This window comes from Musca vetustissima, unplaced genomic scaffold (genome assembly GCF_032173495.1).
Source record: "Musca vetustissima isolate MV318-11 ecotype Yass unplaced genomic scaffold, APGP_CSIRO_Mvet_v1 utg735, whole genome shotgun sequence".
NCBI lineage: Eukaryota > Metazoa > Arthropoda > Insecta > Diptera > Muscidae > Musca > Musca vetustissima.
The window spans coordinates 249,410-315,989 of record NW_026884845.1 but is presented as its reverse complement, the minus strand read 5'-3'; the positions used below and the strand labels follow the sequence as shown (position 1 = coordinate 315,989).

Genomic DNA, 66,580 nt, shown 5'->3' with positions numbered 1-66,580 from the left:
GATATATTTGTTCATGTGATGGCCAGTTAAAGGTAAATTTACAAAATCAAATTGAAAAACTATGACCATTGAAGTAGAGGTTTAATGACAAAAAATTAAAATCATTGGTAATTTGTTATATTAAAAATACCAAAAATCGATGGACTTTTACATGGGGCTATATAATGTAAATTGAGCTATAACCTTGAACATGACGAGTGGCCCGTGGACTTTTATTGAAAATGTTCTCTGGAGAATGCAGTTACAGACCAAAGTTCCGAAATGTCAAATTTTAACCACATCGTAATGCCAAAATATAGTCAGTTCAACATAAATCGAACAGTCCTTTTAAAGTCGTCCACGCAATCCACTACTATTTGCGATAAGCTGAGTAATACAGGAACAAGATTCTCAAGTCGCCGACCGGCAGCCCTTGGGGTGGTGACAAGGAGATCTCATAAAACAATAGAATATGATCCTCATGACCCCAGGTGACCATCTTCATGAGGAGACGAAGATTAAACCCGTCCATCGTCACAATCAAATGTTGTCGGGAACATCCCTTTCATAGCCTTGGTGCATCCTACTGGGCACGAACTGGTGCCACTGTACCTAAAATATGCCCAGCATGTGAACTAGGACCACATAAAACCTCACCCATCTGAGATTTCCCTATGGACGCAGAACATACATTGGGCTACCATCCTACATATGGACACGGAGGAGCCAGACCTCGTACATAGAATTGTTTTTTGAGCCCATTTATACATGACCTTCCTTCTGACCATGTATTTTTGTTAAGAAAGTGCAGGTGGCATTTACAATTAGAGCCTTTTAAAAATCTTAAAAATACACGACTTCGCGGAGATAAATCTTTTTAAGAACTATATATTTTCGGAGCTCTATATCACCTAGTACAAATTCTTCATTGGAACTCCATATAGCAATTTAAAATTCGTAAAATATTCTCGCCTATTTTTGATAAAAAGCCTAAGCCTATCATCATATAGGGACTTTGTGCGCGATTTACATTAAATCGGACGAAAATATATATATTGGAGCTAAATTTAAATCTGAACCGATTTCCAATAGGGTTCGTCCTTGGGCCAAACAAATGAGCTGTGCCAATTCTCATCTAATACGAATCAAAAATGCGATCTGCACTTTGTTTACAATTTAACATGGACAGACAAACGGACGGATGGGCATGCATAAATTGACTCAGAAAGTGATTCTGTGCATATTCTCAAAAGGAACAAATGTGTTTATATCGTTTCCTTGTTAGGTTACAAAAATAATCTTCAGAGCTCCTCCTGTATATAGGGGAGACTGGGGCACCTTCGGCAATCGCGTTTTCTATATGAAGCTCTCACCGTACATCACTAGTTTCGATACATAGGTATCGAATATCGAAATAAATAACTGACACAAAGTTTGAAATTTCTAGCTACTAAACTTATTTAGATACATAGGTTTTTGTATTTTTATAGATGTTTCTGTAATATTTCAATCCCATTTCGTAAGTATTTCGTGTATAAAACTTTTTAAATTTTTAAGACAATATTATTAAAAAGTGGTTAACTACGATGTGTATTATTATAGAAATATTTAAAAATATAATGTTTTTACAAAACTGATCGAACAAATGAATAAACTATAAAACGTACATTCGGGGTAGATTCGGCATTTTAAAGTGGGGCAAATTCGGCCATATACAGATAGTGCAATATTATTTCCTTAAAATGTTTTTGATTTTGTCTTTAAAAATAATCCTTTAATATGGTTCGAAATTACATATATAAGACTAAACGTGCTTATATTGGCGAAAATGCGATAGAAAAAACCTATTTCTGATGGTGTGTGCGACCTTGAGTTTTCACCGTCCGCCGTTAGAAAATATAGCCCTAAAATTCAAACATTGTGTCTCGTATTAAAACCAAATAGAGCTTTTAGAGGATCTGAATTTCAACCAGACAGATAGCGATGATAATTACCAGTCTATGACTATGGTGCCGAATGTGCCCCATCAAATGCCGAAACTACCCCGGGTTGGGGCACATTCGGCGAATTTGACTTTTTTTACAAAACTGTAAAACTTTTTAACCAATACTAATTTTTTATATCTTTTTCGTACTATTCTTTATAATTAAGTGTCAGAGGACAATAATCAGACATAAAGTTGTTATATATGTTGAATAAGTACTGAAATATAGAGCTCTAAAAAAAGTGCCGAATGTGTCCCAGTCTCCCCTACCCATTTTAATATATATATATATAGTCTATCCCGAAAGAAAATATTGCTATTTTATCAATCCTTAGTGTTTCAAAAAAGCATTTGCCTGAATAGATTATTAAAAGTCCTGTTGAGTGAAGAATAATTTTTTATCTGAATATACAGACATACTCGTATGTGTGCGTGAGTTTGTGTGATAACGTAACACAAACACAAATTAATTAAGGAGTGTTCACGCGAAAAAAAATGAAAAATAGAAGAAAATTCCAATGCGCGTTTTTTTTTTCTGTGGACATCTTCTGGGTGAGGCAATGCGAAAGACAACGAAATATGGCACAACTGTCTGTCTGGCTGCCTGACTTGGTGTGTGTTATTATTTCTTCAAAGACACCATAAAGGAGTGGTTGTGTAGGATATTGGTCAATATGCTAGCTTCCTTAGGAATTTCCATAACAGGAAAGTGTGTGATAGAGGGAATGAGAGAGGAATAGTGTTGAAATAAAAACAAAATTCCAAAGAACACACATTTGCATTTACATTAAATTTTATTGATTTTTAGTTTTTATTTTTTTTATTGAAATAATTTCATTGTTATATTTTTTTCTTGTTTTGTTTTTTAGTTTTATTTTAGTCTGGTTGTATAGTTTTGTGGTTGTTGTTTGTGTTTTTTACTTTATTTATTTTATACTATTTGTTATCGGATTTTTTTCATTTATATTTATATTTTACAATAAAGTCTATTACATTAATTTATTTATTAAATTTAATATAAGTGTACGATGTAATTGTTTATGAGTTTGTTGTTGTCGTTTTTTTTTCTAGTTGTTTACGTGGATTTCTGTTTTTTATTAATTTTCTCTTCTTTGTTGGTTAACAGAAGACGGGAAAAAAATTACAAATTTTTTTGCTGTTGTTGTTTATTGTTGTAATGAATGGCTATGGCATCAATCCCTGTGCCCAGTAAAAATATCAATTTTATTTGCTTCGTATACCGTTGATAAATTATTTGTTGTTGTAATATATTTTTTCTATCTTATTTTATATGTCGGTGTGTGTGGCTATTTTAAATTAAACAATTGTTAGAAGAGTTAAAAAAAATATTAACAAAACATGTGTATAACAGAAGGACGTTAAAAACGCTTTTAAATATCCCGAGGGCCATCAAATTGTATGTGGTTGTTCTTGTTGTTGTAAAATTAAATTTTATTCGTTTCGTATACATTTTACATTTAAAAAGTTTGTTTTACTGTCTTTTTTGAATGTATCATTTTTTTTTTTTTTTTGAAATTCCTTAATAGAATTATTTGTTCTTTTAGTGTCGGTGTGTGTGTTTCATTTATCAAACTATTTGTTCTTAATTTATTTAAATTTGTGTATATATAGGGCTTTTTTATTTCTTTATTTGTATATCTGTATGTATATTTAATATATTCATATATTAGTTTATTATTAATAATAAATTGAAAAATGCCAATATTTTTTGGCCGGCTAAACATTTAATATTTATATATCATAAATTTAGGTTTTCTTGTTTTGAATTTAGTTTTTTTTTTAAATTTTGTCCTTTTTAAATTTAATGTTTAAAACTTACTAAATTTAATAATTTATCATATATATCTTCAGTTTTTTGTTTAAATTTTTATTTTTATTTAATATAACTTATGGTATAAATATGCATTAAATGTTTTCGTATACATTGTTTTATTCGTTCTTGTTTTTTATAGTCTTTTATTGCATTTTAAAGTTTAGGAGTTTTTGGGTTTTTGTATAGTTCATATCTTCTTTTTTTGTAGTTTTAATAACTATGTATAATTTGTTGTTTTAAGGGAATTTTGTTATTTACAAAATGAAAACTGTTGAAAATTAAAATAGTACCGAAATAAAACAATTACACGAATTTTGTAATAATAACCTAAAAATAAATACATAATAATTTAATTGAAATTTCTACTTTTTCGTAATTTTTCGTTGGAGGATGTAACAGAAAATTTGGTTAAATATTAATATCTAACAGGTCAACTATAAATAGAAACATAATGATTATTTACGTTATAAAAATTTTAAAATATTATTGAAAATGTTTCACAATATTAAAAAAAAATATTAAATCCACTATACTAATACGAGCTGTTCGTCTGATTTATCAATTTTTTCAATTTTTTTTTTTTTTTATAAATATACCACTTTCATCCCGAGGACCCAAAAATTACACAACTGGACAGAAATAGATAGGACTGTTTTTTAATTAAAAGGGTGCTAACGAAACATTCCACATACCATACACTAGGTGATAGGCTTATTGGAAGTCAATAGGATCAATATTAGGAACTTGTGCAGGATTTGAAACTCAGATATTTAAATTGTTTTCTTTAATGAAGGCTTCTTCAATTTAAAATCCATAATTTTTTTTTCAAAATTGGGTAATTTCCTTCTTTTACTACTCTTGGATAATAGGGCCTCCACAAAGCATGGCGATATTGCTCAATAATTGCTTTTGTGGATATCGTTTATTACAATTTGTATTCCAACTGTGTGGTTAATTGGTCTGCTGTGCCATTTCCAATGTGTTGGGTCTGCCATCTATCGGTGCCTGGAAACAACGCCTTCTTGCATTTTGTGCGCTGGTTGGGGTACCTGCTTATTTAGTGCTGCCATTTGCATCTGAGTGGCGCTATTTCCTTTCATTTATATTTTATGAAAATGCAACTAGGCCTTTCAATATACTTAAAATAGGGATGGACCTGGGAATTGAAATTTTTCTGAAAGGATATTTTTATTGTCAGAAAACCCCAAATGCAAAATACTATCAAAAATGGGTCGTGATCTTCATATGGATGTTACACCAAAACGGGACCTAAATTGAATTTTTTATCAGAGGATTGTTATATTCTGGGAACTTGAAATTACTAACTTCTTCCAAACTACTTGAAATGAAAAAATACATTTATGTTAGAACTATGTCCGAACATGGACAATTAATTAAAATATTGTGTCTCCTGATATATTTCAAACAATTCTGTTGGAAAATGCGGTTAGAAACCTCAAAGTACCTAACATACAAAATACATAATTTTCTGAGAACTGTGTCGAAATATGAATCTATATGAAAATATTCCACTGAGAACCCGAAATTCCCAATCTCACAAAAAATAAGGAAAAGAAGAATTTTTGTATTTTATTTAAAACAGGAACCATGGGACATTGAGAACGTTCCGCAATGTATAGGGTCTTCAACATATTTCAAATGGGGTTGAAATATAAAAAGGGTCCTATAATGGACCTATATTCTGAAAGATTTTTTTATTCAGAGTTACTGAATTGTCAATTTACAATCAATTATTCCATTTCGTGGTTTGGGTATGTTGTTCGGGATACCTGTTTTACGAGCTCTCCCTCTGGACAACTCATACACTTCATTACCTACCTTTGAACTGAAAGATTGTGCTAAGGATCCCTCGTTATTCAGAGGAACACTTGAAGGTCCTGATTGTTTAGATATTCCTGACATAATTTTACTCATAGTTTTCTTCAAGTAGCACTGATTTGTGAAGCTAGACTTGTTCAGGACTGAGAGTGCCAAGGCAGTGGCAACAGCATCAGTCGAAGGGAAATATCCATTTTTTAATAAGGTTTTTTATTGTTAATATCCATGAAGTAGTTGTTAGGTGAGAATTTGATATCGGCCATGGCATAACATGGCTTCACAGCTAAGGCGGAAAAACTTGTTGAGGCGTACAGATATCAAAATAGTTTCGGCTCTGTCAGGGAGCCGACTGAATTCGACCATGAAGCCGACCATGAAGTTATGATGGACACTTGGAAATTAAGCAACGCCAAGTCCGTCCCGATTTGAACCATAGGTAATTTTCTCTGATACTCTCCGCCAAAAAAAAAAAAACACTTATTTTAAACCGATATGAATATTTCCATTGATTTGGAAGTTTTTAAATGTTTTTGACTAAATTATTCTAAGTTTGAATTTAGTTTAAATTTCATATATTAACCAAACACACTATGCTATCATATCATGAAGACTTCTCCGTAGTTTCGCAATCGTAGTTTCTCTCTTTTTTATTTTCAACCATTGAAATGCCAATTAGGTTACCAAACCAAAATAAAAACTAAACCTCTTCAATCTAACAAAATTGTTTGCCTTATTTCCAATTTTTTTATATGTCATAAAGTAGAAATTTCAATTAAACTAATTTAATAAAACTTAAAAAATATATATAAAATTACACAGACAAACACAAGTCAAGTGCTTAAACTTAACTTTGGGATGTAAGCCACTTGAGTAAATAATCTTAAAAAAATAATACAAAAAAAAAAAAAAGAAAACACTACAAACAAAATCTTAAACTAAAAAAAAATAATGAAACAAAATTAAAATAATATTAATAATAACAAACGTCTTGCCCCTGGTGTGCAAAAACTGCAATCTGAGAGGGGTTCTTGTTTTTGTTGATGCTTTACAATATTTGAAAAAAATAAACAACATAAGAAAAATCACTTAAGCTCTAAAGTCTTCACCATGAAAAGCTTTCCTGAAAAAAAGGCTTTTCCTTATTAGCTATAACCTAGCCTAGACATCAATAAAATCCAAACAATTACAGATTGTTGGTAATTCATACACACACACACCACTACAACAAGTGTAGATGGTGTTTGTTTGAGGGTCAAGTTTGTTGTCTTGAAAGCTTCAAAGCTTTTCTTCATAGTTGAAGTTACACCAGTCAGTGCGGCTTTTTTAAAAATCTGACTGGGGAAATCCGTAATCCGAAAAGCTTTCAAAGCTTTTCAACAAATTTCAGTAGACCGAATTGTGATGTTCGTATGAATTGTGTGCGGCGGCGGCATGATGCAAATACGTTGGTATACCCGATGTGGCATTCAACTCGGAAGCTCGACGCCGGAGGGCGGCTATACTATGACCCCGCCACACATCATCTTCGGGTGAGCCATCTGTTGGTGACTGCATGGACTGATGACAATGTGGTAAAATTTGTTGCTGGTGTCCGCCCTGGCTGTTGTTATTCGAATCCGAGTGTTGCGACGACTGTTGATGTTGTTGCTGTTGCTGCTGCTGATGTGGTGGTGGCTGTTGTTGTTGCTGCTGTTGTTGATGATGATTTTGGGGTTGTTGGTGATTTTGTTGCTGCTGTTGAGGGGGTTGCTGCTGCTGTTGTTGTTGCTGTGGCGGTGGTGGTTGCTGTTGATGATGTGGTTGGGCACTCTAGAGAATGAAATAAAAAATTGTTGGGTTAGCGAATTGACTAAGCAGTATGTGTTTGGTTTGCTGTGCCACTTACCATATCACCATTCAGTTCATTTTGACTAGGATTCGGTTGGTTCGACAGTGGCGGTGTTACCGAAGAACATGAATTCATGTTCGGTGGTGTGGCTGCGGTGGGTGAACCATTACCGCCACAACCCACCCCGCCCACACTGTGCTGATACATCATTGAATCACCTGGAAAAAAGAGATGGGGAAAAGCAAATTTTCAAAAATGTCTCCAAATTTCAATTTTTATTTTGTTACAATTTTTTTGTTTGTCCGAATGTTAATACGACAAGTTTAAATTCAACACCTTTGTGTTAATTTTTGTTATAAACAAACAAAAATCTATGTGACAAACGAAATTTTGTTATTGCACTTGAATGGACGAAATGAAAAAAAATGTCACTAACACCTTTGTTGTTGTTTTGATTTTCAGGCATCTTGCATTGTATGTTTTTGTTTTTTTGACAATGAATGATGATGACATACTGAGGAATGGAGATCAATGAAGGTTATTATGAATTTGTTATTTGTCACAGTTGTTGTTGTTCTTGTTTTTGTATTAAACATATCATGGTAATGGAAAGTTTTTTGATTTTTTATTCCTTTAAAACACGTGATTGTCCAACAATGAAGTTCACACTCTGTAATCGTATCAAAAATTCTAAGAAATCGGAATGAACTTGTTTTGTGGGTTGGAAATTTAAATATTTGAAAAAAAACAGAACTGAACTGAAAATTTGGAACTTTAATTTTTGAGTTAGAATAACACTTTGGGCTTTTCGAAGTAATCGTTGAGAATATACTGCTAAAGAATATACTGAGAATATACTGCTGTTGAGAATATACTGAATATTTAATATGTGAATCCGTACCAAATATCTCGTAGTATACAGAAGTTTAAGATTTTTGAAGAGACAAACGAGTATCGGAGCATCTTTCATCTGTTAAGATAGCAGAATTTCTCTCAATAGAAGATAAACTTTGTGAATTATTTCACTGGTGGCAGATAGTTTTACTTCGGAAAAATTCTCTGTCTTTTGAAATGACGATATAACCGATATAGATATAAACAGACCTTTGACCGATTTTCCGCCGATATGGCTCCAATTCCTACCAAAAAACAAAAATTTCGGTATATCTTTGGGTATAGCCCCAGCCTCTCTTTATAGGTGTTCTGATAATCCCAGGCCCATTTTCCAAACGATGTGGACGGTATCATAGCATTGTGAAGTGGTACACAGGGATCTTGGTGGGTAACCAATTTTTTTGCAGAACATTTCCATGGAATTAATTGCACTTTATTAGAACAAAATTTGAACAAGAACAAGAATAGATCTTCTGAACCTGACTTTAAAATACAATTTTGCAGTTCGATTCTAAGCTTGAATTTTTTAGTGCGGATATTAAAAACAATTTTTTTGAGATCGATATTAAACTTGGGTTTCTTATAAAATATTTTTCCAAGCTGTATTCTGAGTGCGGTTTTTTCACATAACATTTTATACTTCCATACATGGGTTACGCTTTATTTTCGATATGTTCAAGGTCTTAACCACATTTTTCAACAACAATTTTCAAAACAAATTAGTTTTAAATCTACATTAGAAAAGATTCAGTTAAAATAGACATATTTGTTTTCTTTAAAAAAATTAACTGATTTTTATATAAAACAACCCTTAGAGTCATGACACTAAATTTTTCTATAAAGAAAGCCATTCAGAAAGTGAGCATAAATTGTTTATAGAAAAATATCCTGATTATTATTTTTCAATCAAAATGAATTTACAGAGGAAATCTTAAAGTGCTCAATCTGAGATCAATCTTTTCTCTAAACAATATATTTCGATCGTCATAACCTTGACACTGATTTTTGAAAGCCTTCAGAATTTTTTGTAATTTATTGTCACAATTTTCATTTTTGTACTTCCAGTTGTGTTTCTCTAATTTGTTGTATTACTTATTTGTTAGTTTTGGAAAAGCAGTATTAAATTGAAAATAAATTATATTTTGTTAATTATATTATTTTAGTATTTACCTAAAGCATTTAATCCATAATGTTGATAACTACCAGCACCCATGGCCGAGCCTAAATTAATACCAGAATTTAGGCCACCATTCAATGATGAGGATAGCGATGAAGATTGATTGAGTTGGCCAAAACCTTTTTGTTGTTGTTATTATTTGTTTAGAATAGAATTGGTTAATTTTAAGTTAATGTGAAGAGAAAGAAGGGAAGAGATAGAACCAACACACCAGTTAATATGCAAAAATATCGCAAAAAAAATCCAAATGAATTGACTTACCAGCTGTCATGGGATTCACGCCAACACTCCAACGATCACTGCCAAACATACTCGAACCGCACAAACCTTCACCCATGGCGATATTTGTAATATTCGCACCAAACGGTGGCAGGCCATGTGAGGGCAACAAAGCACCTGGGGTACGGAAAACATTGGTGGTCTTCTTGCGTTTCTTCCATTTGGCGCGGCGATTTTGAAACCAAACCTGTAATGAAAATAGAAATAGTTAATAATTTCCTTTATTTAAAGTTTTATTTCATATACAAATATTGTAGAATCATCTTTAATATCCCTTTCCTTTTTGACTTCCTAATAGAACATGTAACAACATGTACCTCTACAACATCAATTAACGTCTGTCCAACCAAACTACAACTGGCACTGGCATTTCGTTGGAATTTCTGTCTGACCACCATGCCACCACAAATTTGATTGAACATTGTTTTGCCGAACACACACAAAAGTTACACATTGTCGTAATCTACATATTGTCTTGTAAACATCACAAATCCTAATAACTAAAAACTATGTTGTGTTGGAAAATGAAACAGGTGCGAAGTGAAGGGATTTGTGATGGTAAATGAGGGCCTTGGTAGGTACGAATATTTTATTATTTTTTGATCTGTCTATAATCAGCAGAATTATAACATATATATTTTTGAAACTCGATTCTAATGTCCATTCTGTGTGCGAATTTTATAAAATGCATTTTTTCCTTGTCGATTTTACGCTAGAATTTGAAATAAATATGTTTTGATATGTTTTGTTAATGTTATTTTATTGTAAAAAATATTTTGTATTGAGATTCTAAGCATAGATTTTTAACTAATAATTTAAAGCTCACTTTAAGCGTGGAATTTAAAAAAAAATTGAAGAGTAGATTTAAACATTTTTTTAATTAACTGCAGGTCAAGTCTTAGCGCTGTATTTTAAGGACGGTAATTTGTTATTTATTAAAAAATTGTGGATTTCTTATAAAATATTTTTAAATGTCCATTCTGAGTGCAGAATTGTATTTTTGATTTCTACGATCTTAAGCGTAGATTACAAAGTTCGATACTAAGCGGAAAGTTTTGTAAAGTATTTTTGAAGGTCCATTCTGAGTGTGTATATTAAAAAAATATTTTTGAAGATTGTTTTAAGCGATTTTTTAAACTATTTTTGTAGTGGGGATTTTTTGAAGAAAATATTAGGGTCCATTCTTAATGCGAATTCTTAAAAAATATATATTTTGAAGACCGATTTTAATCCTTTTTTTAAAAATATAAGATTAGGGTCCATTATAGTATGGATTTTTTTGTTAACTATTTGCTTAAGGGCCTTTCAAAGATGCGCCCTTTTGGAAATCCATTCGCCCCAAACGGTTTGTAGTTATTGTCTTAATATCGGAGACATGTTCGAACATTGTAAATGTAAATGGTCGACGGTAACCGAAACAGAAAACTGAGACAAGCTATACAAAGTAACAACAACAACAAAATAATCATTTTCATTGTTGTACAAATCAATGGTGTGGAGTTGAAACAATAGTTGTCTTCCTCTGCACGGATTTCTTTGATTTAACTCCTTCGTAAACCTCTCATCAGTGGTGTGGTAAAATGGGACGTTATTCTATGTCTGAAGAGGAGGGCATTTCTGCCTGAGTAAGGTTTACCTCACAACTGAAGATAGCATAAATCTTACGCAACGGAAGGTCAGAGGAAAGGATTGTTGTCAAGTTTTTGGGGTTTTGTAAATGTAACGCGTATATCCTGTCGGCTTGTTGATATTTTAGACAGCTCTACAAGTTGAACAACAGTTATAGAGAAGAATGGATGATACTCCTATACAAATGTTTCCTCAAATTCAATGGAATAGATTTTTGAGATTGGTTATGAGTGGTACAAGGATAATGTAGTGGAGAGGCCAAAACATTTCATAATTGTCGCATACTATTTCTTTAACATCACGCACACAATTACATCATATGTAATACAAAAAGGTTTTGCCGCCGTGAGTCTATGTTTGTTATATAAAGTCCTTTCATTCTTTAAACTTTGTATTTTTGTAAATAATTAAGCAAATCATATGTTTTAAGATTATCAATTAAATCGTAGCACAAATTTAAATTTGCTGCATATGTGTTGAGTGTATTAATTGACAAAAATTATTGCATACTTTTAGGCATTATATGATTTACATAAACGCATTCTATTTTAATCCATATTCTCATTATTTTTTTGAGAAAAATAAACATTTCGATGAACGTATCTCCCCTCTTCATACCTCTCCATCAATCCCTTTGAAATTCATTGCTTTTACAAATCACAACCCAAAAGAAAAATGGAACAAAGAAAAACGACAACAACAAATCATTACTCATGACGACCTCATGATTGCATTTTCATGTCCTTTTAACATTTCACGGATGATGATGATGGTGTTGATGTTGTTGTTTTTGTTTCCCCTGTCTATCTATTCTTTTTCACTATTTTTTTTGGTTTGTTTATTTTGTTTTGCTATTAATTTCGTTCACGCTTCTTCTGACATTATTTTTTATTGTATGTTGTGCCATTTCATCATCATCTTCATCACCATCGTTCTCATTATTAATGTATGATGATTGAGGCAGACAGGAGAAAGCTTTGCTATTCCTCGAAATATAACCATAAGTAGAAGAAGAAGTGTGACCAAACAAAAAAAAACGTGGCAAATGTGCCAAAGTCAAAAGTAATAAACCACCATAATAAAGCAAGTAGTCAGAACAGTAGCCGGAATGGGAAATAAGGAAAGGCGAATAATAACAAAACCAGTGAGCGGAGCAGTATAGTCGGACGGGGCCGACCATACGGTACCCTACACATCTACCACGTAACTCTAACTTTCTGCTGAGTTTTAATTCCGAGCCTGGGCAATATTTCTTGATATTTGCACCCCCTTTTCCGATTAGAGTTCAACAGCATCACTAGCTTACAATGACATATTTTCCGAATATTACTAATATTCAGTACAGACGCCCCTCTAATTACTTGTCCAGATTCCCATGTGTGGTGTTCTGATGTTTGGTTTACAATTGTGGCCTATAGATAGTCTCGAAAAAAAAAACAAACAAAAAAGTTTTCGCTCCGCTTCATCGCGAATTGTTATCTGATCATCACCGAAAATTGTAGGCGTTGTCCTTGACCGAGCGATCAGTGCTATATTTCCGCCCTCTAGTGTGGTTATGGGTTACTAAATACTATCTGAATACATAAGCACCTGTAAATATTTACGTGTAACTCCCACATCCGAGTACATACCACAATATAATTGGTATCAATTTAAAGGCCAACCACTCCTATTGGATATACTATCAACTTCCTGGCTCTATGTCCTTCAGGAGTAAATATATACGCCATAGAATACAAATTTTGTAATTTTTCACACAAAAGTCAGGGTACATTTGACCCGCTAAATACAAAGCTATAATACCCTGACAACATAGTTGTGTAGGGTATAAATATTTGTCAATGGGTCCATTCCAAAGTGGGATATAGAAAATACATTTCTTAATATTTAAAAAATATTTGGTAACGTATTGAATTAAAAAAAAATGTGAAGATGCAGATTTTTTGATAATATATATTTTTTTTTAATTTTGAGGATTTTCTAATTTTTTATGGCGATTTGTTTATATTTTTCGTTATAGGGATTTTTAAAAATATTTTCTATGGGTGATTTTTTTAAAATTATTAAAATTTTTATTAGGGATATTTGCGACTTTTTAAACTGTTTTGATGAACTTTTCTCGAAGCTTATTTTTTAAGTTTTTTAAGGTCGATTTTTTAAACGTGAATTCTTCTGAACGTGGATTTTTAAAAATATTTTTAAGAATTCCTCTAATTTTTTAAAGCATTATTCTAAGCGTAGAATTTTTAGAAAATTTTTTTTAAGAATTTTTCTAGAGTAGATTTAAAAAGAATGAAGAATTTTTCTATGCGTGGATTTTTGAAAAGAGGATTTTTTAATATAATTTTGTTATTTTGAAGATTTTCTTTTAAGAACATTTCTCACCTTAGATTTTCTTCAAATATTGTCCTCAAAATTGGATTCTTCCCCAGACCTCCCTAATGCCCTGACCCAACACTATCATCAAATATGACTAGACACCCAAACATATTCTCTTCTCCTTCTAAACAATGTTAACAGTTGTCTACCAAAACATTAATAATAAAAAATTAAACATAATTGAGAATAAAAAGGCGCGTTAAAATGATACCAAACAAAAACAACAACAAGCATAACCACAATACTAATGGCACATATCCACACAACAGACAAGAGGGTACAATAACCTTGTAATGTTTGAATAATCAAAAAATCGTTGATACTGCCAACCCTCCTTTGCCACGAAGTCAAACCAAAAAACAAAAACTGAAAGGAAACCAAGCCAAAGCAAATTTAAATCATGTGCAAAACCGCCCTATTTAACGCCTATTTATATGGGTGACTATGCTTAAATAAATGTGTGTGTTCAGATAGCTGTGAGCATGATAATTTAATGTTAGGGCAATTTATTTTATTCGTTCGCTTTTTTTCCTTCAAAGACGCCTTAAACTAGGCAATGGCCTGTAGAACGGAAGTGCACACCTCATGAAGTATGCATGCAAATCACGTTTTTATGACTTGCTTATGAATTATTGGAAAATAGCTCACGCACGGACATCGAACACATACACATCCAATCGATAGACAATTTTCCTCTAATGTCTTTAAATAGAGAGGAGAAAATACAACCATTTGTATAAAAAAAAAATTATAATGATTTGGATAAACAAGTCAAGGTCGTCATACCTTGATTGGCGGGACTAAAGCAAGCAACCCTTATTTTTTCGCTTCGCTTTTCATTGCAAATCAAATATTTATAAAGTGTCTGTTACGATTTTTGTGTTCGTTAAAGAGCAACCTAATGTAGCCAGATTTTCTTTTCTAAAACACCAGGAAAAAAAGGTATCCTTTTTTGCTGGTTTGAGGGGACATTGAGACAGCTTTCCATGAATGACATTAACAAAGGCACGAAAATCGACTGCCAGCCTTTGTTTTGTTTTTGTTTGTGCTTTACTTTTGAACATATGACGATGATAAATACCCCTGGGATGGACCATCATCAACAGTAGTGGCAAAGTACAAGTAAAGTTACTTAGTGTTGGAATGGCATCACATCACACATTTTCGAATTCTGACTTTTCCCTTTTGCAACCTTTCTTTCTCTCTTTTTCTCTCTCTCTCTTTCTCGTGTCTTTGTTTTGTGTTTAGGTGTCATTGTGTAACAACCGCAAAAAGTTTGTGCCAAACTGTTTCTCGGTGTGTGTTTGTGTTTAGAAATCATATATCAAAGGATGCAATTCCACTTGGGTTAAATTGATCGATCGAAGTGTTGAATATGCCAACACTTTTGGCAAAGATTAGTCTGCTTTTCTCGAGAAACTTTGTTTTCCAACAAATGGAAAAGAAAAACTTTAGTGAAATATTGATTTTCTTGGGATTATACTAAGAAGTGTATGTTTTTCTTTTTGAGAAATATAAAAATACCATAAAATGGTTATATGTATGAAAAAATTAGTTTTTTATTAAAGATGGAATTGAAGATAAAACATTTATCTTTTATACCCTTCACCATAAGGGAAGTGACATATTTAACGGAGCCCCATAAAGGATATATATTCTCGATTAGAAAAAAATATATTCTAAAATTCAATGTCGATTTAGTCATGTCCGTCTTTTGAAATCCCTATTGAGCCCGCAATATTTAAGATATAGTTTTGAAAAAAACATTACTCCTACGATGTTTGGTGTTGATATATGATATATTGGCACCCCCAAATATTCGTTATCTTGGGCACATTATTTTATAATGGCACATAACTGCCAAATTTAAAGATTTTGGAAAGTTTGGACACTTTTTTTTTGCCAAATTGAGTGTAATTTAGTATTTCGGATTCTCATTGGGATGGATGGAAATCGTTATATCAAAAATTATCTGTATTGACTCAAGTTTCGGGGTATGTCCCATATTATTCTACATTTCAGGGTTTCTGGGCACGTTTTTCAACCAGAAGGACTTGGATTTGATATTTTGATCATCCGAGTATTTTAAATGTCCTGCCCATGGTGAAGGTATAAGTTCGGCCCAGCCAAACGTAAGGACGTTTTTACTGATTTAAAACAATTTATGTTCTAAGATTCGATTTTTTTAATATTTGCTTTAAGGACTTTCCTAAATGTACTGAATTATTTTTTTTTAATATTGATTGAAACTTGAATTTAAATAAAAAATATTTTTTATGAACATTTCTGTGCGGTTGGTGAAAAAGAAATCCATCCAAATATGTATCGTTTTGTTGTATGATTTGTTACCATTTTAATGGTAACTTCATAATGCCTCTCTCATAGAAGTCCTGCTCTCTATTTGCAAAGAAACTCTAATAGTCGATTTTCACAATTCTACCTAGATACCAACTTTTTATCATTAAAGACATTTTCCAATGGAAGAATAGTATGATAATCGCTTGGAGCCAAGTCCGGACTGTATGGCGGATGCATTAAAATTTTCTTAAACAAACTCCCGAAGTTTGGCGAGTTACTGTAGATGTGCGTGGCCTAGCATTGTCCTGGTGGAACACGGCACGTCTCCTGTTGGCCAATTCTGGCCGTTTCTGGTCAATTGCTATCTTTAAACGGTCCAGTTGTTGAAACTAGTGATCGGAATTTAGCGTCTGGTCATATGGAAGCTACTCATAATAAATAATCCCCTTCCAGTCCAACCAAATTCATATTAGAAACTTCCTGGCCGATAGTCCTGTTTGGCCACCGTTTGAAGTGCTTCACCGCTCTTTGATCACGATTTTTTTTTGTCTGGTTATTGGTGTGACACCCAATCATCGAACTTCTTTTTGAGTCCAGCTTTGTGTAAATGGTTTAAAATAGTTTTATTGTCGATTTTTAGCTCCTGGGCAATGTTATGACTTCGGTCAATTAATATTTTTTAAATATCTAATATTATTGGTCGATATTTTCTATTAGTTGATTTTTACAAATTTTTATACCCTACACAACTATGTTGTCAGGGTATTATAGCTTTGTGCAGCCCCAAGAGTTTGTAACGTCGAAATACGAAATATTGGTCCTAGACCCACCTTTAAGTATACCGATCGTCATATCTCGACTAGCTGAGTCGATCTAAACATGGGTGTTCGTCCGTCCGTCCATCTGTCCATTATAATTTGTAAACACGATACAGGCCACAGTTACGGACCAATCTTCACGAAATTTTGCATGTAGGATTGGTTCTGGTCAATGCTTTGGTAAAGATCGGTTAATATTTAGGGGATGAAGTGGACCAAAAACTAAATTTTTGTCGGTTTTTCTGGTCGCCCTAGAGGCCGCAATTATGGCCCAAACATCGCGAATTTTTACATGGAGAAGGAGATCGGGCCAAAGAATATGCATGCCTGCATATTATAGCGGGTCAAATGGACTCTGACTTTTGTGTGAAAAATGACAAAATTTGTATTCTATGGCGTATATATTTACTCCTGAATGATATAGACCCGAGATGTTGATAGTATATCCAAAAGGAGTGGATGGCCTTTAAATTGATACATTTTAGTATGTACTCGGATGTGTGAGTTACACTTAAATATTTACAGGTGTTTACGTACTCATTACCACACTAGAGGCGGAAATATAGCGCGGATCGTTTTAAAATTTTCCATGAGGATCCACGTATGGTCAAGGATAACGCCTATAATTTTCGGTGATGATCAGGTAATAATATTGGGATGCAGTGGACCGAAAACTTAATTTTTTGTGTTTAACGCAATTGAAAGCCGAACATCACAACACAACCCACGGTGAAGGGACTATTGACAAGTAATTATAAAGGCTGTACTGAATATTAGTAATATTTGCTGACCTCTAGTCGGTCAAGAGGGTGCAAATATCGTGAAATATTTTCCATGCTCAGAATGTAGAACCACAGAAAGTTAGATTTTCGTGCAAGTTGTATGGTCGGCCCCGTCCGACTATACTGCTCCGCTCACCTGTTTAAACAAGTTTTGAGGTATTATAACTTTAAAAATGTTATTTTAAAAATATATCTGAAGACCAATCAACACTTAGAATGTATTTTTTGAGATATTTATATATATATATATATATATATATATAATTATCTGCCTGGGAACATAAATAACAGAAACATGTAAGATATTTCAATTTCAGGTCTCTATTGGTAAAAAGGACTTGTTGAAGTAAATTTCAAATATTTTCTCTAATTTTAATAAATTTATTTTATAGTCCTAATTAATATACTTTATTTTCACATCCACGAGTAAACCATTAAAACAAGCTTCATTTGATATTATAAAACAGATTCTAAATTTTTCAAAAATAATTTCAAATTAAAAGCCTACCTTAGGTCTAATATAAAAATACATTCGAAAAACAATCTTTACAAAATATAATGAAACCGCTTTTTTGAGTTAACCTCTTCTCCAACAAAATAGTAACATAAACAGATAAATGAAAAAATATTAATACCGAATAAACACAGACAATTGGAAATAGAAAAAACAAATAAGCTCAACACTTCATATTTAAGTGGAAGGATACTCATCGCCATCAGGTTCATAATCGACCATACAATTTCCAATCAAAATTCTATTAGTGTTTTTACAATAACAACAACAATGATAATCATACATAAAATGTAATAATATCCATATTATGGCTTTTCATCCATCTATCTCCAGTGGAGGGTTAGTCCAATCCATAAACAATTGAAAATGTAATAAAAATCAAATTCGTTGAACGAACGAACGAATGAAATTTGAAATCAATGACAACTTTATTGAATGGTTGTAAACGTTGTTACAATTTCAAGTGTAGCCAACCAATAGAAAAAACCCTGACTGGCTACCTTTCGTTTTGTTTTTATTTGTGAGTGAAAAACAACATGATTTCAATACTTTTGATATTGACTTTTTGTTATTGCTTCCACTTTTTCCAGTTTTATGAAAATTTTGTGCTGGCCCAATCAAAAATCAATTGCCAGCCATTGAATGAAAATTCCAAGTGTGTGTTTTTATGAGCCGATGATGATGACGATGATGGTGATTTCTATTTATTGATGCTTTGTCTTAAGCAAACGGAGTAAACATATTGTGTGGAGGTGGCAAATTGATCCATATTCCATACTTAGGGCCACAGCCATTACTATAAGCCTGTATTTGTTGTTGTTGTTGTTGGCATCAAGTCAATAAAGTTTATGTTTTTTAACAAGTGCTAAGAATCTGCAAATGGTCTTTGTGTACGTTTTGCAAAAGTATAACTGAAAATCCCCTTCGGAATGGAATCCATGCTATGCTGTGCCATACTCCGGCAGCTAACAGCAAATCTACATTGAGTGGTTTATGAAAATCGCTTTTTGGCCAATATCTTTTCATTTTCACAAGGATTTTTATGTTTATTTGGCCAACGTTACAGCATAAAAAAAGAACTGTTGCCAAAGTATACAATGGACGTGTTTCTATCCCCGCCTGTTTGTTTGTCTGACTGTTGTTCTGCTATTGGCACGCATACACATACATGCATATTTATGCACATAAACACAGACATAATAAAAGCCTTACTGTTAAAACGATTTATTTTATGTTATCCTTTAAATCCTATTTTACGACTAAAGGCAATAACAAACAAACAAAAAAGCCCCAGTCAACAAAAAAGAAAAATAAAAATATATATACCGAACGCAGGCCAAAGACCGATCCCTTGCTGTGTTGTTGCTATTTGTTTCTGCAGGCTATTGTTGCTGTTGACAGTTTTTGTTTCTTCTGTATAATACGCCCTTTCAATTGAACAGGTTATCGTATTTTTTACTCGATGTTACCCCTCCCCTTACCGAAGGGGAGGAGTTTATCCTAAAGTATTAAGTCATTGTATTTTAAAGTTTTGTATCAAATAAATAGATTAGATTTGCAAAATTTTTTAATGCAAAATAAAATGAAAACCCCCAAAGTATGCAAAAATTATTATACTCCTAGTTGTAGGCTTTAACAACTCTTACAAAATAAAATGAAAATAATTATGAAAATTAAAACTTAAAAATAAAATAAAGACGTCTTTAATTTTTGCCGAGCCGAACTTTTTCCACCGTCCACTATGTAGCCATTTGCGAGCTAAATTGCTGCCTGAAAAAAAAAATTAAAATATTAAACCACAGACTCTCAGGTTGGAAAATTGGGCTAGTAGTAATCAAAGTAATCAAAGGAAACACAATGAGAATACAGAATATCGAATTATTGGAAAAACGGTTCCAATAAGCCGAATAATATGCCCATGTTAATCATTTTTGTATGAAATATTTTCTACTCAATGATAAACCCAAATTGCAGCCAATTCGATTGAAAAACGTGCCCCAAATCCTAAAAATTTCGTAAAATCAGTGGTATGTGGGCTCTATATTCTTTATGGGGTCTTCGGTAGATATTACTAGTACAAATAAAAAATCTATGAAATAAAAATGCATTCCATAGATGGATGTGACTTAATTTAATTCATTAATGCCCGTAAGCGTAATTTGAAAACTTCCGGAACTACCCTAGTCAGACAGAAACAACTTTGGTATATGTTATAGGCTACAAGGAACGTTTGCCTCAAAGCTAAAAATATACTTCTTCTATAGCATACGTCATTAACTAGAACTACAATATTTCACCTAAAACTATACCCTACATTTACTATTGATATTATTTTCTTCCATAAATTATACTTTCGAAATATTTTCTAATTTTGCCCAAAATTATAGCCTAGTGTATATATCATGGAAAATTATGTCCTATGTTGCCTAAAATTATACTCCTCACTACATATTCACATTTAGGAACTATTCCTTAATAATATGTCCAAAATATTTAACCCCTCAGAACTAGGGGTTAAATTTTTTCGCCTGTGACTTTCATGTGTTGGTACCTCAGCACAACATTACCCACATTTACCCTCCAAAATGAATTTAAGAATACAGTATTTTGCATAATATTATACCCTACATTAACTATCGATATTATTTATCTTCCCTGTATTTTACCTTCGAAATATTTGATAATTTTCCATACATGAACTAAAAAATACTTTGCCCAAAATCACACCCATGTTCATACGTCATTGAAAATTATATCCTATGTTGCCTAAAAGTATTCTCCACATTTCTTTTTCATTTCTTATGCTTACCGATTAATACATACAATATATTATGCACCTCATAAATAGTTTTTTTTTTTAAATTTTCGTCTTGGATTGTCATGTTTTGGCATCCCAGCACTACATCACCTACATACACCCCTAAAATATACCTCTGAAACACAATCAAATACTTTGCCTAAAAGTATACCCTACAATTTCAATTTATTCTACTACTATCACTCCTTTTTGCTTGCCTAACCACTTTGAAATACTTCCCAAAAACATCCTAAAACATTTTTCATGTTCGAAGTTTTTTTTTTCGTACTTTTGTTGTGACTTTTGATACAAAGAGTGGAGACCACAACAAAAGCTTCTGATAGAACGCACAACAAAAACAAAACAAACAACAAATATAATAAAGTAACTTTTTAATAAATAAAAGTCAAGTTCAGTTCATGAAAAGACAATTTTGTGACCGGTTGTGGTTGCTTTCAGTTGAGTGGCTGAGAAGGGAGTTCTGTTTTTTTCTCTCTACGGATTTCCCACAACAATAATTGCAAGGGTGCGTACGAAGGGGTGTTAAAAACTGACAACAAAAAAATCTGTTCAAATAATGTATATGAATCTGAAACGTATGCTTATGCGGCGGGTGGTGGTTCCATAACAAAAACGAAGTGAAAAAACTTCTAGCCCACAAACACCAAAAGGAAGTGATTTGTGAGTTTAAGTTTGTGGTCTGAAGGAATCAACAAAGCAAATAATATTTCGAACTGGGTAATATTGCGGAATATGTATGTTTGAACCTGTTGTTGTTGTTATCTGTCGCCGGAAAAGAACAAACAACAACAAATAAATGACTGCTGGTAATATACACCAGTCCCATTCGTACGTCCGTCCGTCCGTCTATCCTTCTTTCCGTCTGTCTAGTTAATATTGAAACTGAAAATGAACCATAATATTGCCATTTGATTTTTGTTATTATTAAAGCATTATTATTATTTGTTGTTGTTACTGTTGGACACTGTTCGATGATGATGTGGTAGATGTTGGGTGGTGGTGGTTTTTTTTTGGGATTTATCATTTCAAGAGGGTGTTAATATTTGGGATGCAACCGACGGCATGACATGCCACTGTGTATTGCCGTTTTTTTGTATGTCACCAGACTGTTAGACAACATTAATTGTCCATTATGAAAATATAATATTAAACACCTGTCATTATATTGCGAGAAGGAATGTTTGTGCATGGGGTTGTTGTTGTTATAGGTGAGACATTTGTTGGCGTATAATTTGTATTGATATTGCAAATGGGTAATTTTTTTTGGCAAATAACAAGTCATTCGGCTATATGGGTTCGCAATTGAATTATTCCTACATGTGTCGAGAACAAAATTGACCTGTAAACGATTTTAATATTTTTTCCAAAATTTTTTATAAATTTTCAAGCATGTTTTTTAATAATCCTGCCTTGTTATGTGTTCTCCATTTTAAGCTTTCCAATTTTGAAAGAAACTATTCAAAACCTATTAGTCGATGTTGCCAACCCCCGACTCCATCAACATTTTAGTCTCTGTGATGAAGTTTCCACTAAATCTATGGTTAGTATTAACCCTTTCAGTGTCAAGAAAAAATGTTATCGGAATAAAAATTTAAAATTTTGTATTTAAGATCATATAAAGGCACAGAGTTTAGAAAAAATAGCAATGTACATTTAAACCCTCGGCCAGGTTCGTCTGTCTTTCAGCAAAAACAAAAAACATCAATAGTAACGGTACATAGGATAACCGAAAAATCGCAAAGAAATATAGTACTTTTGAATGTCGAATATATTCGACAAAAACACTGAAAGGGTTAATATGCCGTACTGTTGGAATGCCGTATTTAGACCACAAAGGATTCACCGCTCCCTTTACATTACGTTTATGTTTTTATCAATGAGTTAACAATCGGTGAGTCGATTTTTGTATTTAATACAGATTTAGTAAAAATATTTCGATGTCTAATAAATTCGGGTACAAAAATAGCTTCATATAAAATTAGCATCTTAACTTCGGCCGGGTTTGGAAAATATTGCGATGGGAACATTTTGGATGAGATTGGATATTCCGTGAAATCAAGTAAAAACATGGATATTAATAACAGGGAAGTTTGCGAAGTTTTTATTCTCTTTATTCTGAATTTTTTAAGTCGGTGCGGAAATTTAAATGGGGAATATTTTAATACATAAATGTTCGGTTTAAGGAATTATGACTATTGGATAGTAAGTTGTTTGTGGTCAGATAAAAATTAAATACCGAATTAGAGGCGCTCATGTTAGAAATCAGAGCGCTTCAACATACCGTAGATTACACATGGACCATTGAAAAATCTCTGGGAATTACAGTTTTTACGGTGGAAAAATTCAGCTAAATGATTCAAATAACGAAAATGGATCGGAAGCTCTGTACAAAAAAAAAAAAATCCTGTATCGAAATTTTCTGTGGACAGGTTTTTTTTCGCCATCCAGAAACCCACAATGCAAAATTTACAGATAACGTAAAGAGTGCGGGAACTGTACTATAGGATATGTAAAAACATGGGTCTATATCGATAATTTTCTGCAATGGTGCTTCTCACCCTTCAAGAAGACGGAGTGCAAAATTACATTGGTGGGAAAAAGCGGCTTAAAACCCTCCAAAATAACGAAAATGGAGCGGTTCAATATCGAAAAAACTGATCCATAGATATAGGTCCAGAAAATCGGAATCTCAAATTACAGCCACTTTGGTGGGAGGCTGCAGATAAAATATTTAAAACACCGAAGATATGTCGAGATTTTTATATGGGGGTTATGTCAAAACATCGGGATATGTTGGACAATTTTATGCAAATTTTTTGTCGAAGTTTTTACACCCTTTATTCTGAATTTATTAAATCTGTGCGGAAATTTAAATGGGGAATATTTTAATACATAAATTACAGGTTTAAGGAATTATGAGTTTTCCTGTACCAAAAATGGAGCGTTTCAATATCGAAAAAACTGGCACATTTTTTGTCACTATTAAAGACTTTGCCAAACACTATTTTAAATATTGCGGACATGACTGAATTGACATAGAATTTTATTCAGATCAAGGGTTATGTTTTTTTCCGATGAGGCCTCCAGCTTATTACAGGGGAGATTCAAATGTTGTGCGATAATATTGGATTGAATGTTTGAGAAAATATTGAATTGAAATTATTAAATTCGACTTAAATTCAAATTTCCACAACCCAGGAAGTCCTGGGCGACAAAGTTTGCCCAAATTATTAAAGGTAGTTTATATTTTTAATATGTTATTCTCGGAAGAATCAGGCTACCTCAAATCATTATACATTTTCATGTATCACCCAATAAAAATCCTCGCAATTAATATATAGGTATCCATTACAATGGATTATGATTATAATTAATGGACCTAATCTGAAATAATACCTTCGCTAAATTGCTTTGGACCCAAAAATTATATTTCAAAATATTGTCTTATTTATTAAACTTTTCCTTATAATAATAGGTTAAACAACAGTCGAAATTATTTTTCACATTTTTTATGTCTAAACTAATTACGGTATTTTTTTTTTCTTTATTTGCAGAAAAATATCCAAATAACAAGGTAAGTCTCGAATACAATGTTGTCCATTTTAAAATATTCGAAGCCTAAATTTATTTTAAATCCTTCTTTATATATCTTTGTATATATTGCATGTATATGGTAACTTCGTAATCTCCCAATAGGTCCTTACAACTCTTAAAAAAAATCCTCCTTAAATATTAAAACTCAAACCCAAACACTTTCTATTTATTTAGATTATTTTCAATATTTTGTTTTTAATGTGTTATTTAATAATAAAAAATAACACTAGTAAAAAGGTCTCACAAAGAGAAACAAATTATAATTGCCATCTTATGATGCGTACATTCAAATCACCATTCAATTTCTATGGGGTATTGCTGCCATTGTCGTTAACATCGTCGCCCCGCAGTTTTCAATTCATAACACATTTCATTGGTTTATTTTGTCGTCATTGCTATAAAAGTCATAAAAACGAAGTGGGTGGGGGGAAAACTTAAGGACCATTCAAGGGTGAATGCTAAAGCATCCCCAAGTGGAGCAAAAACAAAAACCAAAGACAACCAACAAAAAAAAAATAGATTCAAGTCACGGTTCTCCACATTGTTCCACAAAATGGGGGGATAGATGTCGGAAGAATATGAAACAAAGAAGTAGAAGGGAGTAAAAAATACAACTAAAAAGAATCCATGACATCGTATTTTAATTTAATTTTAAATTAAATGTCAACATAAAAGATAATGTTATTCTTTGCTGCAAATGTGTGTGTGAGTGTTTTTTTTTCTTCTTTATTGTATAGCAGCCAAGTTAAGGCATGCAGGTTGAAAAGAAAAACAAACAAAATCATGGCAGCAGAATATAAGTTTATGGCCATGAAGAAGTTAAACACGATGGCAGCATCTTAAAGATATTTGGTGAATAGTAAGGAGATACTTAAAAGAAGGATACACTATATCAAATTTATAGCGCTTCTTGGGTACCTTATAAATCCATATTGCGATATACCTTCATTGAGAGCAGAATATGTTGTATGGAAAATGAAAATATTTCCTTACATAATTAAAACTGTATCCACGTTTCTCCCCAAAAACAAAATATTTGAATTATTTCCATTCAGCCAAAACGAAAACAATAACATTTTAGTTTTACAAAGGCGGCATAACTTCAAGTTTTAATAAACGCAACGAAAATTCCATTCAGTTAGTCTATATTTCTTTTTTCGGTGAATATCCCATAGACAAAAAAACAACAATAACAAATATTTGGGGAAAATTCCTTTGCTCAGTACCCATTTTATAAGAAGGCGGTTATGCGCAGGTCCATTTTTTGCAGTGTTATCGCTCATTTTGTATTTTCATTTAAGCGTGGCACCAAGAGGGTGGAATCCCATTCGAAATGAGAATCCTCAAATCCTGCACTATTGTGAATTGTTACTGAGTATTTTTACACTCTCGCAGAGAGATATGCTGCTTTTGATTTAGTCTGGGGAAACACCTCCCAAATGAAAATCCAACAGACACACAAATGAAACGAACTGAAAATTCCTTGAAAGGGGAGTGGGGGAATATCTGACAATCGTGTATCCCCCAACACATTGTGGGGTAGTATTTGCTTATTTTTGTGTGTGTATGTCTCCGTCTGTGTTTGTGCTTGCAATTTTTACAAATATTTCATTTCCGGTTGCCACTGACAATGGATGTTGCAGTATCACGCAAATACCGCTTCACAACCTACCTACCTAACCCCCTCCCTCCTCATTGCCAATATACACCTACACACATACATATATGTATGTGTATGTACATTCTTCTCCTAAATTCGTTGTTATTCATTCATGTTACAATTTTTGCCGTTGCTTTGGGAGATTGAAATTGAAAATTCCTAACAACATCAACAACTTTTTGAAGATGGATGGATGTGAATGGCTGTGTACAACAGCAACAACAACAAAAGGAATGTTTTTGTTACAGATCTAAACTTGGCAATAACAAAAACAATATACAAACAACAGATTCTGCCGAAATAGACAACATTTGTTGTTACCTGTGGCAACTGATGAGGAATTTGTACTTCTACCCTCTAGGGTGTTGGTATAGTTCCATAGTATTTGTATTCCTATTTCGAGAACATTGAATTTTTGGCAACATATTTGCTGGGGAATGTGTAGCCAAGAGGCAAATTTTTTTTCCAGCCAGTTATAGGCTGCCATGGAGGGTATATTTGGGAATATTTTTTTTTAAATTGTTACTTAAAGCAAATACAAAAATTGGATATTTCTACATACAATGCTTAGTTGTTTGCTAAAGTCTAAATTATAAAATATAATCAGACTTTATATATAAATAAAATAAAAAATTAAATAAATAAAACATTCTTTACTTATATAATAACTAAGGGAGGACTTTGACCTATCGAATATGCCTAGACAGTATTTTGTGTATGAAAGGCCTCTACAAAGTTTTTAAGTTCGGCTGGACAAAACTTTTTATAATCTTCACTATGAGATGCCTATAAAATAAATATGAACCCGGTCGGGATATTTTTATGGAAGCTATGTCATTGTAATTATTCCACCAGGATTTTTTCATCCCATAAAAAAACGAAACACAATATTATGGATACCTAGGTTAGAAATTCGTCTCAGAGCTTGAGTATTTCTAACTATATTATAAAATATGAATATGTTTTCTTCCCAAAGAGGAGTGGAATTATTAAAGAATATTTTTCATGGCTTTATAGAGGCGTGGAGTTTTTAAAAATATTTTTAAGGCTCCCAAAGAGTCGTGGATTTATTTTTCAAGGCTCCATAAGAGTCGTGGATTTTTTAAAGAATATTTTTTCAAGGCTCCATAAGAGGCGTGGATTTTTTAAAGAATATTTTTTCAAGGCTCCATAAGAGGCACGGAATTAACTAAGAATATTTTTCAAGGCTCCATAAGAGGCACGGATTTAACTAAGAATATTTTTCAAAGACCTGTAGAAGGGCTTCCAATGGGAGTCCTTTATCTGTGGGTATCTTATGTATTCGTCTTCAGAAAACGTCTCTTCTCCATAAAGAAGACGTAGGTCTAATAAAGGTTTTACCTTGATTCATTCTTTCTACGACCTTTGACCATTAGAAGATCTTATGTCTATTGAAGACATTTAGAAGATCTTCTGGATACAAAAGGCTATTTGAAGGTCGACTACACAGAAAATACAGTATAATTAGTCAAAAATAGTATATCCCTAAATGTCCTTTAACAGGTCGTCTGTGTATGCAATATTTTTAGAAAGACATCATTTATAATCTGTCATTGGATGGTCTTCTTTGAGTGAACATAAGATCTTCTTCTGATTATAGGAGACTTTCGGATAAATTCCTGTAGAAAAAAGTTCATAGGAAGTCAAATTGTCTATATAAGGCTTCCTAAGGGAATTATGTATATAAAAGTTTTCAGATCCTGAAGTTCTTACATTATGTCTATAAAGAACGTAAGGGGGAAGAAATTATGTCTACAAAAGGCGTTAGGGTTTCCTAAAAATTGACCTTTTATACAATAAGAATAGTATATCCCATTTTCACTTTATTTCAGATCAAATCCTCTCATTCCGTGAGTTTTCATTCCCCCAAACCTTCAATACATTAAATTTTGTTGCTGACATTCTACTTTGATTTGTGTGACTTTAATAAATTACCATTTTTTTTCTAAATCCCATTTGTGATACAAGGCTATATGTCTTTTGTCAGCCTGCGTTTTAATCTGTCAACAGCAAAAAAGAAAAATGCAAAGCCATCAGAAGAAAGAAAAAAACAATTTAACACCCACAACACACAATGGAGCCACAGCAGGATATCACCATGACAGAAGCCATAGAATGCAACATTGGTGGTAACATTAAAATGACCAAATATTACAAAAATTTAATTTGTTCAATTTGGATTTAAAGAAAAGGGGAGTCGAAAACGTGTTGGCAAATCCACAGGCTATCGTTACACTTTATTTGTGTGTGTGTGTGCTATTCTGCATGCAATAAGTCAGTTAGACTAGAACAAATCCTGCAGTCTTTTCCCAAGCATTGTAGAGAGAGTTCTGAAATGGGTGAAGACAAAAGGAGGCGTTAGTGTTGACACGTGAGCAAAACGTTAAATGCACACACACTCCCCGGGAACCCCAACACCAGATTCACACACAAATTTGCTATGTCTGTGGGATACGGCTCAGCTAATATTAAAGTTGTTGCTGATGTTGCACACAACTATGATTTTGATCCTTTGCCTATGTCCTTATTTGTTATCTTGGCCTTCGAAATTAACTTATCATGATTCAACATAAAAATATAAAAGTTTTATTCATGTACTTTATTCTCCCACTCCCTTTCTGAATTTTCAGTAACTGTTCCCAGCCACATCATTCAAGATTGAAATCTGTGTCCTGTTTTTATATTTATTGGTTTGTTTATTAATTTTTTCGGTTGGTAGGCACAGCATTTGCAACGTGTTGCTTGGGGTCGACTGTGGTGGGCTGTTGCAGTGTCACGTGTCAGTCAACCTGCTAGCTTGCCAGCCAGCCAGTCGTCATTGCGTGCCTGGTATTTTAAGTCTGAATGCTGACAACTTTATGAATTTTTCATGATTAATTTAGATGTTATTCCGATTCCATTCTCATTGGCTGGTTACCATTGTCAAGGCTTTTGTTTCAGATATTGAGTTATTTTATTTTATTTCTTTGGTTGCCGTGGTTTCCTTCAAACAAAAAATTTCATATAAAAATACCTGTCCAACTTTTATTCCCGTTCAAGTTCAAGAGATTTCGAATTCCCTTAACTATTAACAAACTATTTGGCTTTTTTGAAGCAAAACTTATTTTCACTCTCTTTCCCATCTTCCCCAACTGGCCGGTAGAAAGTGTTAATAAACTTGTTTTTCTCCCTTCCCCTATTGTACATGCGAACCATTAATCAAAACACCTTTGCTCTTTGTGTTTTTGTTGTTGTTGTTGTCCTTACATCTGCTGCTGCTGTATTTGGTCATGTCCAGTCAGTTAGTCCTCTGGGTCAAATGATGAATTGTTGATAGTCATTGTTGTCTTAATGTTACATTAACTGTGTCTGTCTGTTGTGAACGCCACCATAAATCACTGATAGATTTATAAGTTTGGAAATATTGTGGGTTGCTTATTTCTTGTGCACGGGGAGGTGTAATAATTATCTTTGTCTTTATGAGCTAATTTTTGTCATCACTGGGGTGATTGGGGGAATAGTAATTTGGAAATATTAGAAAACTTATCAGAGAGAAATTAATTTTGAAATTATTTTGATTTTGAATATTTTGAGTTCAAAAAATGTGATTTTAGCTACTCGGGCTACAGATAAAGGAAACTCGATTCAACTTGCATACCTCAAAATAAAACATGTAAATCGTAAAAATTGAGATACAGTACAAATTTGTTGTTCATCATTCCTCTGATTTATCCTTCTTCCTCTCGTTCGATCTTTTGGAAATCTTCTCCATATTGAAGACTGTTTAAGGGAACCCCCCCCCCCCCCCCATTCTCGATTTTATTTTTTCAAGATTTTCAATGGGCTGGTAAATCAATACCAATGCTTGTTAAGGTTTGTAACTTTGCACATATATAATTGAAGATTTAAAAGAGAAGAAAAATAATTTACAAAAAAATTTTGTTATTGTTTTGTTGTTGTTTTTTGTAATTAAAGAAAAGTCCTTATTTTTGATGGCGGGCATGATAACTCCTCACTGGAACATCGGAATCCGAAAATTCCAACGGTGTTAGAAAGAGTACATGTCTGACTCTCGTATGAACTAGGATTATTGACTTCGCTCTAAAATTAAGAAAATGGTGGCCCTTTGAAAAAATATTTTTGAAAAATCGCGGATTTTTTACCAAAAACCAAGTTAAAAAATAAGGAAGATCTTCACCGATTGGCTTTATCCTAGTTCATACGAGAGCTATACACTCCCAGAGAAACGTTGCAAAATTTGGAACCGATTGGATTATTAGTTTTTGAGTTATCGTGCCGCCATTCGCAAAAAAAATGTTTAGAGAAAAACGCGTTTAAAGTTTGAGAAGCCCTTCAGCCGTCACTTGATGCTGACACAATAAATCGGATATATTTTCAACAGTTCTTGAGATTTTCACTTGAAATTTTGTAGAGACATTCTTTAATCAGTGTAGATTCGAATTATATCAACAAAAATTTTGACCCCGAGAATGGGGGGGTCCCCTTAATGGACTTACACAAAATATATATCTATTAGGTGTTTCATTTTACAAGTTCTGTGGAATGTCGTCATTCACTGAATCTTGTCCATATATAGAAAAACTTCTGTCAATGGAAGGTGTTCTTTACATAGAAGTCTTCCTGAAGTCGTGCATTCGTAATAGGTCACATATCTCACTTTGCTCAGATCACATCCCTTTATTGCTTTGGCTTTGATTTGCGTAACTTTGACGGTATTCTGTTTATTGCTGGTCTTTAGATGATCATACTTAAGATATTGGTCATAGTGTAAGAAAATATTGTCTTTAAACTCTATCGGACCCAATTTTAATATTATTATATATGTCATTGTATATTGTCTGCCAGGACTAATTTCAATATACCGAAAATAGGGAGTATCTACACAGAAAAAAATATATTCATAATACCACTCATTATTTATTTTTTCCACAGTGTTCCACCTCGCTAAAAATACAAATAAAAATTCATATAATCATGAGAAAGCCACTAATTTTTCCAAAAAAAAAAATGTAAACCTTTCATAAATTTCAAAATTATATTCGTACTTCGCTCTACATTCCCACTATTTGTGCTCATTTCTCCCTCTTTCTCTTTCTAGTTTTTTTACGAAAATAAATGAAAAATATCACCGCCGTTCTTGTTTGGCTGTGTGTTTTTCTTTTATTTTTTCTTTCTTGTGGCTAATTTTGCATTCCATTGTTTCCTTATTTCAGATACTGTTACACACTTCTGCATAGGTGTTATAAAATTCGCATATGTATTTTCCAAATTGTTTTGATATAAATCACAAATGCATTATAGGATGTAAGTGTTGATATAAACAACAAACTCAACCGAAAGCTTTGCATTGTATATGATTTTATAATGAAGCAAATCTTGAATATGTAAGTAAAAAATCGAGACAAAAAATAAATCATAAAATTAAACCAACAAATATTGTCTGTGGCATAGAAAACCCATCACCACCACCAAACACAACTCCAATATTGGTTTTTTCGCTCTCTCTCTCTCTCTCTCTCTGACAAGATACCAGTATTTAATGTCTTATGAATTGCATTCATAAAATGCAGAAATCCGGACATTGGATACATTTTCTGAACACTATTCATATAATATACGATTTTTTTTATCTGTGTATGTCAAGATTCACCAAGAGCCTGGAAAAAGTTTTCTACCAAAATTTACATTGTGACACAAAGTCGTGATCATACATGCATAACTCAACAACTTGACCTTTGTCGAATTTTTCCCTCTGGGTTCTTAATATACCCTCAGGGATTCCATCAACATATGTCGAATTTGTCCTTCTGGGTTCTTAATATACCCGCTATTGGTTTCATCAACATAAGGAATGACACGGCCCTGCTGAGCCTGAAATCGAATGATTTCCTTTTACTAGATCCTATAAATTTTTTAAATGTTTAAGTTTTAATATTTATAACTCAAAATTTGTTTACAAAATGGTAATGAAATTAGTTGTCCTGTCTCCTAGACATATGCAATTTTTCTCCATTCTTCTCCTCCCGATTAAATAGCCCTCATTAGTAATTTCCACCTTAGACAACAAATACATCATTTAACTATTCTTTAAATTATGTTCATCTGCATACACTACGGACATTTATTTAAAAAGTGATTGATTGAAAGCACTAATACCACAAATTTGTGGCTAATTCGAAATGCTTGGAACAAAACCGCAAATGCATGTTTTATTTTAATGATAGAATAATGTCTAAATATCGATTTTTTGAATGAAAATATTGATTGAAACCCAAAAATGAGACAGTGAAGATAAAATATGCAACAAATTTTGTCTTCGAGAAAAAAGTTATGTTCTTTAAAATGTAATTTTTTTAAATTTCTTCTTTCCCTCACAAAAACCCGAATGAAATCAAAATAAGCAAAAAATATGCTTTAATAATATTTTTACATTTAAAGCCTAAAAGTATGCTTTTATGCAAAACTCATAAAGTCAAATTTAAGCTGACTGCCAAAATGGTTAAAGCAATATTACAGGCACGAAAAAAGTAGGAAAAAACAAAAAATGGCTAGCCAGAGTAGAGCTATTTTCCTCTACTACGACTATTACGTAGCTGCAGACAGCAAACCATTACTTTTTTCTGGGGTCTTGGGGGGAAAATATACGGAAGTCAATGAATGGCGGAGAAATAATGTTTGGAGGGAGGGTGGTTGATGGTGCTGGTGTTGCTGCTACGGTTAATATCATTCTCAAAAATCCTGGTATGCTCTTTTTTCTGTTCGTTGTTGTCTACTAACCTTTGTTTATGCGACAATCAAATTTACTGCTTCATTAAATTTGTTGCTCTTTGCTGTGTTCGGTGTGTGTACGAGCGTGATGTTTTGTTTGTTTGGATTTTACTCCACTTTTAAGCGAAATCTCTACCATATACTATATATATGGTTGGGCTTATGGCCGGGATAAATGTATCTATAAAGGAAATGTAGTGTGTGTGTGTTTGAAACACATACATACTCACACATTAAATGGAGGAGGCTTGTCTGTAATATTCAAGTTGAAAACGTAGAAGTTTATTATTGCCTTGTGGTTTAAATAAATGTCCAAAGTTTCGTTTGTTGTTGTTTTTTGGTAAATAGTTTCTTTTTGTCCTCCACCCCAGCTATCCATGGTGGCTTCTTTGTATGTTTCGTGTGGCCTTAAAGTTTTATTTAAAGGCAATATCAAACAGGTGGCTAATTTTGTTGGTGGTTAGCCTAGAAATTTCATATAAATGTGAGATCAAATGTGTATTTGCATTTGGAACTTTTAAACAGACTTGTTTTACAAAAATAAAAAAATATAAATTTTCCTACATTTTAGGGTAGACCAAATTTTGGCGAAATTTGGTATTTTGGATAATTATTATCCATATTGATTCCTTAATTACCAAATTACTCGAAAGAAAATATCCATATCCTTGGGATATTGCTTCGAGGTTTATCAGGTCGTCTATGTGGATTTTGAAAAATATTTCCGGTAGGTCAATCAGCTCATAAGGCAGATTTTTTATGATATTTTGGTGTCTTGTCTGGGCCAAGAGATTTTTTGTGAAGAACAGTGATTTTTTCCATTATTCCGATTTGGGTACTTTCAATACTTTTATTAACCGAATTGACCCTAACTTGATATCTTGGGATCTGATTTGTTTTTCAAATCTTCCTTCCAATAATTTATCACACCATGGCCCCTTAATAACAGTTCTTATACTCTCATGGTGGAAGATATAAATAGTTCAATCGGGCCGATTTTATACTTGCTTCCCTTGTTGACAGTTCGAATTATACAGGATCAAATAAACAGTATGACTTCAAAATTCCTTGTATACGCAAAAACTCCTCCTCACCCAACTAATTACAGAGCAGACCAGGCAAATAATTGTCGAACAAAAAATCGCATTAAAGTCAACTTAAATCCCAATTCGTGTTTAGCCGATTTGATAAATTGTTTTTAATAATTGTAAATCAATGTTGGTTTGCCGAACGGAGCAAACAACAGTGGCCAGCAGAATACAGGAGGCCGGAAATAATAGAAACCACCCTCAAATGGCAGTGCTACCTTTTTTCACCCTGCCTGACACCCCGTTCACTGGATAATGCCTAGAACATAAACAAGTGTTAAATGCATTGTAACGCGCCAAGGGGTCGCTGTGCTGCCTAAGCATAGGATGAGGAGGGGAGGGGAGGATTCCCCCCTGACTTTTGGCAGGGATTTTGTGTTATGTTTATTAGCACTATTATAGATAAAAATATGTTTGATTTTAGGCTTAAAATGTCATTCCGAAGGCTTTACACGTATTATCCGTACAGCAGCAGGGTGTCCTTTTTTTGTTGCTGTTGCTGCTATTGCTATTGTTGTCATTGTCAATGTTTGGTGTTGTTGCATTGTTGTTAATAAAATTAGCATATAAATTAACTTTACTATTATAACAATGATGCTGTTGTTGTTGTTTTTGGCTATTATGCGGTCATATTAATGCCTTTATCATTATTATTATGTCTATTAAATATCCTTAGAACATCAAATACAGCAGCTCATCAAAGGACCATAACAGTCAGATGAAAAAAATCCAAAATAATAAAATTAGTTTATTAGCCATTACAGGGTAGAGATTTGAAATTATATAGTTGTATTCCTTTGCAATTTAATACAATGACATTGTAGTTTTGTTATATTATCCTTTTTCTGTGTGTTTGTGCCTTGAACTCATTATGTATGCCTATGCACGTTTCTCGGTAAATCAATCTAAAAGGATTTGTGGCTAATGACATTAAAAGCCAACTAAAGACACCAAAAAAAACCTTCTTCTCACTTTCTCTGTCACATATTAAAGTCGGTGAGGTCTCTTTGTTTTTGTGTTCGGAATATTTAAATAGCTTTTGCTCGACTCACCTGCACTCTGGATTCAGTTAATCCTATACGCATAGCTATTTCTTCACGCATAAATATATCCGGATAATGGGTTTTCGAAAAACATCGTTCCAGTTCATTTAGCTGTGCCGGTGTAAATCGGGTCCGATGACGTTTCTGTTTGTTAGTTTTATCCGATATCTGGAAAGGAGAAAACAATTTAAAATGTTATTATTGTGGTAAGGATATGCAAAGGATAACATGCAAAAAAAAACAACCATAACAAAGGATTAAAATCGTGGTTAATATTTAAAAAAATAAAGCATGCAATTTTATTGTTTATAAAATAATTAAAAAAAATACGAGAGCAGAATAACACATCTGAGATAAAATCGGTGATGACATACTATGTTAATGATCTGTTTGATATCCTCCACAATAAGATGGAGTGTATATTAAATTTATCATTTGGTAACATTCTGTAACACCTCGAAATATTTACACTAGATCCCGAATGTTATATATATATATATCTTTGATAGGGATACAATTAAACATCGAAATAGCCCTGTCCGTCTGTTTAAATCACTATAGAGTTTCAAATATTTATGATAGGGCTTTGAAATTTTGCTTATACATTGCTACTATTCTGAGGATATTTAGTATTAAATTGTCCACACTTTGGCGTAGTCCCCATAAACGATATCTCCAAATTGTCGGTAATTCGGGTAATATGGCCACGTTTTTTTTATTCAAAAGAATTGGCTGTAATTAAAAATTTGGGTCTCTCATTGGTTAGCAAATTCCCACGCCAAAATTTATCAACATTGATTCACTTTTTAGGATGAGACACCATATAACAATACCCAAAAATTTCCGATATTTTTGGAAATTGCGGCCCATTGTAAAACCAAACCAAACTGGTTTTACAATGGGCCGCAATTTGATATTTTGGCTTCCCAGAAGAATTTTTACGAAGAATTTTGTTTTAAGTAGGTATTTTGGATAATCATTGGGTACCAAATGGCAACAAGGGTAGATTTTGATAATGACATTTCTGGGAGATCTTTCGGATCTGAAGCGCAAATTATTAGGGAGAAAAAATTCTATCCTTAGGATAGTTGTTCGAGGCTTGTTTGGACGTCTATGTGGATTTTTAAAAATATTTCTGGTAGGTCTTTTAGATAGATCATAAAGGCAGGTTTTTAAGATATTTTCTGAATATGTTTCATAATCACATTCTTGGATATTTAAGGAAGTTGCATCAAGACCAATAAAGTTTTCCAATTCTCTGAATGACTTTAAGAAGATCATTTATCCTGCTAGATTGTATAAAGGCAAGCAGAATATGCATAACCATATATCCATAATTCATTACGTGATATGGTTCTATGGAACTGATATGTGTCGTCTTCATCACATGTTGACTTTGGCGAGTCTACTATGATATAATCGGTTTATTGATGACCTAGAAGATGTGGATGACGATGTCCGCCCTGGTTGCTCCAGCACGTCAACGACCGATTAAGGATTTTTTTTAATTATCATCGAATCAATATCAGAGATGGCGCTCTTGATATAGATATATCGTTCGCCTCATGTCAAACCATGTACGGATGTTTTATGCGATAATTGTTTCTAAATTGCTGAATTTTGAGCAGCGTCGTATGACCAACCCTCAGAAATAGCCCAGAAGAAGTAATTCAAAAATGTCCGTCAAATTTGGTCAAATGTGAAGATTTTGCTCACTGTTTTTTTCTACTGCAATCATAATTTTTTCCATAGCGTCGAAAGGAATACTACCTTGAAGTTATAGGCCTTTTGCGTGAAGCAATTCGTCAGAAAGTCACTGAATTGTGGAAAATCCAATCATGGAGTTTACACTATTATCGCACATCGATGCTTGCCTCAACCATGTCCCAACCTCCCTATCCAGCGGACTTTGGCCTCGCTGAGGGTTTCCTTTTCACAAAACTGAATACACTGAGGAAAGGAAAGCATTTTGCTACGATTGAGGAGATAAACGGCCAATCGAATCAAGGGCTGTTGGCTATAGTAAAAAATTTAATTTCGAGAATTAGAAATTCTGACATAAGTAAATAAAGTCCTTTCAGTGGGCCAGATATTTATTGTTGAAAACGCTTAATTTTTTATCTTATCATATGTAGTTATAAGTAATTTGAGTCTAAAAATATGACACTTTTTCTATACAATTTAATCTTAATTGACATATATCTAATAGAAACTCCGACTTCATATTATGTTAAAGCTGCAGTTGAATTCTGAATTTCTTATATATTATTAAAAATACCACAATTAGTGCACACAATTCTACAACTAAACTAATTTACAAAATAAAAAAGGAAATCAAAACTAGTAACCAAAAAAACTTTTAAAGAGAGTAGAAAAAGTAAACAAAATTACACTTACTTTGTTTTGTTTTTATTTTTTGGGGATTTTGAAAACATTAAAACGTTTACAAAAAGGAGTTTGTTGTTGTTGTATTTATTTTGCAAAGCATTCAAATTGAAATATGCAAAACATTTTTTAGTTTTGGATGATGATTGTTTAATAGTTATGATGTGTAGTAGGTAGAAGAGATGTCCACAGCAAACAGCACAAATATATATTATATAGATATTTTTTGTTACATATTTAATTTATATATTATTTTTTGTGGCCAATTTCATTTTATTTGTTTATGAAGAAGTAGAAAAATTACACCAAGGAAGAAAAAAAAACGAAAAAAAGAATAACATTGATTAATATTGGAAATATATAAATATGATATTTATGTATGATGATTTTCGTTTTTTAACTTGGAAACTTACCTGATCCTGTTGCTGCATACTGTTATTATTATTGTTACTATTATTATTGTTATTATTACCCAATGGATTTGGGTTATCGCATAAATTATTGGAGACGTGTAAACGCCCCGCAACCCCAACACCTCCGCCGCCACCAACACCGTTCAGCGTTAAATCGCCCGTGTTGGGTGGACCGTTTGTCAATTGGCCAAAACTATTGACGCCAGCATGTAAGGCCGACAGCGCAGCCTTGGGTATATCACAATCTTTGGGACCTAGAAATGGACAATTAATGGAATATTACAAATGTGAATAAGGGGTATATGAAATTTCTATGTTACATATAATTATTAGTGTTTTCTTAAGCAAGTAAATGTTGTAAAATTCGGAATTGAGGATTCTACTCTTAGAAAATAACCTTTTTTTTATTCATGTACAAAAGTATTTCCGACGGAGACACTTAAGACTTTAAAAAATGTAAATTTACAATTATTTTTTATATGAAAGGGGATGATAAGGGACACCAATATTGGAATATCCTTCTTGGAACACTCTGGTTTAAAAACATGTAGTCAATTGGGATTCCAATTAGAATATTTGAATGGTCTTGATGAGTAATTGCCGTCGCTGAGTAATCTCGTGAAGACAAGAGATCTGCACACGCTATTAAGACAATAATACAGAAATTTTTTCTTATAACCACTGCGGAACATAAATGATATTATCAACAGAAATATGTTGTTAGGGTGCGTCTTCGAAATTGTGTTCGTCTCTATGTGTGTAACTAATCTGGACTAACTTCAGAATATATATAATTTGATACCATCCATACTATTTGTTTCCATATTTTTCTTCCCACTAAGTTCAGAAAGTTTCTCAAAGTTCTACAAGGCTCAAATGTCGACAATATTTCGGATCTGGGACATGACGTCAAAATAGTAACATGAAATTAAAGGGGATGTAAATTTTTTTTAATGGAAGTATAATTCTTGGCCGATTTAGCCATGTCCGGCTGTAGAGATTCGGCATTTTGGGTACGCTTTTCAATAAAATTAACTGTAATTTCTTGTTTTCGATTCTCATCGGGTAGAAAATGTCCATACGAAAAATGTTAAACATGGACTTATGTTTAGGGGTAGTATACAGGTTTTTATTTAAAACTCCGCCGCATGTTTTGAGTTAGGAACATAACTAGGTCCCGACCATTTATCCGACTTAGAAGGCCCTGTCAAAAAAACTCATTGGTTTAACATAGCCTCCATATAATGGTCCAACCAATTTTAGGTATTTTAAATTCTTATGACACTCTCTCATGTATTGGTATTAAACCATGTTTATTCGGGCCAAATCCGTTGGGATTAGGCGTACCATATCTCTCGAAGGGTTTAAAATATCTCTCGAAGGGTTTAAAACCCCACTAAATGGTAAACATTTTGCAGAAAATGCGGGTGGAGCACCTGATTTGAAACAAATTTGGCACAACCTTATATTTCAACCAGACCTATATAATTTTTGAAGATGGTGCTTTTAGGTCCACTCCTTCTAATACCTCCCCTACAAAGGTTTAACATTTTGAACATTTGTAAATCCAATATCAAGCGAATGGAGTTTTTGATTGATCGCAAAAGTTGTACCACGCATTCTTTTTACCAACCCTTAGATCAAGTTCGAAGATCGAACACATCGGTCCGCCAGTTACCTGTGTCAGTAAGTGCCAAAATAGAGATTAATTTTAAATTGAATATCCAGTGAATGGTGTCTCAAACTATATACACCGTAATATTTTTATGAAACCTAGACCATGACTGAAGATGGGATACATCGGTCGACTCCTTCTGGTATGGTCTAAACTTGGAAGATCTTAATATGTATACTAAAAATAGACAAAGTGCAATTAAAGGTCTATAATCTCTGTTATTTTAAAAATTATCCAGGGATTTCCGCAAACCAAAAAAGCATAAAAAAGTCTGGATAAATGTATCCTCAGCCTATTTCTTAGTCTTATATTTGAGAACAACGCCGACAAAGACGGGTATATGACCTTAAACGACCAGAGCCTGCTACAACAACGATCTGAAACGACCAGAGACCGCAGTAGGGGTGTTACAGCAAGAAGTTTTGTAAACCTTTTTTATAAAAAAATCCAATTTTCCATTTTTTCCAGTCGATTTGCCCTCCGGCGGGCTTAACAATTTGTACCAACTCAATTTTATAATTTTAGGTGATGATTGACCTTTTGAATTCCACCAAAATTCAAAGTTCACATTACATTTCACATTTTCTCACCTTAGAATATATTTAATTGCACATTATTTGTATTTTAATAGTTCTCACTTTGTTGGGGTTTTCCGACAAATGGGTGAATTTGGTTTAACTATATTTATTTTATATATTTTTTCATAAATTATTTAATGCATTTTTTGCTCACTTTTGCTGATATAAATTTCACATGCACTTTCACACCCAAGTATTAAAACAAATTTCCAATATGATACGATATACCAAACATATTTGCTTTGATATTCGTCATTTGTCAATTTACAATTGAAAAGGAGGCGGCGTAATCGAGTAATAGCACAGTCTCTCACACACACCGACAAATAATCAAAACAACTAAAAACGTGGTCGAATTGTATTTAAAAAATCCCGAACCAGAAAAATACAAATCAGCGCACCGAGGAACGTTGCTGACGATGATGATGCCGCTGCGCGTATGTATCTCACTTAACTGAAATGTTGAAGTAAATTGAAATTTTCAACAACCTGTCATTCAAAAGATGCCAAAAACACAGCAGCAGCAGTAAAAAACAACAAAAACACCATCACAGTGTAGATTCATGTACAAGTGACAGTGACAGAGGCACACACACTCACGCCACCATGATGATACTCGTACAATCATAGAAATGTAATGAGAAATACAGGTTCAGCTCTCGAAAAAACATCTAAAGAATAACAACAACAGCAAAAATAGTAACAAATAATAATAACAACAACCGAAGAACCAACAAACACGAAAAAAGGGGGCAAGAAATACTTCTTCGACTTCATTGTGAATTAACGTAAAGGAGTGAGAAATATTTACTCGTATAGCTGTCGCAGTTGTTGTTGCCGTTGTTTGTGTTACCGGCAAATAAACGTAAAGGTGAGATTTTTTCCTCTGCTTTTTTCGATGTTAACCTGATGTTTAGAAAACAACAAAAACAATTTTAAGTTGTTGATGGACCGACCTGTGCATTTTGTGAAAAGGGGTAAGTTTTGCCATTAACATGTTAAACACAACAGAATCTCGCGCGCGCACACACACAGACACATGTACATACATTCAAATGGTAACTCAAAAGCAAGATTTACACATGTTACGATTCCCTGCCACACTAGCAATCTACTGTCTTCTGGTGTTGAGGCTATGTAGGATATGAAATATCCCGCTTAAAAATCTAAGTTAAAAATAACGTAAATAATTTTTGAAGAATCTTATTCATCGTGTTAGCCGTTTATTTTTGTTAAGTTGAAATTTTCTTTACGACTTGGCTTCTTAATATTTTTCCAGACAAATAATTCCGTGGACAGTGGATATTATCATAAATATTGAGCGACAACTAATTGGAAAGTACCAGCCGATTCTCTCTGGAGATATTTTTCCCTCAGATTATGATCTTTAGATCCGAATAAATCTCATATTCGTATTTTAAAAACCTTACATTAAGATTTTGTAAAAATCATGTGATATCCCTTTCTAAATCGATTCAAATGGTCCGAAACGGATATGATCGGAAGATAGTTAGGGTCAAATACCAATATTTGTATGGATCACAATTTTGATCGGTTATAAAAACTCCTATTGCAGAACTGTATAAATATTGGACCTCTAGTAAGATCTCATATATGTGAAAGATCACCTATGTATTATATATGAAATTCAATATTATATTTCTATTCATATATGACCTCCAGCAAATTGAAGACCTCTTATAGGTCACAAGATATCCTTCTATTATCATTTAAAAACTTTTTAAAGGTCTTGTGCAGACAAAAATAGTTTTTACAAGTCATCTGTGGGCATAAGGCTGTGTAAAGGTCTTTTATGGGTGTAAGACCTCACTTTTTAGAAAAAAAGCCCTTAAGCAGGTCTTAATTTTATAGATAAAATTAATTCTACTGCGTAATTCTATACAATAGACCTTCTGTCAGATCGATGGATATTCCCAGACTGAATATATTCTACACGTCTTCTCTATACTGAAAATCTTCTACAGGACTTCTATGGTTGGAAAACTTTTAAATAACCTTTCGATTGATGTTCTGTAATAGGCCTTCTATCTAGAATATATCTCTACCTATCTTTAGTCTATATAAGACCTGCATAAAGTCTACTATCTGATGGAAATCTAAAAAAGAGACCGTATACAGTGTATAAGCCCTTCCTCGTTAGAAACTAGAAGTACTTCCTCAAATTCTCAATAGGGAGATTTGATTCTTTTCTCTTAGAAGTCCTCAAATTTTCCTATATATAATATTTAATATCCTGTATTTTTCCACATTTACTTCTTTAGATAGATAGACCTGCAAAAAGGACTCCATCTACCTTCAGTCTATATATGAACTGCCGAAGGTCTCCAATCTAAAGAAAATCCCCATATGACCTGTATCTGCCCCCAACAACCCATAGAAAGTATTCATCAATATGTAGACGACCTGTTGATGATACCCATCGAAGTCGAATTGAAGATATTCTATCCCGTTTGAATTCCGCCTGTCCTTAATTACACCTTCCAAAAACAGAAGGGTTTCTTCAGGTGTTATATATATACTTTTTTGGAGATTTTCTTTAATCGTTGACTTTCTATGGATAGAAGACCTGCATGTTATTGTCGTCTAAACTTATACAGATGTTCTATACTCAATCGGCATATAAGGATATTTTCTTTAGACATAAGACCTGACTAAATTCATTGTGTCGATAGAGGACATACTATAGGCCTTTTATGGATGGAAGATCCTTAAGGACCTTTTAAGTATAAAGCAGTATCGGCAGATAAGCAGAGGGCCTTCCTAGTACATACACATTTTATGGACAGTTAACCTTCTATGGGATCATATAACTTTTCCAATATGTCAATATATATATATATATATATATAAAACATTCACTTTTTATATTCAGGATTTTCTTTAGATATACAACCTTCTGCGGGTCTTCTATAGACTGAAGATATTGTACAAGCCGCTTGTAGATACAGGTCTTTTTGTAAATCTATAGATAAAGAGGCCTTCTGTAGACCGAATATCATCTAGAGGACGTTTACATATTGAGGACCTCTGGAGATAGAATGCGCATGACTTCAAGAGTAGGTATGAAACCCTCTGCAGGTCTTCTACATAAAGTAAGCCATCTACCTTACCTTTTACTACTCCCTATTCTGGCTCATTTCGAGACACTGTTCACAAACTTGGTCAATACTTTTTTTGAGAATATGGTTTTGTTTTTAACACATATATGTGATTGCTGTTCTGCTGTTATTGTGTTGGCTGGCTGGCTGTGTTTACATTCGCATTTTATTCCAGCACTCCGGTACTATGGGTTCAGGTTAACAAACAGAAATCGAATCGCTCAACAGCGGCGGCCAGTGAGAAAAAAACATCAGAAAACGGTGTTAATCGAGATTTTCTGTTTGTTTAGCAGCGATGCCGTCCGTGTTCATTCCTATCTCTCTCGGTCTACTAGGGCCCCTAACGAAGGTAGGATTTTTCTCATTTTTTAAAGACGAAGAAGAAGAAAACGGATAGAAATTAAACATTTACTCATCGCTGGTAGTTGTGAACTCACGCCTGTATGACGACGACGCAAACACAAATGGATCGAATGTTGTTTGTCGAGTTAAAATCTGTATTTCTGGTCGGCGGGTGTTGCGTTGTGGCCCTTTTGCATTTGTTGGCTATTTCGCTGCTGACGGATTGTGTTGTGAACCCAAAAATAAAAAAAAACGAAAGAGTTGAAAATTCACATCATCTTTACGAAGAAAATGTATTATTCATGGAGGTTTATGTAATGTTTACTTGGGAGCGTAGGTGCAAAATGCATTTGACTTCTATTCATCATCGTCGTGATCGTCATCCTTTGGCTGTTTTTCTGTTTGAGCGTATTGTAAAGTATCGAATTGTTGTTGCCGTTTTGGAGACAGTAGCTCATTTGCCTTTGATAATATTTTAAGTAAATATAAAGACAATTTGTTTTTATAAATATGCATGAAAACCAGAATCGAACTAAGACCTAATTTGTAATGGATTTTGGGATTATTAAAAAATATATATTTGTACTGAAAGAGGGAGTGTTTGGATAGCATAACTTATGTTATGAGGAAAACGTTTTCAGACTGATTTTTGTAAATATTCCGAGAATATTTTGGGTACGAGGATTTTTGAATTTGATCTACGAGGTCTAAGCAGAACACAAGTTAAATTGTGGTATAACCGTTTCAAAGATGACCGAGAAAATGACAATGGTCGTCCGAGCCGCCAACAACCGATGCAAACATTAAAGCAGTTATGATTGGCATATCGCTCGGCTCATGTGAAGCTCTTTTTACGGATGTTTTAGGCATGGAATTTGAGACTGGGAAAATTTGTTCCAAAATAGTTAACTTTTGAACAAAAAAAGGGTTTCTGTAGGGATACGCCATTTGCGTGAAATAAACCTTTTATAAATAAAATATATTCTACGGGTCGTCTATGTATGGAGACCATCTACAGGTCATCTATAGGCAGAAAACCTCATACAGGTTCTTATAGACTGTTCTTATGGAGATTTGCTTAATACATTAACCGTCTTCAGGCCTTCTATAGATAGAATACCTTCCACATGCATTTTATGGATTGAATACCATCAATGGGTCCCTACACAAGAATTCCTAGACCATCTAGACAGCACATATTCTACATTTTTTTTTTATAGACAGTAAGTACGTCATTTCTTACTCGTATGGAGATTTTCTGTAGGAAGAGGACCTTCTGTGGGTCTTCTATAGACTGATGATATTGCACAAATTGTTATTAGTCGCCGACTTTATTAGGTCTTGAATAGATACGAGATCTTCTACAGAAGTTTTATATATAGAGGACCATCTACAAGTCTCCTACGGACTAGAGATCATCTGCATATTAAGTAGAGATAATGCAAATGCTCATACATCGAGTAAGTTGTTGCGTATAAATCAAACCGTTATCATGACTCAACCACTGCCTTCGACGGACTTGATCCCGCAGATTGTATCCTCTTTCCAAACCGGAGTACATCGACACAGACTGGTAATGATCTGGAGATAATACATATATCGTTATCATACCTCAACTAACATATTCGCCGGACTTAACCCCTCTAAGTTTTCCCTCTTCCCAAAACTGAAGACACAATGAAGGGAACGCGCTTTGCTACAATGGTGAAGATGAAACAAAAAACGAAACTAGAACTGTTGTCTACACCAAACAGCACCTTTTAGAAGTTTTTCGAGGATTAGAAAAAACACTGGTACAATCGTATTATAGCTGAGGTGTGTTAGTTATTAATAAGCAAATTCTTGACCAGATTTAACGTCTTTTTTTGAGAAGAATTCTTATGTCCCGACAAATATTTTTTATTTTATTATTTTGTTTTAATTCTTAAGTATTTAATCATAAAATTTTCAATTAATTTCACCTAATAATTGTATACATAACATTATTTGAGTACTATGCATAATTCCCACGCTTCTCACACCATAATATCGATCACATGTCTTGGCACGGCACAAAACTCCAATAAAAGAAGAGAATTCCCAAATCGGAGGTGTTAGAATGCATTTTCAGGTACATTTTCTTTGATCTACAATGCCGGAGTATGCCAAAGAGACCGGCTGAGAATATTGGCTACCGTTTTCTTTTATTATTGATAGCTACCATAAACACCGGCTATTGTCTCATTTATGAGGGTCATTTACAAAAAGTTAAGAGTTGCCGCACGAAGAAGTAACGAAGACATCGTACGTGTTCTTAAAAGCAATGCCGCAAGACGGCACCATGCCTTTGAAGTCAAATTCGATATATGTGTGTTCAATGTTTTAATTTTCGTAGTCAATGATTTTTATTGTTTAAAATATATAACGAATTTGTTTGGAAAACAAGTGCAAAATCTTAAAAATTGGGTAAATATTACATACCGTAAATGTATTCGACTTGTTACTAAGCAAATTCAAATGACCTCATATTGTGATGACAAAGCGTGTGATGTATGTAGTGTTGTTGAGCTGACTAAGTCAGGTCTTTGTTGCATTGCCATGTGATGTTGCAACTACTTGCAACATTCATTCATTCATTCACTCGCTCACTTGTCCATTGCAATGACGCAGTTTTGTCACCTTTATCTTCTTAGCTACTCGTTATCCAAATAATGTAGCTGTTAAACCAAATCTAACAGCTTTTATGGTATTTTTAGATGCGTTTGTTTGTTTGATTTGCGGTTTTTATATTTCCAGAGATGTTGTTGCTGTTGTTTTGTGCTTTCTTTATTTGCAATAATATCTACACAATTTTGTGGTGGTATGTTAATTTATGGGGAAGTGTTTGTAACACATATTTATATATGTTGGATGGGATCGAAAATTGGGGGGAGTTGGTGGGTATTTGAGTTGACTGGTCCTTTGTCGAGAATTTTCCTAACTCCATCATTTTTGAACTTTAAAGATATGTATCTCCCATATTTACATTTTTAAGGATATTTTTAATGGCTCCCAATCTATTTGTAAATAATAGGACAGGGGAATATTTTACAATTTTTTCACGACTATTGGTGGATAGAGTACCGAGGATTCAGACAAGGTGACAGAAACGAGGATTCAGACAAGGTGACAGAAATGACTCTCTGTACTCCAAACATCATATGTTACTCGCCAACGCCGACGACATCGGCATAATGGGTCAAACTTAGCGAGCGGTGACAGTCACCTTAGAACGAATTGAGAAAGAGTCTGTCAAAGTGGGACTGGCAGTAAATGGCGTAAAGACCAACTTGATGGTATCAACGCCCAAGACGTCCAGTAGACTCGGACCAACTGTGGAACTTGAAAACGACAGCTCAAAAAACATATAAAAGCGAGCCAGAAGGGAAAGGCCACGAATCCGATGGAGGAAATCAAGTAGAAGACATCTCGGAAAATGGTCTTTCAAAGTGGATGAGATGCGCACAAGACCGACACGCTTGGAAATCTTTATTTAGTTCGGCTTTGAACAACCGTTCTGTCATAAGCCAGCTAAGTAAGACTTTCCATGAAGGACTCCGAAACGTGTATAATTGTTAAAGATCTACCATAGCCTGCATTTTTTAAATTATTTTTTTAAGGACTCAAATAAGTGTAATTTTTTTGGAAGGACTGCTATACGAGATCTAATCAAAATGTTAAATAGTAGTAAAATGAGTTCATTGAAGGGCGAGGACGTGTCAATGACAATGCTTGCCCTGGTAGCCCGAACACGTCAACAACCGATGATCATCGATTAACTATTAGAGCGTCCACGCTGATGCAGGCCATAACTGGTGACGAATTGAAATCAAAGCCCAATCATGGCAATTTAAGTCATACCTCAACCATCCTATTCACTGGACTTGACCCCCGCTGACTTTTTCATCATCCCAAAACTTGTAAGTATAAGGAAATTGTATTGCTAAGATTTAAGAGGGTTAAACATGACATGTTCGCAGGAATTTTTTGAATTAAAATTCTAAAAATAAAAAAGGTAATGTGGCCTGTTGCACATGATAACTTTCAATGGGAATACATTTGTTCATGTAATCTTTGCAGATCATAATATTTCTTCCAAACTTAAATCATGTTCCAAAATGTGGAGTATTTGTAATTTGCATATGAAACGAAGAGAGTATCCAATTTGATCCATTGATTTCACATCGTAATGTTTTTACCAAACATACATTAAATCCGAGGATGGGGTCTATATAGGCACTTCTTCTGGTACCTCATCGCCGGTAGCCAACGTAAAACGAATGATGAATCCTACGTAGTCTAAACATGACAAAACTCGATAAATTGTTAAGCTTTTGTGATCCCACAGGCTAATCATCACTAACCCTCGGTAGTGTACATTAGGGCTCCCCAATTCAAAATTATATTCGAAGCACCGGCCACCACACATTTTTTACTGTCTTACTAATTAAATGCTGCATAAATTGGTATCAAACCTGTAAAATCCACTTTTAGATCCCATTAACTAATACGCAGTTTCCGCTTGTTTAATATGCGTTTTATTTTAAAAAAATCGACAAATTCTTCAAACTACTAATTTCACCTTTATGATGTTATGACATTTAAACTCATCTCAAAATATTTCGTTTAGCATAAAATAATCAACATCTAGATCAGAAATTCAACACTTCACAACATCAGGTTTTTCTTGTTGCTGGATATTACCAAAACGAAGTCACTTCACTTCAATTCAAGCATCAAAGCTGCATGTTATACATTGGAAAATATCGACAGAATATAGAAAACAAAGCAAACACAAAAAAAGAGTCCGCGTAAAATTATTTTATAACACCTAACACCGCACCTTAAATTTGTTAATCACGATTTTCATAGCGATACAGTATTGAAATTAAATAAACAAAAAACAAAAATATATATAACCACAACAACAACTACTACTCGTAACAATGTAGACATCAATGTGTGTTGTTAAAGAACCTCACCATATTTACTGAAAAGTTCCTCTTCAAAAAGCCAATGACTTTTTCGACACACATCCATACATATCCCCACCATATTGATGTTAGTCGTCGACTTGAACACTGTTGAACAAATAAAGAGTAAAAACTAATATACTCCGATTCTATGGCATGCATGTAAAATATCTAGCACTATGTTGCAAAGTCGTGTTGGCTGACTGGCTGGCTGGTCTGATCGGCGCTATGGCCACAGCCAAGCCTTCAAAGTCAAATAGTTGCTTTTTCAGCGTAAACACATTAACTTAGTATTTAGTTTTTCCACCGATTCATTACATTACTTTTCTATCCATCTCTCTCACACACACTATTCGTCTATGATTTAGTTTAAACGACTTTGGCTTCTTTCCTTGCCACCGTTCTGGCTTATGTGGCGTCGCTGTTAATGCTTTATTGGAGGAGGGATACCTTCATTGCTGAGGGATACCGGCCGTGCCGACGTTTTGTATTAAAAAATCCAACCCAAGTACCATAAAACCAGACATTAGTTATCATTCATTTCGGAATCGGACGTCTTCTGCTTCTTCATCTATGTTCGGTTTATAACTGTTGGCCGAAAACGCTAATTAACAGTAGCCAAGCATGGTGTATGTGTAAAAATTAGCACTTGGCTGGCAAATGAAATCCATAAAAATCGCGTTTTCCATTTTGACTTCGTCTTCGTCATTGAGTCGACTCCGGGAGTTTGTCCAGAAATAATATGGGTGTGAGTGTATGTGTGTTATTAGAAACGGATATGATGATGCAGAGAATGTTACGGCGTCAATGATTTTTTCTTGTTTTATGGTTTTTATTTAAGGATTTTTTAATGTTTAGTGACACTGGTTGATAATGCTAGAACACACAAGATTTTTGTGTTAATCAAATATACAATCCTGACATCAAAGGATGTAAATTTTGGAGACTTGTAATATATATACTCAACAATGAACTAAATTAATAATTCGATAATTTCTTTACAAAAATGCCAACATGTGGACCTAAAATATACGAGATATAATCATAAAAATAACCTTTATTTAAAATTTCTTTCAAAAACGTATTTTTTTCTCCATTAAAAAACTAAAAATGTAAAAATTAACGAATATGTACGATCTTTAGAACAGTGCACTTCAAGAAGTTTCAAAAATGTGCTTTTAAAGTATTAGTTTGGGAAAGGAATCCATTATTTTTAAATGAACTATAGGACTTTGTTTAACATGCTTCGGAATGTCCAATTTGGCCAAATATACACCGTTTTGTTGTATGATTTGTTGCCATTTTAAAGATTACTTCATAATGTCTCTCTCATAGAAGTCCTGCTCTCTATTTGCAAAAAAACTCTAGTATTCGATTTTCACAATCCTTCTTAGATACCAATTTTTTATCATTAAAGATTTTTTTCAATGCAAGAAAAAGATGATTATCGCTTGGTCCGGACTGTATGGCGGATGCATTAAAACTTCCCAATCAAGCTCCCGAATTTTCTGGCGAGTCACTGTATATGTGTGTGAACTAGCGCTGTCCTGGCGGAAAAAGACACCTCTTCTGTTTGCCAATTCTGACCGTTTCTGGTCAATTGATATCTTCAAACGGTCCAGTTGTTGACAGTAGAGATCAGAATTTAGCGTTTAGCCATATGGAAGTAACTCATAATAATTAATCCCCTTCCAGTCCCACCAAATGCATTGGTCGTTAGTCCTGGTTTGGCCACCGTTTGAGGTGATTCACTGCTCTTTGACGATGATTGTTTTCGCACAGGGTTTTCGTATGTGATCCATTTCTCATCTCCAGTCACCACTCGTTTTAGAAATGGGTCTATCCCATTCCGTTTGGACAAGGCTTCACAAATGAAAATTTTATCCATCCTATTTTTTTTCTGTTAATTGGTGTGGCACCCAAACATCGAACTTCTTTTTGAGTCTTTCTTTGTGTAAATGGTTAAAAACAGTTTTATGGTCGATTTTTAGCTCGTGGGCGATATTACGACTGCTAACATGCCGGTCAACTTCGATAATTTCTACAATTTTATCGACATTTTCGACGACCGGCCTAATGGGTTTCTTTTTCCTCAACCTAATATATACGTCCTTTAAAAATAGCACTTCAAGAAGTTCTTCAAAAAAATTCCCTTTAAAATTGTACGCAATTTCATTAAAAATATGTTAAATTTAAATTCTATGCATATATAACCGCATGATACCGGTGTTATTGTCCAAAAACGCTTGCATGAGTGAGCTGGCGCGTTATCATGATGCGAAATCCATGATTTCTATTTATTTCCGGCTACTTCAAGTCATTGGTCTATAGATTTTTTTTGGAATTTCATTTGCGTAGATTTTATGTGAAGGAATTTTTGAAGATCTGCCATAATCTAAATTTTTTAAATTATTTTTTTATGGTCTAAAATATGTCTACATTTTTTGAAGGACTGTGTTATACGAGATCTAATCAGAATGTTCAATAGTGGTAGAACGGATCCAAGGAAGAGCGAGAACATGTCAGTGACGATGATTGCCCTGGAGACCAGAGCACGTCAACAACCGATGAAATTCTTGAAGTAGAGAAGAACAAATTTAGGATAATGATAAACTATCATAAAACGTGCAGCAGCGAAAATTCTTCCAAAATGGAGCGTCCAAAACAATACAGTAAATAACTGGTGACGAATCATGTGTGATTGGTCATGATATTGAATTCAAAGCCCAATCATGCCAAATGATGTCATATCTCAACCAACCTATTCACAGAACTTGGTTCCGATGATTTTTTCATTTTCCTCAAACATATACATATAAAGAAATCATTTTGCTGCAAATTAAAGCAAGACTTATTCGCAAAAATTTTTTGAATTAAAATTCTAAAAATTAAAAAATGTAATGAGGCCAGGTTTTTTTACTAATTACGTCCCCATGTATTTTCGAGGAAACTATATGTCGGAGTCTTTTCCCTTTGATTGTAAGCTTACATTTTTTTGCCATTTAATATTTGTTCTAACCAGAAATCCCTTTAATTGTCATAAAAGTGAGTGTCTGTGTATTTTTTCCTGTATTAAAGATAATTTGAATTTATTTTCTTTCGCGTCACAAATTCAACTAAATCTTTGCAATGTGTTTTATGGTCAATGTGGTAGACCATTTCAAAACGTAACAAGAAAAAAAACTCACTCTAGAACTGCATTTGATTATTGTACTTGCATTGCAATACCCATAATGTATATGTGTGAGAGTGTGTGTGTGCGCATTTACGAATTGCAATGAAAAACACAGATTATGCATTTTCGCGGCTTAGTAGTTTGGTCAGCCACTTAAACCACAAGTATAGTTGTTGCTGATTGTCTATTGTACGCGATTGTACGAACTGCAATGAATGCAACCAAACAGCCAGCCAACCAGCCTTTGGCATTGCAATTTGGCAAAAACTTAGATTTGCCCACAAACACACACACACACACCTGTTTTCGTACAAAACCACAAATAACATATGGCCATGCAGTTCATGATTTGAGGTTTCTTTATGCCCGTTGTTAGTTGCATCCTAGCTATGTGTGTGTGTTATATGTGATTCTAGTATTTGCTTATATCCTTGCAATGGCGGCTTTGCCCGCCATTCAAATACGCATAACAAAAACATGCAACGATTAATTAATTAAAATTTGCGTATAAACGTAAATTTATTGCATACAATTTTAAGCAATTTTCGGCCGCGAAAAAAATCAACGACAACAACTGCAGCAACATTACCACAAACAAAATGTGTTTTAAATGTGCGGTACAATAGTTGAGAATAGTGGATATTAAGGTGGGTATATGTAATTAAAATTATGGTAAAAATATACAGGTTCAAAAGGATCGATCTTTTAACCCTTTCAGTGTTTTTGTCGTATATGTTTAAAATTAATTTTTCGGTTAATTACCGTTACAATTGATGTTTTTATTTTTGCTGAAAGACAGACAAAACTGTCCGATGGTTAAAATAAAAATTGCTTTTTTTTCTAAACTCTGTGCCTTTATGTGATTTTTAATACAAAAATTTAGATTTTTATTCCGACAAAAAAATTTTTTGACACTGAAAGGGTTAATATCATCCAATATGTCTGCCAGGAGATTTTCTATTCCCAAGAAAACGACATACCAACTTTCTAACATTTATTTTTAAAAATGTCTTCAGAATAGCTAACATTGGGCCGAACCCTGAACCCATAACTAAAATTTTCAGCGTCGAAATTTTTTTACACTAAGAATCCGGAATGACAAATTGCAGCTGCCTCGGTTGGTAAATGAGTAAAAGACCATCAAAATATATTTTCGAACCTTTATGTGGACACATATTGAAAATATTCTGCAAAAAACCACAATGGAAAATACATCCACTTCGTTCAGAAAATGCCACTAAAACTCTTGAATTTCAAAAAGTGGATCGATGTATTATATTTGCAATATCAAACATACTGGGAGTCAGAGTAATCTGGTGAGGTCCGATTAAAACTTTATGTCCATTTACATAAAGTTTTAATCGGAGTCTTCGACAAATATTTTGATTTCAAATTTAATTTTCTGACCAGACATAGATGAATTGTAACAAAGTTCTGCCCAGGTCTCTTCTGATATTAGTTCACACATTTTCATGAAATTGTCCTTACCCACGTGAATGTCCATCTGAATACTCTTGTCAAAGAAATAAAAGCAATAGAAATTGTGGTTATGACCACCGCAACATTCGTTAAATCTCAAATGGTTTTTATTATTTCCGTGGCCGAAAAACGGACAATAATTCAGCGATACAGAGAACGCGTAAACAGTCCGTTTTTTTGGTATTTTTGGCTTGGGACAAATACATTGTGTATATACGAGAATTATAGGCATTTTTGAAATTACGGAGTTTGCATCTGAACCTCTCCGTAATACCACCGACCTCCTCTCCCCCATTAAAAACAGAACATATTTCAACCAATAAAGATGATAAATTGGAATGCAATGATAATGAATTTCAACATCCTGTACAGAGAATCGGTATGTGTATATGGGTGGGGGTAGGGTGATTATGTGTGGTCGGTTTTTATACTATTTGTATGTTACATATCTCTATACCACAATAAATAATCATACTTATAGTCAGTCTTTCACACATACAACTATTGTAATATATAGGAATACATTTTTGTACACTATTGGCGTAACAAAAATTTTGCAGGACATATACAGTCCGCTAACGGACCATTATGTTTTCGAATATGAAAATGCTAGTTGTATGAAAATGAGGTGAGATATGGATGTGGGGAAGAATATTAGGGTGTACGTAAATTTTTTGGAAAACAATTTAAATCAAAACTTCCGACCCTTTAGATTGCAGGCTGGTTTTCAATCCATTCTGAAATGTCACTTGACAAGTGAACAAGCAAAATCATGATAAAGTTCGACGGGGTCGAATTTTTGTATCATATCATATTATATGGTCTATATTCAAATCATATGGTATATATTCAAAATTTCTATATATCCCTTTATATGGAGACCAAATTAGAGACATATAGATTTAAAAACTAGGCATGCCACATTAAGCTCAAAGTTCTGGCATACTCTTTGGTATGGTATGTAGTTAAAAACATTGACGTTTATTTAAAAATTTTTGGGAAGAAATACTTTTCACCTCGATTCTAGAATTTTAAGAAAATGTAGCTAAAACCTTTAGAATGCCGAAAATGCAGTGGACCTATTTAAATAAATATATCGGAAATTTACAGCAACTTTTTTTCAACCTTAGATTGGGAAATTTACCTAAAAATTCGCCTAAAATTTTCAACGTACCCGAAGTGAAGTGGATCTTTGCAATAATATTTTCTTAATCTCCAATAATCTAAAATTGAACATTGCAGTTACTTCGATGGGGAAGTTCTCATAAAACCATAAAAAAATCTCGAAAATGGAGCGGGATCTTCATAGGGGGCTATGCCAATACAAGGATCTACATCGATAATTTTCTGCATAGATGTATGCCAAAGTCCAAAAATTCGCTATGCCACATTACATACCTTTCGATTGAAAAATGCGACTAAAAACTTCAAAATACCCCGTTTGCAGATCGATAGCAATGCCAGTGTAAAATTTGAAATCTCTATCTAGACGAACATTACTACATCGATATAGAATGTTATATTGTATGGGGTACACGACGAATATTTCGAGGTTTTGCAAATGGAATAACAAATTTAATATACACTTCACCAGATCTACTTCCCACAAGAACTCTACAAATTATTGCAGTGGCTTATTTACTTCCGAAAGGAAATACATGTTGTTATAAAAAAAAAACAACCATTAAGGACCGACTAAAAAATGGCGACTGTTTCGCTTGAGTATCTACGATGGTCAATTCTGAGTTGTACACCAATAATTGTTTGCCGAAATTTGTTGGAGGAATTTGAAAAAGAACAAAATTTTTAATTCCGAGTTCTTGGGGCGTAAAAACTATCTTTGCCGACAAATTTCAATGGATAATATTTCAATATTTTGGCATAGCCCTCATACTAAGGTCGCTCACTTGTTTAGGTATTTTGAATGCATTTTCCAACCGTAGTGACTATATTTTTAGTTTCCACTTTATTGGTGGGAAAACCTCAATTTTCGGTTTTTCAAGAGAAGTTTTATTATGTTTATATTCATCAAGATCCCACTCCAGATTTTGGTACTTTATAGTATTGATTGTGTCCGATTGTAATGTTCTACTGTCTCAGCACACCCTATTATTTTCAAAAATTGGTATGCATATATAGTCGTGTATGCGTGTGTTTGTGCATAATAGGCGAATTTTTAAGTTGTTCTTAATGGCTGTTTGTGTTTTGGGAAATTTTGCAACGGCATTAAATTACGAATGCAATCGTTAAATTAATTTAATTAATCCTTACAACGAACGAGACCCGATGACGATGAGAACGACAACAAATAAAAGTAACGTTTGTCGCCAAACTGCCGCTGGGTTGGTGGCATAACTTTTTAAGCCTTTGCGCATAAAATTTATAAATGGTTGGTTGGGTATTTGTTCGGAATATATATCATATTTTTGAAAACTTTGTAATACCAACTACCTGTCCATTCCTTTCCTCTCAAAACAATACAAATAAACGTAATTTCAACAACATTCCACAACTTTCTGTGATTTTGTGTGTGTGTGTGTGTGTATGTGAATTCATTTGGTTCGCTTTTACATGGACCATAATTTTACGAAATGTTTTGTTTCGTTCTGTAGTTGAATTTGTAATATTTTTGGCAATTTTCCTCAACTGCAAATGTTGTAAATTGTTTGATAATTGCTAGCACAAAACAAAAAAACCAATGATGCTGCTGGTCTTGTACTTAGCTTATTTTGGCTGGTGAAAAACAACAATGGCGAAATATATTTTTTTCATTTCCCTCTCTGTTTGTTCTACTATTTTGGAAAATTAAAAATAATGTTGAAAAAATGCAAATTGGCTTGTTGTTGAGTATGATTGCCTGACTGTTTGGTTGGCAAGCACAGACACAAATCCAAAGTAGTAAAAAGGATTAGAAAATTTATTATTTTACCGTTTTGCAGTTGCAAATAAATTGTTGAGATTTTTTCTTCTTGGGGCGTGCTAGTGTCACTAATACCACAATTTTGTTTAAACGCGTATAAAATAATTTAATTAATTCTAAAGTTTTGTTTATCACGATTTGCATTCGAATATTTTAATAATGAACTATTAGATCTATAGAGTAGGAGTCTCGGCAGTAATTTGGTATTATATGTGAAGAATCTCCATACAGAAAACTATTAATATTTACTTGAATTAATTAAGGTTATATGAGGCGTTTCCGAAGCCTCATGTAACCTTACCCCATTATTCAGAGTTTTGCGTACGTTTATCAATCGAATTGGGTTTCATTAGGTGTCAAATCTTCTTACCAATAATTTGCCTTAACATAGACGCCATGAAAGTCCCAATCGATTTTATGTGTTTTTATTGGTAAAGGGTATAAAGTATTTGGCGTGGCAGAACTTAACGACGATTTCACTTATCAGAATTTTCAAGACTTTAAGTTTTTTGAATTCCGGGTACGTGGGATGCGAAAACTATCATTGCTGAGAAACAACGGTCGAGCCCTATTTTAGATATTTTGACAGTCCTAGGCTTATTTTGCAACCGAAAAGGCTGTAATTTGACATTTCAGGTTCATTGTGGGTAAACAATATTTAAAAATATAGTTTTATGTTTTGCAAACTCCCCTATATAATGGTCCTGGCCGATTTTTCGTAGATTGATGGTCCTAGGTGCATTTTCAACCGAAGCAGTAGTAATTTGGAATTCAAGATTTTTGGAGGATAAAAATATTCTTAGCAGAATATTTTTAATATTTTTAGCAGAATATTTTTTATATTCTTAGCAGAAGATTTTTAATATATACCCATGTCTTCATCTTCCCCACTTTAATGGTCTTTGAAGCATTTCCCAGACGGAGTGTCCTAATTTGGCATCCCAAATCATTGATGGGTAAAAATATTATTCGCAAAAAGATTGTCCATATAGCTTCGTCATTTGCAAAAGCTCCTGAGTCCTAGGCACTTTTCCCCACCGAAGTGTCGTAATTTGTCATCCCGTATTATTGGTGGGTATAAAATTTCTTTGCAGAACATTTAATATAGATGTCCATATTTTTCCATATAGCTCTCCTATTTTATTTTTTCGATTGTCGGAGGTTCTATGCTTGTCTTTGTAACTTTGCACATATATATTTGAGAAAGCATGAGTAATTTTACATTCCGGATTTTTGGCGAAAAAATCTTTGCAGTATATGGGTTATATCGGTACAAGTATTGATTTAGCCCCCATATAAGACACCCAGACCATTTTCGATATTTTTAATTGTTTAGACGATTTTACGAACCGATGGGACTGTAATATGGTTTTCTGTGTTCTTGGAGATTGAAAAACATCTTTGCAGAAAATTTTAAAGATATGCCTTGCCCCATTCGTCCAAGCTTATAATTGTGAACTGGGAAGTATACCTATGCATTTAAAAGGGCCTTGTAATTTACCAATTTTTACCCTAAGTGTCTGTAATATGTCAACAAATTCTCAATTTTTTGTGTTTTACATAGCCCACATAGATTTTTTATATTGCTTGCTTGCCCACCCCAATTTCGGTCAAACACGTTTTCCGAGAAATGTTGCCACAGTAAAGATATCGCTCGTTTGCTGTAAGACAGGCATAACTGAGAAAAAAAAATTGCAGAAAATGCGTTTTAGATTTTCAATTTACTCACGCTTTATATGGGATAGAGGAACTTTTACAGCTTCTAAATTAGAGTGTGTAAGAGATATTCATATGATTTTTTTTTACACAGGTCTATTATAGTGAACAATCGTCATTAACTCGAAAATACTGTAATATTAAATATCTCTCCTATTAGGCTTTGTGAAAAAATAGTTTACTCATTAGAAATTATGGGGTTTGGTTTTGCATTTATTAATTGTAGATTTTTTCTACCAATTGTAATTAACATTTCTTTGGGTTAATTACTAACAAAGTGTTTTCACACATGTTTTTTCATATATAATTTATTAATTACGTTTGAAAAACAGAATAATGCGAGAAAAAACATAAAATTAACAGGAAAAAAATAAAAATCAAAAAATATATTTACTATATTATTACATACATTCATACATATGACCATTTTGCCGTTTATTTGTTATTGCTTCTTCTGCTGTTGTAATTGTTCAGTAAAAAAAATGTTCACATTGCCATTGAAAAGTGTGAAATATTGCCATAAATTAATAATCGATTAAATTAAAATAATTAATTACAGAATAAAAACCAAAAAACGAAAAAAAACACAAACCAACAGCAACAACAATTGCAGCAAACAATTGATAATGGCGACCAGCCAGCCAGCTTCTGTCCTGGCAAAAGGAACATTCAACCGACCGACCAACCAACCGGACCAAAAAGTGGTCATTTAACCAGCAAAGTTCGCTGGCTGGTTATTTATTGTTATTCCATTGTAAAAGGCCAGTGTTTGTTTGTAAAACTCATAAATTATTCAAGCTATTGGTATAAAAATATTCAATAATGCAGACAATATTGAGCTCGCTGCGGAATTGAGAGGAAGAGGAGATTGCAGTTTTCCGCTGCAATGCAAGAAGCAAAGGAATGTATGGCGGCATATACATGTTCTCTTGAAATTCAAGGGAAATAAAATATTTAAAATATGCTCGCGGAGAAAGGAATTTGTGTTTCTTTGCATATGTAAATTTGTGTGTGTGCGTTTGTGAGTATTTGGCAAATTTTTTATAAACTTTAAAAATTGAATGGCAATGGTATGTAATAAGATTGTAATGAGGTCTGGTGTTTTTATTCCATACACAATAACTATGTGGCATTGTACATTATGATTTTTGTTTTTATAATCATCGATTGTCTCCTTTGGAGCTTTATTTTAAATGTCTTCAACAGATATTCATATAATTTGGATCTTCGGGTTCTCAAATATGATTTTAAAGGTGCACCAAAAATAGATATACTTTTGGATGCACCTTCAAAAACATATTTAAAAATCCTAGTATAGATAGGTTTGAAATAACATGTTTTATGAAAACCAGCTATATGATAGGGCTGTAAGAATATATTTTTAGTTTATAAAAAAAAAATATTATATATAATCACACTTATAATGAAAAATATTTAAAAATTTCACCAGGACAACGCTAGGCCATATATATACAGTGACTCGCCAGGAACTTCGGGAGCTTGGTTGGGGAGTTTTAATGCATTCGCCATACGTATGTGCATATTTGCCATACAAATTCCGAAGCATGTTAAATAAAGTCCTACAATTCATATAAAAATAATGGATTTCTTTTTCCCCAAACTAATATTTTAAAGTGTCTTAGAAAATATTATTAAAATCCACGCTTGCGTAAGAACTTGAAAAACTGTTTTTAAAAAATGCACGACTGGATTTAATCTTAGAAAAATATTTCAAAATTTCACTCCTGCATTTGAGCTTGGAAAATAAAATATTATCTGGCTGTATTTGAGCTTAAAAAAACATTTGAAAAAATCATGCCTGTATTTGAACTCGAATAAATATTTGGAAAAGAAATGAAACCTGAATTAAAAAAAATTAAACAATATAAGCAAGTATTAAAGCTTCTGAAAAAATATTTAAAATATTTGAACATGAAAATTAATTTTAAACAAATGTGTCTGCTTTTGAGCCCTAACAAATAAAAAACTCAATTAATATTAAAAAACATTCCTGCATTTGAGGCCTAAAAATATTTAAAAAGTCGAAAAAATATATTCATAAAAAAACTATTTTAAAAAATCTGAGCCAGTATTTGAACTTGAAAAATGTTTTTTTTAATCCATTCCAGTATTTTCATATAAAAATTTGGATATGAGAAATATGTTAAAAATCCACGCCAGTATTTGAGCTGTATTTACAGAAAATTTGTTTAAGGGAACCCCACCCATTCTCGATTTTAATTTTTCAAGATTTTCAATGGGCTGGTAAATCAATACCAATGCTTGTTAAGGTTTGTAACTTTGCACATATATAATTGAAGATTTAAAAGAGAAGAAAAATAATTTACAAAAAAATTTTTTTATTGCTTTGTTGTTGTTTTTTGTAATTAAAGAAAAGTCCTTATTTTTGATGGCGGGCATGATAACTCCTCACTGGAACATCGGAATCCGAAAATTCCAACGGTGTTAGAAAGAGTATGAACTAGGATTATTGACTTCGCTCTAAAGTTAACAAAATGGTGGACCTTTGAAAAAATATTTTTTGGAAAATCACCGATTTTTTACCAAAAACCAAGTTAAAAAATAAGGAAGATCTTCACCGATTGGCTTTATCCGAGTTCATACGAGAGCTATACACTCCCAGAGACACGTTGCAAAATTTGGAACCGATTGGATTATTAGTTTTTGAGTTATCGTGCCCGCCATTCGCAAAAAAATGTTTAGAGAAAAACGCGTTTAAAGTTTGAGAAGCCCTTCAGCCGTCACTTGATGCTGACACAATAAATCGGCTATATCTTCAAGAGTTCTTGAGATTTTTACTTGAAATTTTGTAGAGACATTCTTTTATCGGTGTAGATTCGATTTATATCAACAAAAATTTTGACCCGGAGAATGGGGGGTGGGGTCCCCTTAATAGTACATTTACATTCTACAGCATTTTTTAAACCAATTGGTTTAAATTGACAACTCAATATGCCAAAAAAATCCTCTTAAAGTGAGGTAACACAAGTTATAATGTCTAATGTCCGGAGGATCCAATATTCGGTGGATATTATAAAATATGGACCTATATAAAAAAATCCGGGGATAGATATTTTATCCTCAAAAAAATCTTTTAATTATCGAAAAAGCGGTGGGACCAACAATTTGAACCTATATTTAAAATAGTCTGACCTGAATCATGTTATGCTCTGAAAGTTTTTTGAAAATTCGACTAGGACCAAAATTCCTAAGACCGTTTCGACATTAATATCAAATATTAACCTAAATTAATAAAATTCTGTGTGTAGGTTTTATATCTTCTATGAAATGGAATGTCTCAACATTCTATATATTGTACATATCCTGTCAGGACGCCCGAAATACCTAATCAATTTCATTCATATGAGACGAGAATTTTATATTTTGTAAAAAATATAGACATGTATTGAATGTTATTGGTCTTAAAGCACACGTTTCCCTCTATTAAGCCAGAATACATAATAACATTATCTGCCGGTCGAAGCAAAAATATCTGCAGTAAATTATATCATATATACTGACGCACTGACTATTGTTTAAATCATTTTATTTAAAAGAGCAATTATAACAATTATCACTACGTTTGCACTTGAGTAGCACACTTTTTTAAAAAATAATAATAACACAGATGCACACTGCAACGCATTTTACTGTTCGAAAACTTGTGTATATATCACTACTATTTTTATCAACATCCCTTGCAACTACAATTACCCACTTTACTTCCAACCCTGCTACAGTAATCATTCCACCGTCATCTGTCTCTCTGTTTTTGCTTATTTTCATTGGTAATTATGGTTAATCAAGAGATAATTATTGCTAAAAACACAAACAGAAGCATCAGTAGCAACAACAAAAACAACAGCGCCAGTAAATTGAGAATCGAATATGTAATAATTATTTTTTATTTGTTCACTTATTTTACATGCACTGTTAATCACATTTTCAAATTTCACTTTCAATATTCGTAGCGAGTTTCATAAAACTCCCACAGGTAATTATCACTGAGGCGAACAGTCGGTCATCCATCGTTTCAATCGCATCGTTTAGCATTGATTGTCGCCTGGTATTGAAAAAGAGAGGCTTCAGCGTTCGGCAACACAAACTATGCTAAACGAAATCATTTAGAATGGTCCATCAAATGGAAAATGATGTCTTATTTCAGTTTTTTTTTATTTTTTTAGAAAATTGAAACTCTAATTGCAAATCGGAAGTATATTTAAGAAATTAGTTTAATTATGCCGATCATTATCAGCGGGAAGCCAAAGCCAGATTAACACAAGCAATTAGCTATGTGATTAACATTAATTTAGGCGAATACTTTTATTTATTATTTTTTGTTGTTGTAATATAGGTTATGTTAGTTGTACTTACCCAAAACATTGGCCCCCAGATTGTTCAGCATATTTGCCGAAAAATTCCTTATCGATAATGTCGACAGTTTGTCGTTTGTATATTGGCTGCCAGGGAAGAAATTCTAGGTTTTGGTTTTCTTTCTGAAGATTATTTTTTGTATCTGCAGATTTTTTTTTTAAGTTTTTAACTTGTTCGTATACTTTTTTCTATCACAGCTTCCTTAGAGGGCGTAGTTTATTTATGACAGCATTTTATATACCACTGAAATAGTGGAGTCTGGTTGGCATTCTAAAATCTGTAAAAAATTAAAAGAAATAGAAAATAAGTACGACTATAGAAGGTAATTTTAAGAATCTGATTTTAGCAAAGCAATCACCATAACTTAACGGGCTCAGTTCATAGACCAGGAAATTGTACACTGTAAAGCATATGTGGATTAAAAATAAATTGTGGACTCAAAATAAAATGTTTTAATGATGATCATCAATATAATGGAAAATAATACATCAGAAATGTTCAGCCATACACACTACCGTAATTGGCTGCCGAGTTCAGAGTAACGGACTTTTTTTGCATAAAACCTACAATAGTTTCCTTCCTGGTACACCTCTTTTGTGCAACTTTCGAATATTTGGAAGAAACTTTGAACTCCACAGAAGATGGCGGAAAAAATTGGGATGCCTTAGGAATCAGGGTTTAAATCCCAGCTTAATCTGAGTCTTTTTTATTTTAAGTTGGTACCAAATCCGGACTGTATTGTGGATGCATTAAAACTTCCCAACCAAGCTCCCGAAGTTTCTGGCGAGTCACTGTGTGTGGCCTAGCGTTGTTCTGGTGGATCACGACACCTCTCTTGTTTGCCAATTCTGGCCGTTTCTGGTCAATAGAAAATGTTTAAAACAGTTTTATGGTCGATTTTTTAGCTATGTTACGACTGCTAACATGTCGGTCAACTTCGATCATTTCTCCGATTTTATCGACATTTTCATAATAGATTTCGTTTTCCCCAACCTAATATTTTCTAATCTATAATGTAACATGTAATTCGAAAAGAATTACGCTGGGTTTTGAACACTTTGAAGGTTCTTTTGGTTGCAGAATTCATAGACCAAGAATTTTATACATGGTGTGCGGGATAAACTAGAAGCCATTTGTTGCCTAGTCAGGGTTTACGGTGGCTGACCATAAATTCAATATTCGCATGGACCACAATGTTTCCTATTCTCTTGTTCTTTTTTTTAATTTCTCCGAAGACTTGAGACAAGATTGATCGCCCTACGTTGTTGAAGTATTTTGTATTCCGGGTTTTCGGAGACTATTACACATCTATGCTGAAAATGATTAGTATATGTCTATCTTTTAATAAATACCCCACAGTTCAGCCCCATTTTCGTTATTTTGATGGTCTACGTCGCGATTAAAGTGGCTGTAATTTGGCATTCCATGTTCTTGGAGAATGAAAACTTTCTATATAGGTTAAAGTTTTGACTCGCCAGTTTTATTATTTTGACGGTCTTGGTTCACTAAAGTGACAGTAATTTGGCATTCTGGCTTCATAGAGGGTGAAATCATATGTGCAGAAATTCTTCCATTTAGGTCCATTTTTAACATAGCTCCTTTATGTGGGAGGTGATCCGCTCTATTTCGGCCATTTCAAAAGAAAAGGCAACTTTTCATCGTAGGGTAAAAATCATTTTTGTAGAAATTTTTCGATATAGGTCCATGGTTTTATATTGTCCCTTTACATAAAGGTTCCGCCCAATTTTCGATAGTTTGTGGTTTTATCCGCATTTGTCTACCGAAATGGCTATAACTTCAATGTAGATCCATGTGTCATAAAGCCCATAAAATAGTCTCGCGATTCGGTATTTTACAATGTATAATTAAGCTATTAACTCACAATTCCATAAAATATTCCAATATAGAAAGGACCCGACCGATTCAAAGAATATTGAATACGCACCATATGGTGGAGGATAAAAAAGTTCGGCCGAACTTAACCATGCTTTGGTTTTTTTAATTTTAAAGTGATATCCCTGATTGTTAGTTCAGGAAAATTATGAGGTGGGGTTTTCTTTTAATCAATATTTTGGCTTCGTTCAAAAAAGTATGGTGGTAACCCTCCATTATTGCGAAAATGTGTATAAACAGGGTTCGTTCGAAATTAATCGCGACGGGGTCAACGAAATTGCCGTTTAAGGCAAGAGCGCACAATGTATTAACTACAACAGATTATTTTTATTTTGGTTCGATCCCAAGGATGAAGAGGCGAATGAAAGTACGATGGGGGAGGGTACCGGGGAGGGTACCCCACCCATTCTTAGTTTCAAAAAATTTAATTTTGTTCAAGTAAAAATCTCAATAACCCTTAAAGATGTAACCGATTCCCAGTGAGGAGTTAAAATGTCCGCCATAAAGAATAAGGACTTTTTATTAAAGCAATATTTGGGCAATCTACCTAAAATTCGAAACGAAAAAAATTGAGGGGCATATGACTACATGGTTCTGAACGCTTCGAGAGTTTTTTTTTTTTTTTTTTGGCTACAAAATTCATAGAGCAAACATTTCAATATTGATGTACGGAATATAGAAATAAATAATTGGTTGCCTAATAATTATTTTCGGCGGATGACTTATAAATTCTATATTTAATCTACTCATAAAGGAGATGATTCGAACCGATGTATGAGAGGCCGAATTGTCATAGACCACAAAGCTGGACTTGAAGCAAACATATTATGCTGTAGCACTCTGAATTGACCGTCCAACATATTATAGGCATGTAGGAAATAAAACTATTTTTTTAAATGTCTATGAAGATTTTTTGAAGTATTTTCATTAAAACAAGAAGACAATCTAGTTCATGTAGTGAATCGGTCTTTTTCGTTCCTTTTCTAAAAAGGAACTAGTTCTTTAATATATTTCCTTTGCTCCATATAGATCCAACTCCTAGATAGATCGGAAAAACTAACGAGAACGAATGAAGAACATGGGAATACATGAGCGAGTTCAGTGAATGGAACGAGATCACAAAAATGAACTAAAGAACAGGACCTAGTTCCTATGGTTTCGTCATCGTACTAGTTCCAATAAACTAGTTTGTTCCGCAACTACCCAATTCAAATTAAAACACAAAATAGAAATTATGAGAATTTTTTTTATATTTAATACAGTGATCCCGTCCCGACGGCAACCAACAAATCCATTTTTTTCTCTTTGGTTTATTTACAAATAAATTGTGAATATTATTGCTATGCTAGAAAATAACAAATAAACGTACACACACAACGAAAGTTCTCAAATCTTACCTATTACATTGATAGCCAACATTTAAGCCATATTGAAGAAAATCCATAAAATTTAACTGGAACAGTATCTACTGTCCAAGATGGTCCATCCACCCACTATCTCAGAATCTGATGCGAAGAGTGTAAACAACAGTTTTCGTAGAGGAAGTTCGAAACGGAGATTTAATTAAATCAAATGTTCTGTTTTTATGGCCCCAAGACCAATTCAAAGTCCATAAAGAGACATTAAAAGGCCAGGCCAAAAGAAAACACTTTCGAGTTCCCAAAAACGGAAATTTGTGTCTATTGGAGACTTTTTACATCCGTACACGGACACACATTTACATTTGTATGTATATTACAAACACTTATACGATACTTATTTTAATGGGGGGTGGGGACCCATACAAACACACACATACATTTGCACAAAATTATAGGTGGTCCAACAACACCTGTATTGCAAGTAGCTAAAGTTGGAGGGTTTATTTGTTTCTTTCGATTTTTTAAATGTTATTACATTACACACACAACCTTCGATTGTTAAACTTTACACACATAGATAGTATATATGAATAGAATTTTGGTAATTATGTGAAAAAATTCAGTTACATTCGATTTTTTTGGTGTATCCTTTTTGTTTAAAATCCAAAGTTATGGTAAAACTTCTTCAACAACACTTCCCATTTTTTTCGCTATTAAATTATTCATTGTCGCTTAGCTTTCTTTGGGGAACATTTTTCTTCACAGTAATTTATTTTGTAATTTTTTTGGTAACTATTTTTTTTTTGTTTGGCTAACTTGCTGGGCCTGGGCCCCTGGGGATCGAAACTTTAATAGTTGCAGTTTGTTTTATGACTAACTTCCGGCATAATATATTTTTCGTTTTATTGTTGT

General features: G+C 33.3%; 1 protein-coding gene across 2 annotated transcripts; it reads right to left on the bottom strand.

The window, feature by feature from the left end:
• Positions 1-6,963: 6,963 nt before the first annotated feature.
• Positions 6,964-62,490, bottom strand: LOC133331921 (homeobox protein orthopedia). 2 transcript variants are annotated; one of them, XM_061540307.1, is made up of 7 exons: positions 62,415-62,490; positions 38,025-38,278; positions 35,236-35,370; positions 9,797-10,001; positions 9,529-9,654; positions 7,522-7,682; positions 6,964-7,445 (listed from the first exon to the last, which is right to left on the bottom strand). In XM_061540307.1, the coding sequence occupies exons 1-7, from the start codon at positions 62,443-62,445 to the stop codon at positions 7,020-7,022; spliced, it is 1,338 nt and encodes a 445-aa protein (XP_061396291.1). In that variant the 5' UTR covers positions 62,446-62,490; the 3' UTR covers positions 6,964-7,019. The 2 variants fall into 2 exon arrangements, with proteins under 2 accessions (XP_061396291.1, XP_061396292.1); XM_061540308.1 differs by lacking the exon at positions 9,529-9,654.
• Positions 62,491-66,580: the final 4,090 nt, after the last annotated feature.

Coding starts and splice junctions, on each gene's coding strand:
- LOC133331921 (XM_061540307.1), bottom strand. CDS start 62,445: ATGCTGAACAATCTGGGGGCCAATGTTTTGG. Junction 35,371..38,024: donor GTATGCAGCAACAGGATCAG/GTAAGTTTCCAA, acceptor ACTAACAAACAG/AAACGTCATCGGACCCGATT. Junction 7,446..7,521: donor ATGAACTGAATGGTGATATG/GTAAGTGGCACA, acceptor TTCATTCTCTAG/AGTGCCCAACCACATCATCA.